Genomic DNA, 72089 nt, shown 5'->3' on the forward strand with positions numbered 1-72089 from the left:
GATGGAGTGCCTCCTTTTTTATGTGCCACATGTCTGATGTCTGTTTTGACTAGTAGGACCCATGGTTTCCATTTTTCTTTGAAAGCTACTAGGCCCTTCTGAGCTGTCATCAGTTTTTCCAATTTATGTGCTTGTTTCTGAACTGAATTTCCCATCTGCTCAGGATTCTAGGTGTTGGAAATGCATCCCCCTCCCCAGGCTGTGTCTGAAGCATCTGTGGTTAAGGTTTGGTCCTAAGTGGTGATCTTGAAGGGTAGATCCAAGTTCTGGGCACATGCCCATGTCCACCATGCAAATTCCTCCTGGAGGTAAGAGATCAGATGAATTTTGGTCTCCAGGGACTGCGAGTGCTGGCACCACAGATTCTTGAGGTACTACTGGAGCTTCCTCATGTAGCCTGGGCAGAAGGATCATGAGGATAGAATATGCCATGTAGCCTAATGCTCTGAGGAATTCTCTGGCTGAGATTCATTGTCTCTGTAGAATGTTTTGGAAGTATTTTTTTGTAGTACTGAATCAGGAAGGAGACCTTTTGGGGAGGGAGGAAGGTTTTTTGAAGGAAGGAATCCAGAAGAGACCCCAGGAAAACTATCCTGGTGAATGGGTCTGTGCTAGACTTGTGAAGATTTATGGTAAACCCCAAGGAGGTGAGGAGGGACTGAGTAAAGGCCAGATCCTTGAGGAGCTTTGACAGACTAGTGGCTTGAATGAGGCAGTTGTCTAGATAGGGGTAAATTTGGATCCCCCTTGTTCTGCAGAAGGTGATCACTAGGGCTAAACATCTTATGAAGACCCTGGGAGCAGTTGACAAGCCAAAGGACAGTGCACAGAACCCACTTGTCTGAGGTAATGAGGGACCAGTTTTCTTTGAACAGGGAAAGCCTTCCTCCCAGTCTTCCTCCTATCTTTTCTCGTGAGGGTGGGGGCATGGGAAGCGGAAAAGAAGAGTCATTGCTGCTCTCTTCCAGGGTCCTGTGGCCTAGAACTCCCCTGCCTGGGTGTTTCCAAGGACCACTACCCTGGGCCTTTATGATTGATGTTGCCTTTGAGACCTTGCCCTCTGGGGTTTCCTTTGCCTATTTTTAGATTGAGAAGGAAAGGAACAGTGTTTAGTGGGAAAATTCCTACTAAACCTATGAGGCTGAACTTGGAGGAAGTCCTTGATGGTATGCATAGATTTTGCTTTACCTTCCATCTTTTTGAACACAGTCTCAGCTTTTGGCCCAAAGAGGAAATCCTTATCCAGGGGTGCATCTGGAAGGTTGGATTTGACATGGTCTGATAGGGTCTTTTCCCTAAGCTAAGCATGTCTTCTAATGACAGAACCAGATACTGCAGATCTGGTAGAGGAACTCCACGGCATCATAACCACTGTGTAATGAATGCCTAGCTACCTGGAAGCTGGAATGGCAGAAGTCTAACAATTCCTTGGAAATGTTCTTGTCCTCCAGGGAGGATATCTTTTTCTTCATTTGATCTAAAATAGTTGGTGGTATTTGATCATATGAAACTGGCAGTTAAGGGCCCTCATGGTTAGGGTAGCAGAAGTGTAAACTGTTTCACCAAACCTGTCAAGGGTCCTGCTTTCTTTGTCAGCAGGTAAAGGTTTTTTGAAGAGCTGGCTGTTGCTCCCTTGGGTCCTGGAGTGACACCCTCTGGATCAGCAGATGGATTTTTGAAGAGGTAATTATGTGAGTCCAGCACCCTGTAAAACCTGTCTGGTTTTTGAGGGGCTGGAAGTAGAGAATCTGGATTCAGGGAAGAATCCATAAAAACATCCTCTACCACCTCCAATACAGGAGGATTAACCAGATGTTTGTGTTCTGGGAGGGCAAGAACCACCCTAACCCTCTTTTTAGATTCCAGGTATCCCTGTTCCTTCCACTGGAAATGTTCCCTCATGGCATGGAGTGTTTCTCCAAAAATGATGTCGTCAGAAGGCAAAGCTGAAGCCAGGTTCTGTTTAGAATCTGAATCTTCAAAAGAAGCAAGGAAGGGTCCTTTCTCAAAGACAGTCTCCTCCTGGTCAAAATCCTCATCTGAATCAGAAGATTCCATGAAAACTTCAGCAGTAGGACGCCTCTTCCTTTTCCCTGTGGAAGACTCCAAAGGAGGTTGCCTAGTTCTGACTAAGGAGGTAAGGCACTCAGCTAACCTAACCAGGTCTTGCTGATATACTTGTGCATGGGATCCAGTAGACCTAGGCATAGGACCTGAGGTAGAACCCTTATTAGAGGTTGTTCTGGCTTTGGTCCTAGGTATTTAGCTTTTAGATGACTTCTCTCTGGTGCAGACTGACCACTGCATTGAAACACTGCTTCAGGCTCTGATGGCAAGAAAAGACTGATGTCATGACATTGGCTGGCTCCCTTAATATCCAAGTGTACTGACATTAGATAAGATGACTGCCAGCCATAGGACGAGGGAGATATTTACTCTGGTAGTCAGGCTGGCCAAGGGCTTCCACAGAAGGAAACCACCAAGTCAGGACTGCAACAGTGAAACATGAACATCTACAGCAGTGCAAAGTCTAGTGTCAATGAGTGAGGAAGCTGTCATTGTAATATTGTTCACATAACAAGCAATGCATGGAGCACAACTGTAGAAGCACGTGTCAAACCTCAAGACATGCCACACGATCACTGTCCCCCTGACATTGACATTGAAATTGTTATACTGACATGAAATCCTGACATGTGTGTGTATGTGTTCATGCAAACTATCAAGTGGTACTACCGATGTGATGTACTGTTACATCTGTGATGCTGTGTAGTTAAAATGCAGCTGTACCTAAGATATAATCGAATTTCATAGTTTCATAGTTTCATAGGCGAGTGCTAGGCTAATGTTCCAATATGACAAAAAATCCTAGCCATATTTAACAAGAGTTGTATAATTTTAAATAGCTGTGTGAACAAAGTTCATACATTTATGAGCCTATGCTATGTTATATAAAATCAACTGCCTCTGTCTATGAGGGACTTGGACATAACACCAAGAGTACAATTATCATTAACCATCTATTGATGTAGTTTGCACTTGAATAAGGTCAGGAAAGGCTTTTGCTTTATGTGAATGGCAAGCTTGTTCCAGAAAAGGTATAGTATCTGAGAGACATTTCTATCTTTCTAACATAATTTTTTATGTGAGAGGGTAGGTTACCATCCTTAGAACAAGTGACCCTCTTGCAGTTTGCTTTAACAATGTGTAACATTTCCATTAGGGTCAGATTGTAAAATACTCTGTAGTGCAGACATAAATTGGTCTTTAGTGGTCTGTAGGGGACAGAAAACAGTAATATACTTTTCAATCATTCCATGGAGGACTTGTCTTTTACACCCTGTGTCTTCATTGTGCAAAATCTCTGTGGTTGCTCCAGCTGCTGCAGATGTGTGGTGTGTTACATGCAAAAGAGTATATTGTTCTCAATTATTGTCATGAAGAGGGCTGAGCACAATGGAATTATAAAGTCCTTTAATCTGGATGACATGCCCGTCCTTATGACTTGTGCCACATATAAGGGATTTGTCACCTCTATAGACACATGGTGGTCAAACTTCCAATTACTTTCTACCCAAGTACCCAAATCACATGCCGCTGGATTTACTCATTGGGGTGTGCTATCTGTATTGTAATTAGCTTGGGTATTTGCTTTTAAAAATTGAATAATTAGACTTTTAGGACAGTTTAGTGTGTTTCCATGGCTCTGGCACCAATCATTTGTGTGACTTAATACTGTCTGCAGTATATCAGTGCCATTACTAGGTTCAAGGATTGTCCACAGTTTGCAGTCATTGGTAAATTAGGTTGAACAAAGGCTATCTAAGTTTGCCTTGACCTTGTGAATTAAATACCAAACAGGAAAGGGCCTAGTACAGAACCCTGTGTTACTGCACTGCTCACTGGTCTCTTGCTAGAGGTGAATTCACACACTTTGAAAGTATGTGTCTTGATGGTGATCCATTGTGCTAGCCACTTGGTACCTACTGATTTATGGCCAGTTGAGACAGTTTCTCTGTAATACCTGACTGTGGAATTGTGTCAAATGCCTTGGCCATGTCAAGTTAGGTGGGTTGCACATTCTGTCCCTCATCCATGCCTTGGTGACCTTCTCGAAGAAGTAAACAAGATTTAACAGACATGATCTAGCCTTAACATAGAAAAAACAGGTTGGCTACGCAGTCAGATTACATATATCCTTGCTGATAAGGTCCATAATAACTCTTTCCATTGACTTACAGTTGAAGTTAGTCAGGCTTATGGGTCTATAATTACCTGTGTCAGCTTGTGGTACCCCCTTTTTTAGACAGATGACTGTTGCTGGGTATCATTCTGCTAGACAGTAGCCTGTCTGCAGGCTTTGGTTAAGTCTGCTAAATCATGTTTTAAGTTATTGAAAAGGTAACATGGGATGTTGTCAGGGCTCATTGATGCTGTCTTTTTAGCTTTAGAGAGTGCACAGATGAGCTGCTCGCTTGAGAAAATATGCTGAGTAATGTTTGTATGTATAAATTGTATGTTGAGCAGTCTGGTCAGAGGGGTGAAATTCGATCCAAACCTGCCAACTAGCAGGTTGTCTGTTACCTCCAGTTGAGTACTGATATTGCCAGCCACAACCATGTGTGTGCATAGCTGTAAATTCCCCCTTAAGAATTTATACTTAACAAAAGATTTGTGACACCACCACCAAATACAACCTTAGGTATGCATCACATAACATATAGTGGAACTGTTAACACAGTCTAACATCTCCATCTAGTTCACATCATTACATCAGTTGCACATCATATGCCTATATGTTTATCATTGGAAAGGTGTGTGTGAGAGCTTGGTTACCATGTATGGGTACATTGCAAATGAGGTTGATGTGGTGCATGCAGAACAGTCAATGACAAAGATGCTGACAGACACACAATGCTGCTGGGCAAATAATTCCCTTGTGAACAATAACACAACTGTGCATAAAATGAATCCCCAAGGTTGCAAGTGAATCTGACCTGGGTATATGTTTGTGTATATAATAGTTTTACAATATGTGGATGAAACAAGGCATATATGCCCATGTAATCCGTATGATGTAATACTGCTGTATGTCACATAGCAGTCCGTGAAAGTAGGTATACACACACACAGATGTGCCATACTGCAAGTGTCACTGGGATGGTTAAATGAGAAATGTTTAGAATGTTAATATACTCCACTATAAGACCACATGCCTTACTAAGGCAACAGTATGCACAGCATCAGGCATAATACTGCAGCTATTATGGAAGGAACGCGTAATAAAATGGCACCAGTCGCCATCAATAAATTACCTCAAAACACAGACTGTTGTAGGGTTACCATAGATCCACAGCTCAACACAGCAAATGTGGATGACAGTAACATTGACATGTGCAATCTTCATAAGGTCTTAGGACATTACAAGTATGACTTTTGCCCTGTCCCAGAACATGTTATAGCAGATGACATCATCAGTGTACGTTGGGAAGAAGATGTTGGGAGGGCTTTGTGATCTTGCTGTTTAGTCATATACAAATGTAAAACTTCTTTCTCAATGAGACCTGAGTGTTGTCAGTAGGACACAGACTTATGCTCTTCTAACTATGCATACACACAAGTTGACTGCGGTGAGATTAGAACCATATCTAACCTAGCTGCACAAACTAGAGAACACAGTACTTAATTCAAGTGCCACAGCACAACTCTGACTTTTATACTGTTGCAGAACACTTTCTAGCAGATGGCATCATCAGTTTATGATGGGAAGACAAAGTTGGGAGAGCTGTATGAACTTGCTCTGTAGTTATGTACGAGTGTCAAACATTTTTCTCAGTGATGTCAGTAGGACACAAACTCATGCTTTTCAGACTATGCACACAGACAAATTGCAGTGAGATTAGAGCCACTACCTCTTTACACAACCTGGACTACACAGTACTTAATGCAAGTGCCACAGCACAAATCTGACTATCATAGTGTCAGACAGTACTTTATAGCAAATTACATCATCAGAGTATGTTGGGAAGAAGATGTTGGGGGGGCTGTATGAACTTGCGGGTCTATATCACGTTGTTGAACTCTTAAAAGTTTGAACGTCATATGGTCAACACCATATGACTGAACTTTTAAAAGTTCAAAAGTTTCAACAGCGATCTCCATACAGTGTGGAATGGGAAGATTTCCCTTTTCTGCATTGTAGTGCGATCTCGGAGTTGTTGGTATATTTAAAGAGCAAGAGGGGGTGTCAGGTGGCTTGTCCCCCTGCTTAAACCATTCAGGTAGTTTTTTTCCTTTGGTATATTTGTATTACATTTTCTAACTTTTAAATGTTTGATCATATGGTGTTGACCATATGACATTCAAACTTGCTGTGTAGTCATGTATATCTGTAAAACTTTGTTCTCCATGAGACTTGAGTGATGACAGCAGGACACAGAGTCATGCTATTCTGACTATGCACATACACAGTTACACATACAGGCACACACACAATTTGTCTGTTGTGCAGTTTGTACCCCTATCTATTCAAGATGAAAAACACAGTAGTTAACATTTTCACATCACTGAAGTCTGATTTTTTTTCTTGTCACTGTGACAGAAACCTGGTTCAAGGCTCCTGAGAGCACCCCAGCACTAGCAGGTTTCACCTCATATCATGTGTTCCGGCCCCAAAATCCAGACAACACCAAGAAAGGAGGGGGGTGTCCATATTCATAAAGGACACCCACACCTCAAGGTTGGTGGCAACGCACGATGCATCGGAGACCATCCAGGTGCAATTAACCATAGGCAAGACTGCTCTGCAATTTGTAGCATTTTACAGGCCACCCTCTCAAACTCAGGAACCTCACATGGCCTTCCTGAAAACAATGGAGGGGATAAATGTATCTCCAAACACCATCATACTAGGTGACTTCAACTACCCTAATATAGACTGGGAACACTACTCAAGCCCAAACACTCTAGCCCAAAGGTTCCTGGAGTTCATAAACTCAAATGCCATGGAACAACTAGTCACCATCCCACAAGAGGAGAAAACATACTTGATCTCATCATCATGAACATGGGATCACAATGTTCAACACGGAAGTATACCCCTCACTGGTGAGATGAGATCAGAAGCTAGTCTCGATGGGGGTTGTCACCACGCCCCCAGCTGAAATAACATAGACCACAGTGAAAAACTTCTCAAAAGCCGACTTCACACTTCTAAAACTAGTGTGGTCTCCTTTAAGGCCCCTGAGCCAGTGGTAAACATTACTCAAACCGCTGAATCACTTACAAATGCCTTCTACCAGCACCTACAGGACTGCATGGATCAGGCAATCCCAAACAAAACTAAGACTCTTTGTACCAAAGGCAAGCGTCCAGTATGGTGGACCCCAGCCATAAACAAGCTCTACAACAAAAGGAGGAAGCTACTACAAGATAGAGCAAAATCCTTGAAAGGTAAGACACCTTTGATCATTATAAGTAAAAAACTAAGAGCTCTCATAAAATCATCAAAGGCAAATTTTGAGAGAAAAATTGCCAAGGACTCAAAAGACAATCATAAGGCCTTCTTTAGCTATGTTAGAAACCTAGGAGGAAACTCCCAGATATGCTCAGAATTAGTTCAAAATGATGTGAAGATTACTGAACCTACACACATTGCCAACATACTGGCTGACAGGTTCAGTGCAAACCCCCCCCCCCCCAAAAGGAGAGATATCTATACCAGAGGATTGTAGCCCCCCAAACATCTCCAATGCTCAGGTGAGAACTGCTCTCTCCAAAGCAAAAAACACAGCATCCATGGGACCGGATGGTGTCCCCGGCTGTGTGCTCCACGAACTCAATGAGGAATCATACCCGCAGTTAGGACAGCTGTTTAATCTTAGCCTCACCTCAGGATACGTACCCAAGGAGTGGCGCACGGCGACTGTGGTCCCACTTCACAAGGGCGGTGCCTCCACCGACCCTGGAAATTACCATCCCATTAGCTTGACAAGCCTTATCTGCACAGCCATGGAGAGGATCATAATGGAACTCATAAATAAAGACATAGGGAACTTGCAGACTTTGGATCCAACCCAGTTTGGCTTTGTCAAAGGCAGATCATGCCTTTTAAACTTGGTTGACTTTTTCGAGACAGTCACCAAGGCCATTGATGAGGAAAGGCAGTCCATACAGCCTACCTTGACCTGGCAAAGGCCTTGACACAATACCCCACTCAGGTATCATCGAAAAACTCATCAGCTTGAATGTAAACCCATACATCACAAGATGGGTTGCAAACTGGCTAAGTGACAGAACCCACAGGGTCAGAGTTGCTGGAGCCATGTCAGACTCAAAGCCTGTCACAAGTGGTGTCCCACAGGGCTCAGTCCTGGGTCCACTCTTGTTCGGCATCTACTTTTCTGAAGTACAAGCAAACACAGGAGGGTTATGGCTGACAAAGTTTGCAGATGACTGCAAACTGGGCCATAGTCGAAAACACATCTGACACAGATATCCTTCAGAAGGGCCTCACAGAAACGGATAACTGGTGCCAGAGCCATGGCCTAAAGTTAAATGCCAAGAAATGCATAGTCATACCCTTCGGGAAAAACAAGGTTACCCCTAGCTACCATATAGGTGGCAATCCACTGAGCACAGAAGAAGTCATCAGGGATCTGGGGACCCAGGTTGACAGTAGCCTTTCGTTTGACACTCATGTTGCTAACGTAGTTAGGAAAACCTTCTACATTGCCCACCTGATCATGAAGGGATTCACATCTAGATCAAGGGAGGTCATCGTCCCCCTGTACTCATCACTCATTAGACCTATGATTGAGTACAATGCCCCATTCCGAATGTATCTGACCCAACACCTGCAGCAGCTGGAAAGGCCCCAAAAGTTCCTCACCAAAAGGATAAAGGGTCTCAAAAATATGTCTTATGCTGCCCGACTGAAAGAACTCCAGCTCTATTCAGTCTCATACCGCTTGCTCAGAGGTGACCTGTGCCTGACATATAAGGCCATGTCAAACCCTGATTTGATGAATATGCTTCACCTCAAAAAATCTAGATCCCTCAGAACCACAAGGGCGGGAGACTTAAACCTTGACACGGTTATTAATAGAATGTGCTGGAGGGACAGATTCATCACCCAGAGACTCCCTATGCTGTGGAACAAAATCCCGGTACATGTGAGGCAGAGCACCTCATTGGCCTTGTTCAAGAGGAATCTTGACCAATGGATGGGGGATCGCAGATATACCCCAGGGATTACTTCAGTGTCACTGCTTGACAGAGGCACAGCAAAATAATAGGCATAGTTTTATTCAAACTAAAGGAGTGGCGAAAGCCAAATAACTATGGGCTAGGCTTATAAATGCCCTTGGGCAGATAGCCTAGTATGAACCTATGAACCTATGAACCTATGTCATAAAGGTTGACATAACATTTTATGTTACAGTTATGAGACTGGTGTGCAATGTGTGGACTTTGGATTTGCTTTTGTGCTTGCAGTGTGCACAAGTACTTAAAAAGACAGCTTCTTAACCTATATGCAATAAGCTATCATGAATGCATGTTGCTGAACTGAGACATACATGTGCCTGTTTCTCAATATGTTGCATAAATAACACACTCCATCCCACACAGATATTTTGTAACTAGTGTGAATACAAGTGTTGATATATGAGTGTTCATATTGTGATGAACTGATGTCTACAGTAAGACATGTATCAGACAATCTCAAGATTAGTGTCAGTACAAAGTTTTAACAAATGTAACAATGCAGTTGTGCTCTTTATTTCTGCATTGCAGTTGACATTAGACCTATTACTGACATATCCATTTTCAAGAACATGGATGTAGGGCACACAAGTCTCAATAAATATGTGTTCAGTGACTAACAAGTATATTCCCTTTTTTTGTGTTTTTAAATGCCTTTGGATGTGATGAAGAATAACTAGGCAATCTGCATACTCATACATGCCAAACAGCTCTTAACGTATGGCACTGCCAAGAAACTGATTTGCGCAAAAAATGGCAAAGTGGTTGTGCATGCAAGATTCACATTTAATGAATACAACTTGAACTTAAGAAGTAGTTATTTATATATGCTATGGGAGAAATAGCTGACAGATACAATGATGTTCATATTGTAGTTTATATTATAAATGTGTCATAGCTTTTATGACATTAAGAACCAATGCTAATGCTTTCCACTTTTGCACAGTGTTAAGTGATGAACAAACATGGTTCTCTGTTTCACTATTGGAAAATAGTAATATCTGTATTGGTGGGTTTGCCTTCCTTCGGACAAACACTCTAAGTGGCAAAATGCAGCCATTAGCACTTTTGACAGTGCTGAATGTAAAAAAAGTACAGCTACTCTCTAGCTTTCCCTGAGGCATCAGGTGTAAAAGCAGTGAGTTCATGTTCAGTGCTCAAATGACACAGGGGTCAAATCCAGCTCAATTTATTTTTTACACATGGTGTCAGGATGGCATTACATAAATAAATAAATGTGATAATTCCAGCAAATGTGAGAAGCAATGATAATATTGAAGTACTGCATAAAAATAAACATCAGTCAAGTTATTCACATTTTTCTACATTCAGCAGTCTAAATAACTGTCAGATTAAATGTTTCATAGTACTGTCTTTACTCTGCTTTAACTCTGTGTTCCTTTAATGTAGTGAGTTTAAGCAGCATTGCACAGAGGTAGCTAGTATAGCTGATGGCAAAAACTCACCAGGTTTGTCCACAGGACAAGAAGCATCATTCACCATCACTCAGCATTGGTACATGATGCCAAACTCTGAGCAAATGCAGAGGACAAAAAGTGAAGGGCTTTATTAGGAGGCATTTCTGTCATATGTGCATGTTGTGTGATTCTATGTTTGACCAGATTAAAAGTGTGAAAATGGGGTAAAAGGGAAAGAGATGAAATGGAGGCCAGCAGGGGGAAGAATAATGGGAAGACAATATAGGAATTTGCAGAAGGAAATTAGGAAAGAACCATAGCTATCCACTTTTTTAACAGTGTAATGTGAACATTGATAAAAATTTGGTGGAATTTGGACTGTCACCACAACACAGATGGGTGACACAACTCAGTCATGTTGTATAGCCAGTTGGACCGAATCAAGTGTGTCAAGAAGACACATATGCGAAGTGGAGAGCTATGTATGGAACCTTTTTTTTGTGGGACAGGTGGACATTTTTTATTTCCAAAAATAGGAATGTCAGGGTCAGGTAAGTAGGGTAGGTGAGGAACCAGGTGCAGAGAAACAAGACAGGGACAGGGATGTTGATGGACACAAAACTTTGGGGACACCATGACTGAGGATAGGTAGAGGAAATCAGAGGCAGATGCCCATCAAGAGTGGGGTCAGTGAGAAACTAGTCCTCACCCTCAGAACTGTCATCACTGTCCCTTTTGTCAGCTTCCTGGTGAATTGCTTGACATTTGTCTTTTTTCTGCATTCCCATAAGCAACTTCTCCAGACAGCTGAAGTGTGCAGCAATGCTACTTTCCAACACCATCTCTAGGAGCTCCTGGTGGGTGATGTAATCCCCACCTTCTCCACTACTCCTGGAGGGTACCAATGCACCAGCTGCCTGGGAAATACTACCTGATGTTGATGGCCCAGGTAGTGCAGGGCTGTTGTGGCAGTACTGCCAGGTTGGGTCCCAGATGTGCTGGGTGTTGGTATGGCAGCCAGTGGAGGGATGGCAGACTGAGCCAGAGCTGCTGGCCTACCTCTCTGTGCTGAAAAAACATTTTGTTTTTCAGCAGAAAATTTTACATCAGAGCAACATTGCCAAACTGAGAGGAAGGGAGTTTATGAAATAGGAAGAATAATGTGACAGTTGCCATTAATTTATGGCTTGTCTGCTGCTATATCTAACAAAAGTTTGTCCAGTGGACAATACTTATATGTTAAATAACTTGACTTTTAAGACCTGAATTGGGGGATCAATTTTATGACTTGTTACGTATTTTGTGGTGCCTTACACACTGATAAAAATAATTTGTAGAATGTGAGATTCAAACCTGTGTAAAATAGCAAATACATATGCTTCCAAATAGTTTTTTTCCTCATTGCCAAGGAAGAATTATTTCTCAAACATCATCATTAGTTATATAGACACATTAAAGAGTGAGTGGTGCTACACTTCAGTTAACCATGTAGGGGTGTCACCTGACAAGGGCATGGTTTATGCATTCTCATGTGTGATGCAGGAGTAATGTGTGGCAATATGCTGGACATTTTTTTATTTGTATTACTTTCACACAGATTTCTGAGTTCTGGGTAAGACCATACAATACATTCTGTTTTACAGCTATACTTGTATTATGTGAGTTGTGTATATGACTGTCAGTAAAGTATGAAGTTCATCCCATGGCAGAATGTTTTTTTAGTTACAGAAACATAATTGTCATGATACCCCCAATTACACTTATAATTCACATGATATGTGTATGCTCAATCAACCTGCTATGCATAGCTCTTTTTATGTATAATTTCTTTATACTCTTACTTTTTACATAAATTACAGTGGAACACCATTTAAAAAAACTGGAGTGTGCTGAATTAGAACTCTGTTTCACCTATGTTGTAGCCATGAACTTACACCTGGTGCCACAGGGAAATTTAGGCAGCAGATGCATTTTTACACTGAATACTGTCCAGAGTTCTTACCACCTTGTAATACCATTTGTGTGTTTGCTCGAAGGAAGGCAAAACAAGTAATGTCTTATTTTAGCAAGTAACAATGTTTCTTTTTTGTCTGCAGGAGTGAAACCTGTTTAAACACAAGTGAACAATGGGCAAATATTACAGGCAGAAGCTAATATACATATTTATTGTAAAGAATGTTTATAATAGTTTAAAAAAATGTGAGATTCAAATCATGGTCTATCTATCTTATGTATTGTGTGCCTCAATGTCTTTACAAGGTGTGCTACACACACAGTTGGTTCACAGATGTAATTTATGCTGTCATTATTAAGCTAGGTGCTAACTGCCTTGCAATGCCTCTAAGTGTGAGTGCACTTCCTAAGGCAACTGACATTATTTTATTTAATATTTATGTGTTTTACCATGTTTGCATTAAGCTGCATGATGAGTAAATGTTAATAAGAAAGAGAGAAAAAAAGTTAAGCACACGTTAAAGAATTACACAACTCTGGATTTGAACTATCAGACTAATGAAATTACAAAACACAGTAGGAGTGCGTTATTTCTCTTTGCCAGAGACACAACTTTGCAGCAGAAATCAAATTATGTACATACAAATAATTCACATTTCCTCTACAGAATTAATAAGACAAACACTTGTACATTATCATTTGGTTGTATGTGTGACTTACTTATTTAGTGCAATGAGTGATCACATAACCATTTATGAATATGTTTGCACAAATGCAGCTCTCTCTTCTCTGTATTGTTTTCAATCTTCCCTTATATGTGATGCAATCTCAGACATGCAGTCTATAGGCCATTTTGTATCATTGTCCTATAAATGTATGATAAAAATATTTGACAGTGAAAAATATTTTTCAGCAAAGGCAGGAGAGTTTGGCTATTAGTGAACAACACATGATAAATGTGTGCTGTTCTGTTTAATTTATAAGCTTGCTGAAGTTAGTTCCACACTTTGGAAATGTATCCTTACTGACACATCCACGGCAGGGAAGGTTGTCCGAATTACTGTTGTGTTTTCCTTCTGTCTTGCACTAATCATTCACAGTTGCAAGCCATTAGAACTAACAGTGGTGTAGAGCTAAAGCCTACACTATGTTTACATCTGCTACACAACGTCAAAAATTTGATATTCAGCAATTCTAATGTGTTCAAACCTCATTTGCATATTCACAATGCTCAGAGGCCTGAATCTACATTATAAAAAAGTAACTGTGTCTAGGAAACTTGAAGGTGAGGAGAATTGCATATTTGGATAAAAGGGAAGTTTGGAATTCTTTGAAGGTGATTTATTTGTAGTGAAGGCTTCTAATTTGGCTAAGGTATGCTTATATTATTCAAGTACATTCTAGATTTTGTAAAATGTTACAAATATATTTATATATCCAGGGGAAATGGCACTTCACTGTTGGCATAAGCATTTTTTCAGGCATTTACATTTTGCAGCTAGATGGGTTTTAAACTTTCATCACAAGTATTATTTTTAAAATATTTTTATTTGACAATATTCTATGCTATTTGAGAGAAATGTAATGTATGTGTCACTGACACAGGTGCTATGCTTCTGAGATGGCTTAGGGCCACCTTCAGGGGAGTAGTCGTGGGTACAGTGAGAAGTGACTGCCAATCATAAACTGACTTTTCTGTTGTAAATGTGTGTACATCCTGATAGTTAAGTGTAAAACATATATGCAATTAATTATGTGGATATCCTTGGTTTGTGTGAAACTCCATAGGTGTGTTTTTTTTGGGGGGGGGGGGTTGGCTGAGCCACCTACCATTGCATGTTGCAAGAACAAAGTGTGTTTCAAGTGCTTTTCTACTGAAAATGTGTAGGCATCCAGATATTTCAGTGGGAAACCTAATACATTACTTAAGTGGTATTCCTTGGTTTGGACAAACGTTGGTTTGTGTGTGAGGGAGAGGTGAGACAACCACATAACCTTCAGTTTTACTAATTGAAAACTTGTGTTTCCTGTGCTTAATGTTAACAAATGTGTACATAAACAAGACATTAGTTATGTGATATTTTTATTTTTATTTTTTTTTATCCTTCTCTGCTTTATGTCACATAGGAGTATGATACCCAAGCCTACAAATCCAGGTAAAACCCCCTTTCAGTGACTCTGAAAATGAAGTGATACTTCAGGCTTTCTGGCGCCATGGAATCTTTGAAACTTTCTGTGCGAGAGAGGACGTAGGGATATGGCTGCCAGAATGCAGATTTGGAACCAGGCAGTGAACTATGTCAATGCAGTACAAGGTCGCAACAGGAATTATGATTATGCATGTCATCAGGCCACTGACAAAATTTTATCAGCCTGGAGTAGACTAGCTGGCTACAGGTGGTGTTCCTGCTACAGAACCCCCACTGACACCAAATGAAGAGTTCCTGTCTACTGTCAGAGATCCAGACAGCTCAGTAGAAACTGCATACCGTGTGCTTGATGTTGGTGCTGATGTGGCAGAGAGGACAAGTATGTCTCAGGAGCAGCTTCTGGATAAGCTTACATATGGCAAGTTTTATATTTGGTTGTATACTGAAATATATAATTTGACTAATACTTCCTTGGAAATTTATTTTTTCTGTACCTATTGATAAGTTAATAGAGTTATACAATACAGTTTTTCAGTATACATGGGTGCGGATGGACATATCAGACAAGTTTCAGTTTTAGCTATTTCTTACAGGACATATAGGCAATGGTGTATTCACTGTTCCCCTCTGTTATTCCCATTGTGATGGTTAATTGCTGTCCTTTCCTTGTTTCATTTCTTCCAGAACCATCCTCCCTACAAAGTGTGGATATATCTGCACATGGTAAACAAATGTTTGTTTGCTTATTAATGACAAATCTTAAGTTATATATATAAGATCTGCATGTGTCAGGTGGGTGTACTGAGTGTCTATACTACTGTACCATTTGTGATTGTGTCACCAGTGTTACTTTGTTATCATATAAATTGGTTTAATATTTAGTGCAGTAGTAATTTAGTTCTGGTGTTTGTTGCTTATTATCAAAGGTGATCCTGACAATGGAAGTGTAGGACTCCTACAACCTGATATCAAAGTATTGGTAGGCTCTGATTATGATAGTGGCCAAATGGAGACACAGTCAGGGGCAGCAGAGGTTGAATCTAACACTGAAGTTGTGACTCACCCACCTCCTGTATTTCCTTCAGAAACAGTTGAGGGTAACGCACTTGATCAGGGTAGGGTGGTTACTGAGGCTTTAGTGCCGGTTGACTCTGGCAGTAGCCAAAGTGTGGATGAGGTGCCATGCAGGAGGGTTGGTAGGAGTGCTTGGAGGAGACCTATTGTTCACCCTCTACCTGATCCTGATGTGTTATTATGTGCCACTCAAGCATATATTTATGGCTGTCACAGATGCACAGGCATGTTCCACTAGGGCTTCCGAGGACATGCTTAGGGTTCTAGATGTGGTATAGGCTGATGTGCATGACGGCCTCCCCATATGGCTGATTCACTGGATCAGATGAATGACATGATGGAACAGGCAATGTCTGTGATGGAATGTCTGCTGGGAGGGGAACAGCATCCATGTGGCCATAGGTCATCATCATCATCATCATCATCATCATCGGCTGTTAGCCAGTGTGGCCATGCCAGATACCACTCTTGTAGTGGTACTACTTCCACTGCTCCATCAGTGGTTGAGATGTCTACACCCAGATGTGGTAGGCCTTGGGGTAGTGAACCTGGGGTTAGTTGTGCGGAGAGCTCGTCCAGCAGACATCACTCACTTTCAGGTAACACCAGAGCACCTGACCATGGGCATGGATATGCAAGTGAAACTCCTGGTGGAGCCAGTTCTCACAGTCAGGGGTGATGTCAATGAACTGATACCTCTACCATGCACAGCTCACACCTGTCAGACATGCTAGGACATAGAGCTAGAATAGAGCTTGGCTGTCTTTGTGCAGACACACACACACACACACACACACACACACACACACACACACACACACACACACACACACACACACACACACACACAACAGGTACATGAGGCATTTGTGAGCCTAGCAGGTCATTCTGTCTCATTGGTCATTCCATAATTAGCTACATTTCTGCCTTACTATCTTTCTTACTCACACACACTCACTACCATTGTGTCAAACAACACCCTGTGCAAATGATAACTAATAAATCACCTTGCTTCTGCTTTTTGGATTCAGGGATACATATGCATTTTTTTTGATGTACAGGTTGCATAGCTGACTGAGTGCTTAGTATATATGTGTTGGTGATGCTATTTTGAAAATTCTACTGCTTTCATACAGCCTTTTTTAGTATTGTGAATAATACATTGAAATTGATGATACATCAGTGTGGATTATTAGTCCAGTTGTACGAATGTAGGGATAATTAGAGACTTGGGAGTGTTTTTTGTATTGTTTGTATGTTTGATGCATGAGGCCTATTAGCTGATAAATAGCAGACATCTATTGGCATAAGTCAGTGCTGTCACATATTGATGTAATTGCTGGACAGCTCACACATATTATACTTGGGTACATTTGCAAGTAACAGTATGCAAGTATCTGCCATTCATTTGTGTTCTTATCCATTTATTTTCCTGTTCCAGGCTCAGCACTTACCTTGATAGTCCCACAGTTACAATAGTTTTATTTCGGGGATGACTTTGTATGATACTAGCAGTACTCAACTATTACATGGGTAAGTAAAGATTGTGAGCATTGCCTGGCATCAATTTTACTGTATGCATGTGCACAGAATGAAAGTTGTATCCCTTAGGTGGTCAGCATGTGTGCTGTTCTTTGTCTCTTGACCAGGGCAAGGACATATTGTGCACATCTATGTGTACGTACACTCACAGCGGTTGATGGTCCTCCCTCTTAGACCTCAACTGTGTATGGCTTAGGTGACCCTGCCAGTGGTGGTGGAATGTGTGCTCCTTCGCCTTGGTGTTCCTGTTGCAGCTGTTTTCTCAGGATGATAATGTGTAGAATAGCACAGACAGTGAAAATTTCAGCACAAGTACTGAGATGATAGTGGTAGTAGCACTAAAATCTGAATCTTTGTGACTAGCACTTGCTATAAAACCTGCTGGAAAGCACTAGGAAGCCTTAAACTGATACAAGCACTTGACTCTCCTTGTTAATAATGAGAAATTAATCATAGGCTCTAAACAGTCTATAATTGCAAAGTACCTTGCCAAGGTAAGGGAAAACAGCTCTTGTACTTTACAAAAGAAACACTGAACCAGGCATGTCCAATGGTCAGCTTCTGGTGATTTCTCATGTCCACCTGGTGAATCTGGGCATACTGGGGCAATGCAGCAATTGCCTCATGTGCACAGACAACCCTCTCCTCCTACCACCCAACACTACAACATACGAGAGATGCACTTACATAGCCAAACTGAAAGCAAAGCTCTCTCCACCCAAGGTTGTGCTAGACAGTCAAGAGGAGAAGATTAACACCTGCACTACACCTCAAGCAACACATAGCCCTTTAAAACTCATGCCTCCAACATCCACACATAGTAACACTAAACCCACGTATGCGGAGGCCCTTAACATTAACCTGCCCAAGCAACAAGGACCTCCAAAGCTGAAACGCAAACAAACACCAATCACAACCAAAGTGTCACATAGCTCACAACACCAGTGTGCCACCCAACAGCAGCCCCTAAGGCAAGACAATGTGCCCAACACATTAGTTATAGGTGACTCTATAGTCAGGCACAGTGATGTCCCACTCACCAGGCTGAACAAGGAGAAAATTACAGTCAGCTGCCTGTCGGGTGCCAGGATCTGCCACATCATGCATGCACTCAAGTCACTCCACAACAAGTACAAATATGCCTCTGTCATTGTCCATGTTGGTGTGAATGACTTGAGACGTACCTCCCTGGACTACATGAAAAGAGACATGGAAAAACTTTCAGATCATGTGGCCCAGGCAGGTATGACCCTAGCCCTGAGTAGCATCCTGCCTTCGCCCAGAATTATACCACATTATAAGGACAAAATGACTGACTTCAACAATTGGCTAAGTTTCTGGTGTCATTCAAAGGGGATCCAGTATTTATCTGCCTTGGATGACATGATCAACAGACCACAATGCTTTGCCAGAGATGGTCTGCACCTGTTGCCCCTGGGATTCAGGTTACTGGCTAAGGCTCTTTCCACCCCTATACTGCCTTTTTTAGGCAAGGCTCAAAGGACAAAACCACCACCGTAAAAGATATAAGCATTCAAAATCTGAAGGTAGTGCTACTCAATGCTAGAAGTTTAAACCTCAAAATGCGCTCTCTCGAGGCACTTCTAAAAATGGAGAACATTGATATCTATGCAGTAACTGAGACCTGGTTCAGGGCTCCAGAGAGCACCCCTGCAATACCAGGCTACAACTCTTACAACACTTTTCGGCCACCAAACCAGGACCGAAACACTAAAGGTGGAGGAGTGTCCATATTCACCAAGGATATTCACATCTCCAGGCTATTTGCCAAACACAATGCATCTGAAATTCTACAGATACAACTAATACCAGGTAAGACTGCAATACAAATTGTAGCTTGCTACAGAACCCCCACCATGCCCCAAGATTCTCACTACACCTTTCTAAACATACTGGAAAATATTAAGATACAACCAAACACCCTAATACTGGCTGATTTCAACTACCCTGCCATTAATTGGGAAAACTACTCGGGCACCAACACCTTAGCCCAACAGTTCTTGGAATTCATAAATTCCAATGCCCTGGATCAACTAATCCATAGTCCCACCAGGGGCTCAAATATCCTAGACCTGGTCATTACCAACATGGGAGATTGATGCTCCTCGCCAGTGGTCACCCCCTCGTTGGTCAGGTCTGACCATAAGCTAATCACCCTTGATGTACACATCCCACCCCCACCCCCCCAGTAGGGAAACCTCCATAAAAAAACTGCTCCAAAGCTAACTTCATGCTACTCAAGTCAGAAGTGGCAAACTTCATGACACCCATACAGATGGGAACTGAAAGTTCGACTGCTGAATCCTACACTAAGGCACTGCACGAGCACATCCACTCATGCATGAATCGTGCCATTCCAAATAGAACCAAGATGCTCACCTCCAAAAAAAAGAAGCCAATCTAGTGGTCCCCTGCTATAAACAAACTACACAACAGAAAGAAGAAACTGTTGCAGAAAAGAGGAAATTCCCAGGATACAAAATACTCCCTTACCAGCCTCAGTAAGAAGCTGAGATCCCTCATAAAATCCTCCAAAGCTAGTTACGAAAATAAAATTGCCAAAGATTCCAAGGACAACCAGAAGGCATTCTATAGTTATGTCAAGAATCTAAATGGCAGTGCTCAGATCTGTTCTGAGCTACAACAGAATGGCATTAAATATACTGATCCCAAGGATATTGCCAATATCCTGGCAGATAGATTCAGTGCCAACTTCAGCCCCCTCTCACCCCCTAAAGGGTCCAGCTCAATACAAAAAGATTGCCAAATTCCAGTAATCACGGCCACACAGGTAAAAAACACACTCTCCAAAGCTAAGAATACAGCATCCATGGGATCAGACGACATCCTGGGCTGTGTACTACATGAACTATAAAATGAACTGGCACCTCACCTAAGTGTCATGTTTAATCATAGCCTCACCTCAGGCTTCATGCCCAATGAGTGGCGCACAGCTACAGTTATCCCACTCCACAAGGGGGGATCCATCTTGGATTCCGGGAACTATCATCCCATCAGTCTGACAAGCCTGATCTGCAAAGCCATGGAACGTTGTATCATGGAACTTTTAAACAAAGACATTGGCAACCTTCAAATACTGGTCCCCACCCAGTTTGGTTTTGTAAAGGGCCGATCTTGTCTCCTCAACCTGATTAACTTCTTCGAATCCATATCCAGAGCCGTGGATGAGGGTAAGGCAGTCCACACAGCCTATCTGGACCTCGCCAAGGCCTTCAACACCATCCCCCACTCTGGAAGCATAGATAAACTTACTAAGCTGGGCATTAATCCCTACATCACTCGATGGGTTGCCAACTGGCTTACTGACAGAACCCACACTGTAAAAGTAGTCGACTCAAAATCCAGCTTCATACAGGTGACAAGTGGAGTACCTCAGGGTTCAGCCCTGGGACCTCTCTTCTTTGGCATCTACTGCTCTGAAGTACAGGCCAGCACTAAGGGACTCTGGCTAACAAAGTTCGCAGATGACTGCATACCGGGAGCCATTATTAAATCCCCAAATGATGTGGATATTCTACAAAAGGGCCTTACAGAAACAGATGCTCAATGCCAAGAAATGTATAGTTATCCCCTTTTGGAAAAACCATGTACCCATGAATTACCACATAAGTGGCAGTACACTAAACACCAAAAGTGTGATAAGGGACTTAGGGACACAAGTGGACAGTGGTCTCACCTTCGATAACCACATCGCTGCAACAGTCAGGAAATCCTTCTATGTGGCACACCTCATCATTAAGGGCTTTTCATCCAGAAAAAAGGAGGTCATTGTTCCACTATACTCATCCCTTATTAGACCCATTGTAGAGTAGAATGCCCCATTTGGTATGTACCTCACAAGACATCTGCAACAACTGGAAAGGCCACAGAAATACCTTACTGAAAGAATCACAAGCCTAAAGCAGATGCCCTATGCTGACCATCTAAAAATCTCCAGCTATACTCTGTCACATATCGCCTGCTCAGAGGCGATCTCTGCTTAACATACAAGGCCATGTCAAACCCAGAGCTGTTGGACATGCTACACTTAAAGAAATCCCAATCCCTCAGAGCCACACGCTCCAGGGATCTAGACCTGGTCATCACAATGAACAAAACATGCTGGAGGGATAGGTTCCTGACCCAGAGACTCCCCATACTCTGGAATAGACTGCCCATACATGTCAAGCTGAGCTCCTCTTTGGCCCTCTTCAAAAAGAACCTTGAGGATTGGATGGGAGATAGGAAATTCACCCCAGGGATCACGTCAATCGCCCTTTTAGACAGGGGACCAAGGAAGTAATAGCCAGGGAATTGTTATGGCTGGGCTTGTATAGGACCTCGGGCCGATAGCCTAGTGCCAACCTATGAACCTATGATACTGCAGGGTCCAACCTGATGTATCTAGGCACTGGAACTGTGACTTCAGCAGCCCAAACACATGCTTTATATTTCTTGTTTGAGCACGTGCCTCATTACAGAGTTACTCCATGGGTGTGTGTGCATTTCTGATGCACGTCATCAGCCATTTGAGTGCATACTCTGCATAACCCAGTAAATGTCCTTGTGGTATACCCCCCTGGAAAATCTTTGGTAGAGCTAAGAGTTGTGCCTGATATGGGAGTCATGATAACTTCCAGGGTTGCAAGCACACACATTCAGGATGATTCCCTTAGCTTTACACATGACTTGGCAGTTAGTGAAATGGAAGACCTTTCTGTCTTTATAGACCCTTTCCTGTTCCCTGGGTGGTGCTTTGACCTCAATGTGTGTGCAGTGTGTGGCAGCCAAGACTTCAGGGAAGTGTACTATGGGATAGGAATCCAGCATAGTTATAGCTCTGTCCTTGGGGTTATGGGGAAAATATATGTAGTCACTGGCATACTATAGCATAGCATTCAGGAGTTGATGTAGGATCCTGGATGCTGATGCCTGTGACACCTCAGCATGTCCCGCTGTTGGTCTCTGGAAGGTTCCTGTGGCTAAAATTCTAAGTGCTATACATACCTTAATCTCCACAGGTATTGTTTCCCTTGCTCTTATTTGAGGACTACAGAGGTTGCAGAGTTCCTGTAATGTGTCACTATCTGCTCTGTAGTGCTCTAGTATTTCCACTTCATGTAGACCATGAAAAGTTAAATGGAGTCTGAACACCCTTTTCCTTTTTGGCCAAGGTCTATTAGCAGCAGCAGCTCCTAATAGTCTTTTCATGTAGTGTAGTTTCCGTGGCTGTATCCCATTAGCTTTTGGAATTGGAGGCTAAAACGTAAACTAAGTGCACACAATTGCATTATAGCTTGTTGAATAGCTCTTCCATGTTGGATTGGTTGATTAGCATACAGTTCATCTGCTTATGCTGTAATAAGCATGCTATGACTGTTTCTCAGGTTTGCATGGCTCTACATACCATGTAGAGCCACTTACTGAATACACGTTGGTGTGCATATGGTTTTAGCGAGCCGTGTAGGTTCATTGAATTCAGCCCATTATTTTTTTGCTTTACATGATCACTCTTGTCTAGGCTGGAGTGACCATGGGGTGATACTAATAAATTAGGGAGAGTAAGGTGTGAAGCACCCACATGGAGTGCACAGGAGGGGTTGACCCCTGCAAAGATGTTTTTTTTTAGTTTTGCGTGTTTTGATTGCACAAAACTGACTTACTTGTGAGTAATTAATATATAGAGCATATTTGTATTCTAGTAAATATTTACAAGCATTCAAGGCTGAACAACTGTATTTAGATCACTGGGAGCTTCCGATTCTCATAATGGAACCTCCACGATAAGTAGATGTGCCATGTAAGTCTTCCCATGCAGCCCCCCTAAATGATAAGGACTCCTCTGTTTTAAATCTGCTGAATCAGCTGGTCTTCGTCTTGACATGTTAGCTGTTCAACATGCTGCATCTGATGCAGCTATTTTGTTATTATTTACCATTAAAATACAGACCATTATGAAATATATTCCTCGCATACAGCACGTATTCATGTATTCCCATTTTGTAATAAGATGACAGGGATAAATTCAGGTAAACGTTATTTTAAAGGCTGGAATATTGCTGGGAAAGAAAGATGATCAGATCAGGGAATAGATGATCACTGCATCAGTGGTGACACTGCAATACATCTTGAGAAGACGTGACTCTAGTTATGCTAAAGTCAGTATAAGCTGCACAATGGAACATGGCCATAACCATGGGTAAACTGAGATGCTATGTGTGCTTAGTTAGAAGAAATCCAACAAGTTAAATGCAACAGATGGGAAATGTTCACATCCCAGCATTGCTGTGAGAGACAAATTAGTCAGCTGAAATGCACACTGTTGGAGTGCTACCTAATGTCAGCTACTTAATAGTGTTATAGTGCTGGTAGAGATCATATCTTTCATACACAATGCCAGGAGTGAATCAATGCATCATAATTATTAAGATGTTAGGATGTGAAGTCATAATTCTGCAGATCAGTCCTTACAGCTCATATCTGCGTACTTGTCACATTGACCAAGCAGATTCTTTACTTCTTTGTGATCAGCAGAGGAGGGGATTCCATTCCCACTGGGGTTACCCAGTAAAAAAAAAATGAAAACTAACTATAAATCATCAGACATTTAGTTACTGAGAAAGGAAAGAGGCTCTAAAATTTCATACAGTGTTGTATATCCACGTACTGTGTTGTATGTCCATGTACTCTATTGTATGTTTATCCATTCAGATATTACTTTGTTCTGTACTTAATTTAATTTTGTTTTATTACATGTACACTTGTAAACATTGTGGACCTTTTCTCCCCGGGCCTCCACTGAAAATGAGCCCATGCCCAATCGGACTCTCCCGGTAATCAAATGTAAAATAAATAAATAAGTAAATAATTTCAAAGGTAGCATTCTTAAATCAGCTTTAGACTCCATGGGAACAGCACCTTGAAGGGCGATGCAGGATGGCACAATAATGTTAGGAGCTATCTCTACCAAGTACTGCCACACATCAGAGTTCAGGTATGTGAAGTAGTCCTGTTATTAGTAACTCAGGCAACAGAGTAAAACAAAATCTTCCTTTGGCCAGGGATGGAATAAAGCTGTGAATTTTATCATGTTGTTAATGAGTGACCAAATTCCAAACCCTTGCATTTTGTGGAGTCTGGGTGGAATCTTACTGATCATACCTCATAGAAGGGCAAGTGCAGTACACTAGAAGCCCCTGGTATGTCTAAGGATTTACACAGCAATCAACAGAGAATTATTTCACAGAGGAACCATTTATTGTGACTAATAAAGGGAATGGGACTCCACACTGAAGTTTAGACATTGTAGTCACTGATGTGAATTAAATTGTCTTAAATTTGCTATCTAAGCCAAGCTGTCTACTGATCTGTCCAGCCTACACTAGAGCGAAATGCTCTAAGCTAACATACATTTTTTCTTTCTTTGAGATTAAACACCAAGTAGTGAGACATGCCTGTAGTTTGCTGAATATTGAGGCCACAATCAAAGTAAGTGGCTGACACAGACACCAGCCTTTCTCTGTAGAAACAGTTCCCCCACTGCCTGCAAACTGAGCCCTCATTAACCCTGTGTGTGCAGTTGGCTTTGCAGCTTATGCTGTGAACCATGGCTTTGATGAGGTCTCTGACCACCAGCTCAATGGATCCCACATAACATCTGTAGCTTGCAGAGTCTTGGCTTGCTTTTCCTTTTGGCCTAATTTGGGAGTTTTCTTAGGCAAAATTGGAGCCCTCTTTAAGACTGACTTTAACTGTCTCATGTGGGATTCTATAAGCATGTGTGTGTTTTTAACCCTGGCTTGGCACTACTTGTTTAGACCCTGCAATTAACTCAAACTTCTAAGTTCTGTGGTCTGAGTGTGAGGTAAGAATGCTGCCGGTTGCAGTTTCTGTACTTTAAAGTAAATACAGAAAAGTTAAGTTCTTTGATTTTAGGTTCTTTGCAGCTAGAAATAAAGTCAGAAAGCTAGCATTCTAGATAAGTGACTGTGGGTGGGAAGGACTCCAACCCCCAACAAAATACTGTTTATTACTGGGCACACATGTCTACCGATCTTAAGATTTGGTACTGCTGAACCATAATTATGATTTATTATTCAAAGTACTGCAACTCATATTCTCTCAAGAAAAATGTACTTTGTTTTCATGGGATATACAAACAGGATAACAGGAATGTTACACTCAGGTGGAAACAGACAGAGAAATGGAAACTGTTACAGTAAGGCCATGCAAACAGTAGTTGTAGCAAAGACAGAAATTGGAATCCCAACAAGAAGAGTGTGATAACTGTCAGGCATTTGTACTGAACAGTTTCTGGACAAAATGAGTGAAAAAAATGCAAAGATGCAGAAGAGAACTGGATTTGTAAGTAAAACAGTGTCTCATTACAGGAATTTGTTTTGAGAGCATTGCCACATTACAGAGGTTTTTTTCCCCTAGATTCATAACCTCTCCTGTGTAGTGAATGGAGTGAATGTTATCATTTAATGGTATGATGTGGGTTATAAAAGAGAATGGGGCATTCCTTGTGCATGTGGTTTGTACAGCTGGCAATCATATCATCTTACAGAAGGCAGCGAGCTGATCTAGCCATGTAAAGTGAAATGGTGCACAGACTGTTCACAGAAAACAATATCAGTGAAACATATAAATAATCTGAAAAGCATTATTACTGCACCATGCAGGGCCTATGCAAAGCAAGTGTAACAGTGCACAATAATGCAGAGAAATTGATTACATACATGTATTCTTGTAGCAGAACTCTACAACTATTTCACCTTAGTCAATGTCCACATTGTATACAAAGCTGGGAGGGAAACAGTTTATAGTTGCACCCAGACCATATGCTAAAGCCAGTGTATACCTGTCAACTTCTTTGTGAAAGAAATATGGACAAAACCAAAAATAATGAAGGTCAAAGGTCCAAAAATAGGGAAAGATTTTAAATACTGGTCTTATAAACTTAGAAAGGTGCTAGAATATCAGCTTTTGCGTTAGTATGCATTTCTGAAGGCTATGAAGTCTGAAACTCAATCATCTGTCATAATTTAATTATTTCAACCTCAATGATTTGCCAGAAAACTACACATGTTATGAGGAACTGACCAAAAATATGATGCAAAAATATGGACATTGTATGGAAATCTGTGACAGTTGAGAGGTATGAGCCACTGTCATCATGTGGGTATAATGTTTATTTTCAAATCTGACTGTTTTCAGAAAACATTATTGTTGGGTAACCCTGCCTTGGAAAAAAAATCTTTTTATGTTAAATGTACACGTCTACATGCATGTGTTCCTTTCCTAATATCACACATGTAACACTGCAGAGTCATTCATCAGGATTTTTTGACAAAAGAATTTTGTAGAATCTTAACTAGATTCAGAATAATAGAGTCTTGTTCACCAGGTTTCAGATATTTTCAGTACACTACTAACTTCCCAATGAAGAGATATCAGACAACCTCTTCAATGGGTCTGTAACTAGAATATCCTTTCCTGCTACCTTTAGTTAAGCTATATTTGTTTTTAAAATCTCAGACCTAGGCCATACTAGCATGTGACGTGCTTGACTAGCAGAGTATGTATAGCCTCTGCATGTACCAATTATATTTTACTGTTTGCACAATTTGGGGCTTTTTCCTTATGTCCATTGTGGAGTAATTCCTACATTCATTGTTTACAAACCTTAAGCCATGTATGTGTTTGTGTGGCTACTAGAGCATGGGCCAAGCCCTACCTCTACTTGGGAAGAGCATGACAAGTACTGCTGTACAGCACTATAACTAGGGTCGGACAAAAGGGGCAGCTGCCCTGAGCACAAAGTGCAAGGGACACAAATGGCAGTACTGAAGAGGTGCTGAGCAATTGTTAGTGCAGTACTGTGATTCATTTATGCAGTCATGGCTGACATTGTAGCTTCTTAAATTAATGTATATAAGCTCTTTGCTACAGTTCAGAAGATCTTTTTTTCTCTTTCAGGATAACGGGATACCAGTTTAAGGACTTAAGATCTTCTCAGGGCACTGATTCACTTAGCTATGGCTGTGCTGTTGTAAGTGTCATTATTTCAAGCAAACCACCCAAAGATGCAGAAGAGAAATGTTTGGCCTATGTAACATCTTACAAGATGGCAGTGGATGAGAGCACCCATCATAGGGATGGTCTGTCATGTGTTGGAGTACTTTGAGAAGACAAATGATACAGAAGACAGACATTGGTCACACCCTTTTTGGAGGTAGGTCCATTCACGAGACATTCTTATGGTTATCACAAGTTACAGGGACCTTTTCAACATGAGAGCTGAGTTTGTGCCTGTCCTGCACTTCAGTGGACAAAAATTAGCCTGAGAAGGGCACCCTTGTTCGCCACTTTGAGGGATGTAATCTAGATGATAACAGTGCTCTTCTGTCCTTCAGCACTCGGAGGTCTTTCTCAGTGAGTCTCATGAGTCTTCCCGGTAGTACTCAGTGGTTATACTCAGGACTGAGGACTTGTTTTCTCAGCCTCTCCCAAGTCCAGCAGAGTATAATGACCCTTAGTGAGAGAAATCCATTGTGAAATGCTATGGTATGGTTCACAGGTCATGTCCATGATGCCACATCTATAAGACCATGCACTGAATCTATATAGTTTTATATGTGTGGACTTGCACCCTTAGGTAGCATGCAGTAATGTTTGTATCAGGCTCCGGGCCTCTCATTCCTCTCTCACCATCACTATTGGCAGGCAGTTTTATCAGTGCTGCATCACACAATATTCTGTGCCATGTGCCCATCACATTACTGACATACTGTATGTTGACTGAGTGTGGGTCCACCCCATCATAAAGCTGGGTACATGACAGGATCTCCCTCATTCTTTTGGTTTTGAAATTGATACTGAAATAACCCCAGGTTCCTTTATGACATGGATAGGACAGCAAAACGCCTTTTCCCTGCATTTTACTCCCAGATGACTCAACTCATCTACCAAGCTTCCCAGTCTATTTACTTAACTGTATGTAGCCATTTTAAAGGGTTATGGTCTGTAAGCACAGTGAACTTTCTGCCATACAAGTAGAGTAGTAGTTTTTGCAGTGCCTAGATTAAACCCAAACATTCTTTCTCTCTTGCAGAAGACTCCTCCATAAACTAAAGTCTGTAGATCAAATGTACAACATGGAGCTCATCTCCTTCTGAAGAAACCTGGGTAAATGCAGCTCCCTCCCCTTAACTAGCAGTATCTACCTGTACAATGAATTATTGACTGTAATCGGGATTGGCTATTACAGAGGGTCCATTAAGAGCTTCCTTGAGCTGTTGAAATCTCCAGACAACCTTATTTTGCTTATTGTCTTAATAAGTCCAAATTTCTGAGTGCAGTAGGTAAGGCAACAAATACACAAACATGAACACTGCAAAACTAACACAAAGTATTATTTTCACACACACACACACACACACACACACACACACACACACACACACACACACACACACACACACACACACACACACACACACACACACACACACACACACACACACACACACACACACACACACACACACACACACACACACACACACACAACACACACACACAATTCAGGGAAGGTTAGCAGAATTCTCCAATTACTCGCAGGTTTCTTCCTGGCATGGTAATATTGCTACCGCTCTGAAGAAACTCAAGAGATATCTAGCCACTTGTTTCTCTAAAATCAAGCCAAATATGAATGCACCAACTAATATCTATTCACTGGTATTGGGCTTAAGCAGTCTCTTGAAAGACATGTGCCATACAGTGTGCTAACCAATAGTGTAAATAATGGTCACCCTCTTTTCAGATAAATAACAATGCATAAATATTCCTATAATAAATAAGTACCAGCTACAAGAGCTTAAAGCTAAATTCACAAACTTTATTTAAAATAATAAAGAAAGTACAGTACATGCAGAGCAAAATAAATATAGGTTGACAAACAGAAGAAAATTTTAAAAAGGCAATAAACACAGATATGACGGATACAGAAAAAACTAAGCTCCATATATCTAAGTTGCCTAGCTAACTTACTACAGAAATACTGACCTAAATAACTAGCTTGCACACAAGATAAGACAGCATCACATCAGTTGTGAGAATATACAGTTATATATCATATTTTCCCCAGCCCCCATCATTATCATCATCATCATCCTTTTGCTGGGGAAACATCTCATTAAAACCATTTTTTGAGCACCATAACAGTCTCCACAGTTTGCTAAAACAAAGAATATGCTTTCCTTGAATCCTGAATCCCACTTGTGTCTTAAAGTGCTTGTAGATATTACATCCCATATGTCTTTCACCTTTGTTGCATTTACGAAAGGTGCCAGAATGTTTGGAACCTAAACATTTCACAGACACTCCTTGTCCTTTGAATTACAGAAAAACAACATTCCGCATTCCTACCATGAGAACATGAACTGCAGATAAAAATAAAAGGAGAAAGAGAGTAAAGAAAACATACACTCTTTGTCAGATATCTTAGTGCTTTAAAATTGTTTTTCATTAGCCTGGCATTTATCCTAGCTTCATAAGCTACTCCTGCAGTTCCCTGTAATCTTGAGAATATATTTGCATATTTTTGTACAATGTAATCTTTTTAATCTTTCCTTGGTTTTGAAAATGTGATCAGCACAGGGGCTAGGCATGCTCCCTTAGTACAACACATGTTATTACAGTATGTGCTAGAGGAGGCCAGTGTGCTCGAAAGTGCTGTACCTTCAGATGAAATAGCCAAAGTGAAGATTGTAGGAGAAGGTATTCTTAACCATAGACCAATCAAGAAAGACCTCCATCACAAATCAGTTGATATGCTGAGTACATATGTGTTATAGTATTGTCAGTGCTCTGCCTGACAAGTAGCTCTTGCCATACTGTGTCTCTGATTTAAGATCATGAAACCGCGGTGGTGCAGTGGTAGCGTTGTTGCCTCACAGCAAGAGGTTCTCCTGTTCAATTCTCGGCTGGAGTGCCTTCTGTGTGGAGTCTGCATGTCCTCCCCGCAGTCGAGTGGCATTGGAAAGACATGCGTAAATGGGCATGCCTTCATTGAAGGTTGAGCATCAGGCTGGCAACTTGGCACCATAAAAAAAAATCTAATGCCAGTCATTAACGGACCAGAGTTCCGCTGTGGCGACCCCTAACCGGGAAAAGACAAACAACCTTTTGAAAGCATTCCTGTTCAGGATGCAGTTTGCAGTGAAAATAAATCTTTGCTTTTTGTCACTCACTGGCTTCCCTAAATGAGACTGCTCTCTATGGCAGATTAAAATAAAAGTAATGCAGACTGCTGCCTAGGGCCCAAGACTATAGCCAGTGGGGGATCCAAAATGCGTTATGTGCAAACTACTTTTGAGTGAAGTTTTGCCTACACATCTTATTTGTTTAAAACTTTTGACAAATCCTTCTATGGAAAATGGAACGGAACATCTATGATTGACAGAAGAGCAATATTACCTTGTATTATGAAGAAGCTGTGTAAAATATGAGGGGTGCTGCTAAGTTGCAAATCCAACCATTTCTGTATTCTGGTAGGTAATGCAGAAGAGATTTAAGTTGTTTCCAGTTGTGGTTCCTCAATTATTCTTCCATTACAGAGTTGTAGGTAACTGATGTCAGATGAAAAAAGAATGAGTTAAGTAAGACAGTGGCTGTGATTAATTTATGTAACAACCCAGCATCTCACTTTAGATTTTCAGAGAGCAAAAAAAAAAATTAAAACAAATAATTAAATAATTAAATTAAGGCAAAGTTACAGTAATGAACTTGTTTTTGTGTAGGATACAGTCTGCATATTAGTTTGAGCCCAGGCAAGCTGACCTTTGCTATAGGGAACTTGAATAACCCTGGAGTTTTGAGAAAAATTATCTGACAACTGTGTTATCACAGACATTTGTTTTATAGGTGTTTGTAGGAGCAGTTTATCATGGTATGAGTAGCAACCCATGCTACTTTAAAATATTCCTTACTAGAACACAGTGCAGGCACGTCCACACACACAACTTATATGACTGCATGTTGGTCTGATCAAGCACAATTTGTGTGTGTGTGTGTGTGTGTGTGTGTGTGTGTGTGTGTGTGTGTGTGTGTGTGTGTGTGTGTGTGTGTGTGTGTGTCTATCTATTTTGGATGAATGTGCTTTGGAAGGGAATAATGCACAAAATAATGAAAACATTGATGACAACAGCCCTTGTTCCAAAGTACACTTTTATGCCAAACATATTCATCTTCAGAAGAAACAAACAAAAAAAAAAAACTCTGCTTCTGTCTGATTACATAAAAATGGAAAGATAAATATTTTTACAAGACCATCATCTATAGCTGCCACTTCATCTTATAATAACTTTCTTTTGAATATTTTTTATAATTTAAAAAAGTTTACTGAATTTTTCTGTCTCACCACACACAGTGTTGGCTGTTTTATGTGAACTATTACAGCACTCTTTTCTTCTGTGTATCATTTCCTGGTGTTCATCTTTGTCTCAGTTTTATAGTAAAGCATTGATGGATACATATGCTAGTATCTGGTGTTTTATATTTTGGCTTGTACTAAGTGCAGTGATTAAAACAAAGCACACGCCTTGCCTTTGGAGAAAATATATCTAATATCTCTGAAGCATTTTTCTTGAGTGTAATTTAGTAAAATTTTGCTCAGTTTTATATTTCAAATTGTTTATGAAATTTTTGGCATGTGCCGTTCAGCTGTGATGGATATTTGCCTGGTGTTTTCTTTTAAGAATAGTGTTTATTGTAGACCAATAACTACATGCAGCCTGTGGTGTCTGCATTTGAAACAGTGTCTTTTGTATTAAAAATAAAAAAGTTGAGCGTCTTCCTCTGAATATTAATCACTATCTTTTATGAATCCCCATAAGTTTTGACTGGCAGGGGTTCATGCTTGGAAAACAGCCCAGGGCCCAAGCTACATTTAATTCACCCCTGCTGGTATGGATTAATGACCCAGTGTTCAAATCTGGAGAATCACCCTTACAACTGTATTTTATTACAATAACAAGATTATTTAAGGGGCTTGGTGCTGAATGAAGAGGATCATGATGACTGTTCAACTTGTTCCAGAAATTATGGCTTACCACAGACTTATTGATTTGAATGTTTTTCACTCCATCCCTCCTTCGGTCTCAGTTCTGTTAAAGAACAGTATTGTGTGGTTATTTTTTTTTACAGACCAATGGTAGTCCTGTTATGAATGGTATGGTGTGATCAGTTTCTTAAAGATGACACAGATCATGCATGGAAGAGAACATTAGTCATGTTAAGAACAGTAAGACACAGTTTCTTACAAACCACATGGATCATGCAGGAAAGAGGATGTTTTGCTAAGTAGGTCCAGCCAATGTGCAGTAATTTTATTATAAGGAATTACTTTGAAAATGTAATGGCCAGTCACTTCTTTCCATCAGTAACGTGTCCCAGAACTTGATGCAGACAGGGAAGTATACATGCTCTTCAAAACTGAGGAATCCCATAAGGTTACGCGGTGGTTGCAGCCCAAACCTCTAAAATTTCTGTTAGAATCTTTGTGATGATCTCTGTAATCTCATAACAGCTGGATCTGATGCTGTCCATTTCAGTATGCATCATGAATGGGTCTTCGGATCCGTCCTCCGGTCCGATTCGGCCTTTTCTTCCAGACATACAATCTGAGCCTCAAATTCCTCCCACTCCCATAATGCCTCACTCATCTTCAAACCCTCAGATCTCATTTCCTGCCTTCCAGCACAGATGCGATTTCCAAGCCTCGCTCAGAAAAGTAGCATTTTCTTCTTGTTACATGTAATTTTCTTCTACCTAGTTGTTTTATAGCCTTTTTATAGTCTTTTCAGTACTTTACTGTTAGCCACCCCTCCCGTTTTAGGCTTTTTCTGTTGGTAGTTTTTCGCTGGCATTAGAATCTCTTTCCTGCCCTCCATCTATCCCTTTCTTTCCTTGTTTCTCTTTCTTCTTTTTCCTCTCTCTTTAGATTAAAAAAAAAATTCCCTGTATTTTTTAGTTTTATAGTGTCTAAGTTTCTTGCCTGTAGACTGTGTGCATGTGTGAGTGACTTGTGTGAATGCTAGTCCAGCATGTCCAACAAGCTGGAAAAGCCCTCTTGGTTTAAGAGGTGTGCCTGTTGTGGGCATATGATTCCCCATTCTGATGCCCACAAGAGGTGTGTATATTGCCTGGGTCTGGGATAATTGGAGATGCCATGTGACACCTGCCTGGCCTTCAACCCCCGGGCCTTTGCAAACTGGCATAATAAACTTATTCTATGAGGTCTTCTCCTGGTTTCTGGAGCCCAGACCCCTATAGCCAAGAAGCGGACTCCTTCTGTTACCTTGGTGACCATGTCTTCTTCTCCTGAAAAGAGAAGGAGACTCTCAGATTCAACTTCCTTGGATCTATCAGGCTCTAATTTCTCTCCAGATCTGAGAGGGCACTCAGATCCTATGGAGCCTCCTTTGACTATGTCCTCATCTCTGCCGGATTTTCAGACCTTGGGTCCGAGCACCCAGTCAGAGCTAGTGGATACTATTCAGACCCACAGCTCATCTTCTCCAGACTGGACTCCTAGTCAGGTTTGCCAGAATCGGAGGTCTTGGTGCCATAATCTTGGATGGAGTAAATCCCCCCCTGTTCAGACTGTCCAACCCAGCATGTCACCGGCTAGGTCAAACCACCATCTGTTTCCTCCAGATCCTCTCAGCTGTCCCATTCTGATATGGATTGGATGATGAGAAATTTTCTCAAAGCCCAGATCCAGCTGGGGATCTTGCGCTCTTCAACCCATGCTGAGCTCTGACCCCATATAACAGCCTCCTCCTCTGATCTGATCTTCAGTTTTGGAGCTGCAGGGCCTGATGCTCCAGAGTGGACCAGCACCAGAGGACGGAATAGCTTTTTCCTCAACCCCGACAGTGTCACTGACCAGCTTGGCTCTGATACCTTAGGAGCTGAGCGGGTCCTGGACCAAAGAGATTGGCACTGAGTCCTCAGGGCCAGTGTCAGCTCAAACCTTTCACAGCCATCCCTCCCCCTGAGGGCCTCAGCCTTTGACAGCTAGGGGGCAGTGCCTTCTGGAGGTGTTGTATCCGGGTTGAACTCATCCTTCCCTCCTTTGGAGATCTGGACACTGAGGCTGGGAATGGGTCCTGACAGCATTGTCAACCTTCCAGGTGGCAGAGAGAGCATTCTCTACTCCTAGAGACTCTGTCCATTCTCTGTTAGGCCTTACCCAGTCCTCAGTGGATCAGGTTTTTGCTTCCATTCATCAGATCCATGGTCAGCCTTTCCTGGAAAGCTTTCAGCCTATTCCTCAGCAAAGGATCCCCCTGTCTTCAGAGTCTGCCCCAATACCCAGCAGAAGGGGAAGGAGATTCCTCTGAAATTTCGGTGCAAGAGGAAGCACCTAGACTCCGCCTTGGAGTTATTGACAGAGGACACTGATTTCAATGATGGGGAAGTGTCCCCCCAATTTCCACCCAATGATATTTTCTTTGGGGATATCCTAGAAATTCTGAAGCAAAAGGGTGGATGGTCTTCCCAACCCCCTTCCTTGAAAGGGTTAGTGTGTCTGAAGGCATTTGTGATGAGTCCATCTACATCCTGGGTGACCCCACCGGCAGACAAGCCCATTGACCTCATTGCCCACCAGGATTAGAAGAAGCCTGACACAATGGAGCCAATTCCCAAAGATGCGAATAAGTATCTTACCCCCCCCCCTCCATGACCTCGCCTTTTGAAGTAAAGGTGTCTCAGTTGATGCCACTGTAGTGTCGGCAGACACCAAAAAGGAGCTCATGGAACAGAGCTCCAGTGTTCATCCCCCAAACAAGGAGTCTTGGGCTTTGGTCAGGCACAGGAAGCACATGCATGCCTTGGCCACCATCACCCTGACAGCATTGAATTACTTGGCACATTTCATGTACCTTTAGAGAGATTTGATTAAGGAAATCTCCATCTATATGACACAGTCACTGTCAGGGGAAAATTATAAAAAGTTTTCTCCTCAACTGACCACTAACTCCTCAATGAGGTTAATCTCCCATGCTGCAGAAGGTACCTCACAAGCGGCTGGTTCAGGCATATCCCTTAGGAGACATGCCTGGCTGAGACTGTGCTGGTTTGGGAAACCCTTTATGGTGTTATTCATTGATGCCCATTTTCACAGTTTCTCCTTGTTTGGGACCACAGTTAAAGAAACTCTTACTTGCAGTGAACAGGAAGGCAAGACCCTATCTGCCATAGGGGTCAAGTTTTCTTCCTCCCAATGGACGTTCTCCAGGAACAAACTGAGTAGGAAGAAAATGTGGTTCTGTAAAACCCGGGGGGGGGGGGGCATTTCCTGATTCGCAGGATAAATCCTCTTCTAGAGGCAGAGGGAGGGGATTCAGTGGCAGGCACCATCCCAGAGGGGGAGGGGTCTGCAAAATCAGGGCTTCAGGGAACTCTTCTCTGACAGGCGCTTCTAGTGCTCCTGAAGCGCTGCCTGACTGTCCTACTCTGGAGGCAGTCAAGGCAGACTTTCTTTACACCCGGAAGCCTGGGCAAACACAACAAGCAACACCTGAGTGTTAAATATAATTTCCATAGGTTACTATATTCCCTTTTCCTTTGCAGTTCTGAGAGGTATCTCCCAGCCATGCCACCCAGTCAGAGGGGAGAGTGTCCTACTAGAAGTTCAAAAATTTCTAAACAAAAGAGTCGTCTAGCAGGTCCCCACCAAACAACAAGGGTGCGGAACTTATGATTCTTTTTGGTGCCAAAGAAGACACATGGTCCATGATAGAGATCAAATTGCACATAAATGTTCTGGATATGATGGTGGTCCTCCTCATGCTGCAAGCCTTTCAGGACTGCCTTCCTCTGGACAATATGTCGGTGGTTTGGTACATCAACAAGCAGGGAGGAACCCGTTTGTACCCATTGTGCAGGGAGGCCATGATGGCTTGGGAATGGATGATTTCTTCAAACTGCTTTCTGATTGCAAAGCACCTCCAGGGGGAATCCAACATTCTTGTGGACAGACTCAGCAGATCGATCTTGAGTCCACATGAGTAGTTCATGAACCAATCAGTAGCGGAGTACATAATCAGCCGCTGGGGCCAGCCTTGCTGTGATCTTTTTGCCTCTCCCCTAAACAATAAGTGCAGCAGGTACTTTGCTCTGATTCTTCTTTTGGGGGAGTCACCCAGAGGTGCTCTAGTCCTCTCTGCTTACCCAACTATCCCCCTGATACCCAAAGTTCTTCAGAATGCCAACAGGTTGAAGACCAACCTTATCCTAAGATAAAAAAAACACAGTAGAGGAGGGTCCCAATGGATAAGAAATAAATACTTTATTAGAAATAAATTAAAGTATTGAGCGCTTTCGTCCCCCGACATCCAGGGATTTTCTCAGAATACTGAATAAAGTATTTATTTCTTATCCATTGAGACCCTCCTCTAGTGCACTTTTTAATCTTAGGATTACTGGTTTTATTTATGCACCAGCTTAATCCTCATTGCCTCTTATTGGCCTTTTAGAATTCAGACTCAAGAATCCAATGCCAAAAGACAAAAAACAATGTTTATTACAAAGCTTTCGGGTCACAAACACATACAACAAACAAATACAATATTTATATAGGAGTTCTTAAAAAACACATGATTACAGCCAGCCTATCACAGAATAATAATGATACGCCCACCACATATTACAATATACACTTTGTACCGATGCATATGTATATGTAAAAAAGTTATATAAAATCATTTAAAAATTCATATATAAATATATATGCACATACCATACGCATCTATATAAACATATACATAAAACTATACATTTTCTGCCTGTTTAAATTCAGAGTTATTGATGTAGTATATGTTAGTAATAGGGGTGGTAACATTAAGAATATTGCTGAACTTAAAGAGTATGAATGGATAGTTAGGTTACAGAAAGATTCTTTACCTGGTTTAAATAATGCTGTTAGCTTGAAGCCCATTTTAGTTAAAAAACAGACAGGGTGTTTGTGACCCGAAAGCTTTGCAGTAAACATTATTTTTTGTCTTTTGGCATTGGATTCGTGAGTCTGAATTCTACTACTGCTTCTTCACTCCATTTATTGCAGTACAGACTGTTTATGTGACCCTTATTGGCCTTGCCAGGTATGGTTCCCCTTCTGGCGTTCTTATTGCAAGTATCCTCCATGGGTACTGGATCCCAAACAGGATCTGATATCTCACCCATCAGAATGTTAGATCCTCAAGCTATGATCCCTCAAACTAACCACTTGGTTTCTCCACTTAAAGTCCAGGTTAGCTTCCCTGGTCCTCAGAATCATTCTTGCTTCTCAAAAATCCACCATCAAGAAAGTATATTTTAGCAAATAGGTTCATACGTTCATAGGTTCATACTAGGCTATCTGCCTTAGGGCATTTATAAGCCTAGCCAGAGTGTGTTTGGCTTTCACCACCCATTTTAAATTAATTTTGCTATGCCCTTTTTCGAGGTTAGTATACTATGCCTCTGTCTAACAGTGACACAGAAGTGATACCCGGGGTAAACCTACTGTCTCCCATCCACTCATCAAGATTCCTCTTGAAGAGAGTCAATGAGGGACTCTGCCTAACCTGGACTGGGATTTTATTCCAGAGTGAAGGGAGCCTCTGGGTTATGAATCTGTCCCTCCAGCATGTCCTATTTATTTCAGTGCTGAGGTTCAAGTCTCTCGAGCGCGTAGCTCGATGGGATTTGGATTTTCTGAGGTGCAGCATGTCCATTAATTCCGGGTTGGACATGGCTTTATACGTCAGGCACAAATCGCCTCTGAGCAGGCGGTATGCCACTGAGTAGAGCTGGAGTTTCTTTAACCAGGCAGCATATGGCATCTGTTTGAGCCCTTTGATCCTCTTGGTGAGGTACTTTTGGGGTCTTTCCAGTTGCTGCAGGTGTCTGGTAAGGTACATCCCAAAGGGGCATTGTACTCAATTATGGGCCTGATGAGGGATAAGTAAAGAGGCACGATGACCTCCCCTGATCTAGATGTGAATCCCTTCATGATTAGGTGGGCTATATAAAATGTTTTTCTAAACACTTTGGCCACGTGGTTGTCAAATGAGAGATTGCTATCAACTTGGGTCCCCAGGTCCCTAATTACTTCTTCCGTACTTAATGGATTACCACCTATGTGGTAATTTGTGGGCACTTTGTTTTTGCCAAAGGGGATGAATATACACTTCTTGGCGTTTAGCTTGAGGCCATGGCTCTGGCACCAGTTGTTTGTTTCTATGAGGCCCTTTTGGAGGATGGTTGTGTCGGCTGGAGAGTCGATTATAGCGCCCAGTTTGCAGTCATCTGCGAACTTGGTCAGCCACAGTCCTTCCGTGTTGGCCTGTACCTCCGAGAAATATATACTGAACAGGAGAGGTCCCAGGACTGAGCCTTGTGGGACACCACTTGTAACTGGTTTGGAGTCTGACATGGCTCCAGCAATTCTAACCATGTGGGTTCTGTCCTTGAGCCAGTTTGCAACCCATCTAGTGACATAGGGGTTTATATTTAAGCTGGTGAGCTTATCTATAATGCCCGAGTGGGGTATTGTATCAAAGGCTTTTGCGAGGTCCAGGTAGGCTGTGTGGACCACCTTCCCCTCGTCAATGGCCTTGGTAACTGTTTCAAAGAAATCGACCAGGTTTAAGAGGCAGGATCTGCCCTTAACAAAGCCGAACTGGGTAGGATCCAGTGTCTGTAGGCCCCCAATATCTTTTTTTATGAGGTCCATGATGATCATTTCCATAGCTTTGCAGACCAAGCTAGTCAGGCTTATGGGGCGATAGTTTCCAGGATCCGTTGAGGCACCACCTTTGTGGAGAGAGACCACTGTTGCTGTACGCCACTCTTTGGGTACATATCCTGTGGTAAGGCTGAGATTGAACAGTAGTTTTATGTTTGGGTTTAGCTCTTCTTGGAGTTCATGTAGGACGCAGCCCGGGACACTGTCTGGGTCCCATTGATGCTGTGTTTTTTGCTTTGGAGAGGGCAGCTCTTACCTGAGCATCTGAGATGTCAGGGGGGCAGCACTCTGCTGGGATAGATATTTGCCCTTTTGGTGGGGAGGGGGGAGGAGAAGTTTGCACTGAACCTGTCAGCTAGGATGTTGGCAATGTCTGTGGGTTCAGTGTATTTTTTGTCATTTTGGACCAATTCTGAGCATATCTGGGAATTTCCACCCAGTTTCCTAACATAACTAAAGAAAGCCTTGTGATCATCCTTAGTGTCCTGTGCAATTTTTCTCTCGAAGATGGCCTTAGACGATTTTATGAGTGCCCGTAGTTTTTTGCTAACACTGATCAGAGATGCCTTCCCTTTTTGGGATTTTGCTCTATCATGTAGTAGCTTCCTCCTTCTATTGTATAGTTTGTTTATGGCTGGGATTCACCAGACAGGACATCTGCCTTTGGAGGATTGGGTCTTGGTTTTATTTGGGATTGCATGATCCATGCATTCCTGAAGGTGTTCATAGAATGCGTTTAAAAAGGATTCTGCGGTCTGGGCCATATTTACCACAGGCCCGGGGGCTTTGAAGGATTCCACCTCGGTTTTGAGGAGTGTGAAATTTGCTTTAGAGAAGTTTTTCACTGTGGTTTTCTGGGCAGGGGGTGGGGTCGGAATGTGAATATCCAGTGAGATTAGTTTATGGTCTGATCTTACCAGTGAGTGATACACTTCTGGTCTGGAGCATAGAGTCCCCATGTTGGTGATGATCAGGTCCAGTATGTTTTCCCCTCTTGTGGGAGTGGTAACAAGTTGTTCCATTGCGTTTGAGTTTATAAATTCTAGGAACCTTTGAGCTAGGGTGTTGGAGCTAGAGTAATGCTCCCAGTCTATGTTTGGGTAGTTGAAGTCACCCAATATAATGGTGTTTGGAGAGACCTTCATATTTTCCAGTGTTCTCAGGAAGGCCGAGTGGGGTTCCTGGGTTTGGGAGGGTGGTCTGTAGCAAGCTATAAACTGGAAGGCGGTTTTACCCACTGTTAGTTGCACATGGATAGTCTCTGATGCTTCGTGCTGTGCCACCAACCTGGAGGTGTGGGTATCTCTGACGAATATTGATACTCCCCCTCCTTTTCTGGTTCGGTCCAAGTTTTGGGGCCGAAAAGCATGGTATGAGGTATAACCTGGTAGTGCTGGGGTGCTCTCGGGACCCTTGAACCAGGTTTCTGTTACTGCACAGATATCGATGTTCCCCATGCTAAGGAGAGTTTCGAGTGCATGCATCTTGAGGTTTAGACTTCTGACGTTGAGTAGCATTACTCTTAGTTTCTTATCCCTTGTGATACCTATGGAGGTAGGTTTGTCTTTTAAGCCTTGCCTAAAAAAGGCACTATGGGGGTAGCAAAAGCCTTTGCCAATATCCGAAAGCCCAGGGGTGACAGGTGCAAGCCTTCCCTAGCGAAGCATCGTGGCTTGTCGAGCATGTCATCCCAGTCTGACAGGCATTGGATCCCCTTTGAATGACACCAATACTTAAGCCAGTTGTTGAAATTGATCATCTTGTCTTCATATTGTGGCATCATTATTGGTGAGGGTAAGATGTTACTCAAGGTCAGGGTCATACCGGCCTGGGCCACATTCTCAGAAAGCTCCTCTATGCCTCTTTTCATGTAGTCCAGAGAGGTACATCTCAGGTCATTCACACCAGCATGGACAATGATGGAGTCATATTTGTACTTGCCTTGGAGTGACCTGAGTGCTTGTGTTATGTGGCGGATCCTAGCGCCCGACAGGCAGCTCACCGTGACCTTCTCCTTGTTCAGCCTGGTGAGCAGGACGTCATTGTGCCTGACGATAGAGTCAGCTATTACAAGTGTATCAGGTGTGTTTTTTACCCCTAAGGGCTGTGACTGTTCAACACACTGGCTTTGTGAGCTATGTGTTGCATGTGTTTTATTTTGGGGTAGCGGTTGCTTGGGTGTCTGCTTTGGAGGTCTCTGCTGCTTAGGCAGATTTTTATTTAGAGCTTCTGAGTATGTTTTGTGTGTTTATGTGTTTGGTTTGCTATCGTGGTAGGTCTGTGTGAGACTGGAATTGTAGTGAGTGTGATTTCCTTCTCCTCCTGACAGGTTTCGCCAGTACTGAGTTGAGAGAGCTTAGCCTCCAGTTTGGCTATATGGTTGCATCTCTCACATGTGTTGGAATTTGTTGGGAGGAGGAGAGGGTTGTCTGTGTACATGAGGCAGTTGTAACATTGCCTCAAGATTCCCAGATTCACCAGCTGGACCGGAGAGGAGATTGACAACTGGCCTTTGGACATGCTAGAATAGTATTGGGAATTCCTTTATAATTGAAAAAAAAGGGCCAATGGGGAACAAGGTACTCAAGGGGAGTTTGTGAAGGTGTAGTGCTTTTAATTTTTTAGTGCTGACTTATATAATTGCTTTAGTGAGCAAGTGCCAGGTAACTTAAATGCAAAAATGACAAACAGTAACTTTCTTTCAAGTGAAACAAGGAAATAAGTACAGTAAGCAATGCAGATGTCACTAGGGATCCACAGAAGCACTGAAAAGCCACGTTTTAGGTGGAATTAGCATTTCAGGGAAATAACAAGCAAACAAGCATACAAACAAAGCTAGATTCAGCAGGCCTGGATCTAGTCTATGCTACAGCAAACAAGGTGTACCCGTTTCAGTAAGAAACAGTTCAAATATGCAGGCACTATAAGCCTTTAACCAGAAATTCCCAGCTCAGAAGGGTCAGAGTCCAGCCTCTCCTCCCACAAGAGTGCAGACCACGAACCTTCTTAATGTTGGGCTTCACAGAGAAATATCAGCCCATTTTCTGCTTCAGTCCCTGACATCTTGATGTTTCTTGCTTCACTCTTCCAGCTCTGAGCTAGTTTTCCACCATCAAGTTGCAACTTGCTGCTATCTCCAGTTTCCATGTGGGGAAGGACATTGGTTTTCCTTCCTCTCTTTCCATGTCTAAGTTATGTAAGGCCTTTATGAAAGTTATTTTTCACCATAGCCCCTGATTAAGGATCCTTCTCTCCCTTGAGATCTCACTTTAGTGCTTCAAGGGCTGACCCAGAAACCTTTTGATCCTGTTGGCTCATGTGAATTAAAATTTTTGTCATGGAAGACTGCTTTACTGGCAGCCATTACTTCCGCTAGAAGGGTGTCAGAATTGCAAGCCCTGTCTTCTCAACCACCATATATCAATTTCTTCAGAGATAGAGTGTCACTCAGAACTAATCTCTCTTTCATCCCAAAAGTAGCTTCAGAGTCAGGTATCAATCAGACTATTCACCTTTCCATATTTTTTTCCTAATCACTCTACCATTATGGGAGACTGCTGCACACCCCCTACTGTAATGCCTTCCCTGGTAAGGTCAGACCACAAAATGGTCTCCTTTGAAGTAAAATTAAAACCTGGACCCCCAGCTCAACCTGGAATGTTCAGGAACTATTCTAAGGCAAACCTCCTGCTATTAAGTGAGAACCTGGCAAAATTCCAAGCCCCCATAAATCCTGAGAACATTTCTGCCTATGCAGAACTGTTCACAGAAACCCTGTACAAGCATATTAATAGCTGCATAGAGGCAGCTGTACCCACCAGGAAGAAGTACAGAACTAGCTAAAAAAAAAAGCCACCGTGATGGAATCACAAAATCAATCGGCTGTATAACAGGAGGAAGAAAATCATGGCAAAAATTAGGAGGTGCAGTACCCAGCAGGATAAAAACACTCTCATCAAACTAAATAAACAACTCAGAGGACAAATAAAGTCCAACAAAGACAAATTTAAAGTAAATTTGGCCTCCCAGGCCAAGGACAATCACAAAGCATTCTTTAGCTATGTCGGCAACCTCAAAGGCAATACACAATTGTGTGCAGAGCTTATTGTAAATGGAGCCACCTATACTAAGCCAGAAGATATAGCAAACTTCCTGGCTGATAAATTCAGCTCCAACTTTATCCTTCTCTCCCCTGCAACCTTCCCTCAGGAAATATCATCAAATATAACCCCTACTATCACTAGGGAACAGGTCCTTAATGCCCTCTCTAAGACCAAGAACACTGCCTCAGTGGGCCCAGACAATATCCCAGGATGCATTCTAAATAGGATGAAACATGACCTAGCAGGGCCTCTGGAATTACTATTTAACTGTAGCCTCCAAACAGGCATTGTGCCTCATGAATGGAGAAAGGCAACAGTCATCCCTTTGCACAAAGGTGGGCCATCTACAGACCCTGTAAACTACAGATGCATAAATCTCACTAGTCTTATGGAGATGATCAATAGATATATAGTACACATATAGACACTGGACCCAACCCAGTTTGGTTTCATCAAGGGCAAATCATGCCTATTCAACCTGGTGGACTTCTTTGAGAAGGTCAACAAAGCAATGTATGAGGACAAAATCATTCACACTGCCTACTTTGACCTGCCCAAGGCATTTGACACAATACACCACTCGGGCATTGTTGAAAAACTCAAGAGTTTAGGCACAAACCTGTATGTCACCCAGTGGATGGCCTTATGGCTCACAGATAGGACCCAGGAAGTTAGAATTGAGGAGGCCACCTCTACAAAGAGGCCAGTCACAAGTGGAGTCCCTCAGGGGATCAATCCTTGGATCGCTCTTTTTTGTAATTTACTTCTTAGAAGTCAAGTCCAATGTCAGTGGTCTCTGGCTGACTAAATTTGCAGATGATAGAAAATTAGGAGCTGTCATTGAATCTCACACTGACACAAATGTTCTCCAGGAAGGACTGACACAGAAAAACAACTGGTGTCAGAGCCATGGACTAAAACTAAATGCCAGGAAATGCATAATAGTATCCTTTGGGAAGTCATCCATTCCTGGTAACTATCATATTGACAACACACCCCTTAGATCTGACCCAGTAGTTAGGGACTTAGGGACACACATAGATAGTAATCTAGACTTTGATCATCACATGTCTACAGTAGTGAGGATATCATTCTTTGTTGTGCAACTTATAAACAAAGGTATGGTATCTAAGTCCAAGGAAGTCATTGTTCCACTGTATTCAGCATTCATCAGACCTATCATTGAGTACAATGCCTTTTTTGGTATGTACCTAGCCAGGCATATCCAACAATTGAAATGTCCACAGTGGCTCCTCACTAAAAGAATACAAGGTGTAAGTAAAATGTCCTATGCAGACTGCCTCAAGGCCCTAACCCTGTATTCTGTCTCCTACAGGCTTTTGAGGGGAGACATATTCCTGGCATACAGGGCATTGTCAAACCTCACTGTGATGAACCTCCTGCATCTCCACATAAAAAACAGCACCAGAATTACCCATTCTAAAGACTTAAACCTTGCCTGTGATATAAATAGAACCTGCTGGAGAGATAGGTATGTATCCCAGAGACTACCTTATCTATGGAAAAGGCTCCCCATCCATGTGAAGCAGAGTTCCTTCCTAATCCAATTCAAGTGCAACTTGGACAATTGGAAGGGAAACCAGAAATTCATCCCTGGTTTGGCACCGATGTCTCTAATGGATTTAGGTAACCTGTAAATGGTTCATCTCCCAGTCCCATGCTTACATTTATCAAGCATATCAGAACTTGTCAGAGATTTGGGATGCATGGCTAGGCTTAAAAAGGCCCTTGTGGTCATTTGCCTAGTAAACACCTATGACCCTATGAACCTATAATGAGGGAGAGTATATGCTACATTCCTTCAATGTGCATAGACAGTTGAAATTTTACCTGCACAGAAGTAGAGATCACAGGAAATCAGACCAACTGTTCATTGTTTTTTTCCTCCAAACAGGTTAGGTCAGCCTGTTTCTAAATTTACCTTAGTTAAATGGATTGTGAATTGTATTACTATGGGTTATGCCCAGCAAAGAGAACAACTTCCCCATCCAGTGAGAGCCCACTCTACCAGGTCAATGTCTACATCTTCCACCTTTTCTGCATCAACTCCAATTGGTGACATTTGCACTGCATCTACTTGGCACAGCTCACACTTTTGAATCTCACTATAAGCTGAACATTGTTTCTAGGAACAGAGCATTCTTTGGCTCCATGGTGCTCAGGCATATCCTTTTATAGGGTTCTCTCAGGGTTTTATATTCCTGGGGACTCTGACCTATTCATGATGCATAGTGAACTGGACAACATCAGATTAGAAGTTATGCACTTACCATAACTTGGTATCTTTGTTGTCCTATTTCACTAAGCATCACATCCCACCCTCCTTCCCCCTTCCTTTTACAGCTGAGACTGATATGGAGGTGGAGGGAACCCACTCGTTTCTAGTTTGAGCTCCTGTTGGCCGTCTTTTGTACTACCTAGCTCTATTTTTTGGATATTCTTCAGGAAGAGGCAGCAAACTTGATCTGAGGCTTTGAAGAGGAGTGAGGCATTAATGGAGTGGGAGGAGTTTGAGGCTCAGATCATATGAATGGAAGAAATGGCCGAGTCAGATCCGAGGACAGATCAGAAGACCCATTCGTGATGCATAGTGAAATAGAAGGTAAAGATAGCTTCCCAGGTGAAAGATAGCCATAAGGCTCTTTTTAATTATGTTCATAACCTCAGGGGAAATGCTCAGCAATGTGCCAAGTTAATCATGAATGGCAACACTTACACCCAGCCTGAAACTATAGCAAATTTGCTGGCCTAAAAGTTCATTTCAACCCCCACCCCATCACCTCATACCAAACACAAAGAAATACCCTGAACCACCTCCCTACCTTTCATTATGAGGGAACAGGTCCTTACTATGCTCTCTAAAGCTGAAAACACAGCCTCCATGGGTCCTGAAAATATTCCAGGATGCTTCTTAAACAGATTAAAACAAAATTTACCAGGGCCACTAGAAACCCTCCTTAACCACAGCCTCTGGATGGGCTTTGTCCCAGATGAATGGAGGGAGGACTGCAACAGTCTTCCCTCTGCAAAATGGGGTGGCCTATCAACTGACTCAGGGAACCACAGACCCATAAGCTTGACCAGTCTTATCTGCATGGCCATGGAAAGAACTATCATGGGCCGGATAGAAACTCTCTAAATACTCAACCAGACCCAATTTGGCTTTGTCACCAGGGCCATGGATGAGGGTAAAACAGTACACACTGCTTATCAAGATCTGGCGAAAGCTTTTGACATAATCTCCTACTCGGGGATCATAGATAAACTTACAGAGTTAGGCATAAACCCCTACATCATCATATGGATAGCCAACAAGCTCACTGACAGCACACATGTTGTACAGATAGGTGAATCCACTTCTGATAAGAAACCTGTTAGGAGTGGTGTCCTAGAGGGCTCAATGTTGGGACCCCTTGTGTTTGGTATATACTTCTCTGAAATGAAAGCCAATATTTGGGCCTCTGTCTCACCAAATTCTCCAGCGACTGTAAGCTGGGAGCAATCATTGAATTCCCAAACAATGTTGACATCCTACAAACAGGCCTAAAAATGACAAGTGAGTGGTACCAAAACCATGGTCTGAGACTAAATGCTAAAGAATGCATAATCATACCCTTCAGTAAATTAGATATCCCTGCAAATTATAATATTGATAGCACACCCCTAAAAGTAGACCCAGTGGTGAGGGGGCTTAGGGACACAAATCGATAGTAACCCATACTTTGACCACCAGGTAGCTACAGTAGTGAGAAATTCTTCTGTGTGGCTCAGCTTATAAGTAAAGGCATGGCATCAAGATCAAAGGAAGTCATAGTGCCATTCTACTCGACCTTCTTCAGGCCCATAATTAAGTACAATGCTTCCTTCTGCATGTACCTAACTAGGCACTTACATCACTTTGAGTGGTCCCAGAGGTTTCTCACTATAAAAATACAAAGTTTAAGACACATGTCTTATTCAGACCAACTAAAGGCCCTATCCCTTTACTCCGTCTCATATTGTTTATTGAGAGGGGACTTATGCCTGTTCTACAAGGCATTCTCTGATCTAGCTGTGATGAAAATGTTACATATTCACAAGAAAAATTATATGAATGTTACATGTTCCATGGACCTGAACCTTATCTGTGATTCTAACAGAACTTGCTGGAGATACAGATTCATATCCAAAAGGCTACCTCATCTAGGAATAAACTTCCCATCTTTGTAAAACAAAGCCCGTCCCTCACTCTCTTCAAATAGAATTTGTATAAATGGGTGGGGAACCATATGGTTCACTCTTGGGTTACTGTCTATGACCCTTATGGACATAGGCAGTCTGTAAAATGACTCATGGCTCCAACACCTAAAGAACCACTACTCTGATATCACCCCGTTGTCATATCCTGGGTATTATTGGCTAGGCTCTGGTGCCATTAGCCTAATAATCACCTATGAACCTATACAGAGCTGGAAAAAAGCTCTGTACAATGCTGTGTATCAATGCCCCCTCTTGTGGCCAGCCTGACTACTGATTCCACAAAAAGGCATCCAGATAATGGACATGACAGGCTAAGTATCACATAATATGTTCCAGAGGTTCTCCAGTCAAATCATAAAAAATAAATAAATAAATAATTTTATGGTCCCACATTATACCAACTATTTCCCAAAAGACCCAAAATTATATGTTCTGAGAAAATGGTTCAGTGTGGAAAACCATTGTTAAGGACAAGTAACTTGCACACTTTATTGAAAGAGCCAGTGTCATTGAATTGTGTGGTTTGTCTCAACTTGCCCTTCAATGAACAGTCATTTGGTCTTTAAAGAGCTATTGTAGAGGCTAAGTCTCCATTGATAATAGGCAAATGGCAAATGTTCTGCCCAGATTTATGGCACATTTGTTTTCACTTCTTTGTGCTACCAAGCTGCTTAAGGGCCTTTCCCTATTATTGTCCTTAGCAGTTTCAACCTTCACATAAATTGCAGAAAGTCTTTTAGCATCGTGTTATAGCAAAAACATGGTCAGAGTTAATTCTGACAAACAAAGGCTGGAGGTGATATTCCTGACTGTAAAATCTTAGTTAAAAGACAAAACTGATCTCAGCTATGGTTACTCTTTGAAGGTGTTGTCACTGAGGTGATAGGGTTCTAGTGTAATTTTGTCATTATTTACTTTTCAAAACTATGTCAGAATATATCACAATGATGAGACGTCTGATTTCTACATTTTTGGGTTGGTGTGTAACATACTTTTTTCACTTCCAGATTTTTAAAACTCTGTTGCCATTGTTCTATATTAAAGCTCAGCAAATACCCACAATGCATTAATCCCCATTACCTATAGTTTGGGTATAAGTATTGTGTTTTATACATAATGAGTGGATCTGATTATATGGAAAAATTATAAAATACTTGAGGCACTTGGCACCAAAGGATACTGCTTCTGTTTTCTGATCATCTGCACATTCAGTGTGAAAAAAGACTGGAAGGTTTGTGTTGTTTTAGTAAAAAGCCTGTGTTACATTACTGCCTATGTTACTGAGATGAAATTTATGGAAGGTACAGAGGCAGTGTGGGCACTAATGTTAAGAGGCTGTCTCCACTGTGGCATTACTCACTTTTGCACACTTCATGCTTTTCTAATTCACAACATGTTTAACAGCTGATCTGCACTACTGCCTTCAAATGAATTGTATAATATATATATATATATATATATATATATATATATATATATATATATATATATATATATGCTCAGAATTAGTCCAAAATGATAAAAAAATCACTGAACCCACAGACATTGCCAACATACTGGCAGACAGGTTCAGTGCAAATTTCTCCCCTCCCTCCCCCCCAAAAGGAGAAATATCTATCCCACCAGAGTCTAGCCTCCCAAACATCTCAGATGCCCAGGTGAGAGCTGCTCTCTCTAAAGCAAAGAACACAGCATCAATGGGACCGGACGGTGTCCCCGGCTGTGTGCTACACGAACTCAATGAGGAACTAAACCCACACATAAGGCTGCTGTTTAATCTTAGCCTTACTACAGGATACGTACCCAAAGAATGGCGTACGGCAACTGTGGTCCCACTCCACAAAGGCGGTGCTTCTACGGACCCTGGAAATTACCGCCCCATAAGCTTGACGAGCCTTGTCTGCAAAGCTATGGAGAGGATCATAATGGAACTCATAAATAAAGACATTGGGGACCTACAGACACTGGATCCTACCCAATTTGGCTTTGTCAAGGGCAGATCCTGCCTCTTGAACTTGGTCGACTTTTTGAAACAGTCACTAAGGCCATTGATGAGGGTAAGGCAGTTCACACAGCCTACCTTGACCTAGCAAAGCATTCGACACAATACCCCACTCGGGCATCATAGAAAAGCTCACCAGCTTAGATGTAAACCCATATGTCACAAGATGGGTTGCAAACTGGCTCAAGGACAGAACACACAGGGTTAGAGTTGCTGGTGCCATGTCAGACTCTAAGCCGGTCCTGGCGGTGTCCCACAGGGCTCAGTCCTGGGCCCCTCTTGTTCGGCATTTATTTTTCTGAAGTGCAGGCAAACATAGGGGATTGTGGCTGACAAAATTTGCAGATGACTGCAAACTGGGCACCATAATTGACACTCCATCAGACACAGACATCCTCCAGAAAGGTCTCATAGAAATGGATAACTGGTGCCAGAGCCATGGCCTTAAGCTAAATGCCAAAAATGTATAGTCATACCCTTTGGGAAAAACAAGGTAACCCCTAATTACCACATAGGTGGTAATCCATTAAACACGGAAGAAGTTATCAGGGACCTGGGGACCCAAGTTGACAGTAACCTCTCTTTTGACACTCACATTGCCAAAGTGGTTAGGAAGACCTTCTACATTGCCCACCTGATCATGAAGGGATTCACATCCAGATCAGGAGAGGTCATTGTACCCTGTACTCTTCACTTATCAGACCAATGATTGAGTACAACGCCCCATTCGAATGTACCTTACCCGACACCTGCAGCAGTTGGAAAGACCCCAAAAGTTCCTCACCAAAAGGATAAAGGGGCTCAAACATATGTCATACGATGCCCGACTGAAGAAACTCCAGCTCTATTCAGTCGCATACCGTCTGCTCAGAGGTGATCTGTGCCTGACATACAAGGCCATGTCCAACCCGAATTAATGGACATGCTCCACCTCAAAAATCCAAATCCACCAGAGCCACGAGAGCAAGAGACTTAAACCTCAACATGGATATAAATAGGACGTGCTGGAGGGACAGATTCATCACCCAGAGACTCCCTACACTATGGAACAGAATCCCAGTCCATGTGAGGCAGAGCCCCTCACTGACTCTGTTCAAGAGAAATCTTGACGAGTGGATGGGAGATCGTAGGTTTACCCCGGGAATCATCTCTGTATCACTGCTGGACAGAGGCACAGCAAACTAATGGGTATAGTATTCTCATCCTAAGGGGTGGTGAAAGCCACACACACTCTGGCTAGGCTTATAAATGCCCTAGGGCAGATAGCCTAGTATGAACCTATGAACCTATGAACCTATATATATATATATATATATATATATATTTATATATACATACACACACACACACACACACACACACACACACACACACACACACACACACACGTGTGTTTGTGTATGTATATCATATGTATATATATATGTGTGTGTGTGTGTGTGTGTGTGTATATATATATATATATATATATATATATATATATATATAAGCAATTTGTAAAGCTCTACTGTCTTTGTGAAGCATGCATGTGACAGGCTTGTGAGTGTGTGTGTGTCTATATACATGCAGATACAGAAAGAACATTTGAAAAGCTTTGCTGCAAAACATGTGACACTGTAAACATTTTGATTACTGCAGGAGACCTTGAAAGAGATATAATAGTCAAAGCTCTCAGGTGTCTTAGACCATGGTGGAATTAGTATTTATTTTCAGAGAAAAAAATCCAGTACTGTACAAGAAAATAGCTGTAGAGCTGCCCCTTTAAAATACTGTGTCATGTGTCACAGCCCAGTTGATTTTAAGTGGAATAAATGAAAACAACCACAGTGACCAGGGCTACAGTAAGGAATAAATGAAGCTTTAATCAAGTCAGAGTACTGGTTACTGACATTTTTTTGTCCACATCAAAGGAGCTAAAAACTATGAGACAAAGTTATGGGAAACCCAGAAATACTACCACTGATGTACTGAGCCAGTGGGTGTAAAATGAAAGCAGTCTTTAGTCTGTGTCTTGGTGATAATGACCATAACACTTATGCAACAGCAGTATGCTGGGTGGCACTTAAACTGACACTCTGACTGTTGTCACTAAGGATGAATGAGGAAGCTGCAGTGGATTTGGGATATGGGATTGTGAAACCAAGGATTTTAATTACATCCAATAAATTTTCTTCCTTCTGTTATCTTAATCTCTGACCAAGCTGATTTTGGCATTTATCATCACCCTGTCTGTCTTTCTGTCAGCACTATTCCTACATCAGTTTGCTCCAATGGTGACTCTGATGGGGTCTCCATCACTTGTAGGACCTGTAGTAAACTGAAGCCCAGTCCCACCTGGTGGAGTTAATTCTTGATTTTTTTCCAGGTCACCTGTTTTCAGAGCATTAGTTGAGAAGCCCTGCATTCAAGCATGTATAATATTACAAAAATGAATACTTCTCTGTTCCCACATGATCTTGTAAAACTGTACTTCTGGTTGCTTATTTAGGTGCCTGCATTCATGTGAAACAAGTAGCTCCCTATTGAAATGTCAACACTCGAAATGCTGAGTGCTGACATGCTGGAAACAAATAACCAAGAATCCCAGATAAGAGCGAGTCTCGAACATTGCTCTTCTTCCCCCTGCACCACCCCCTGTGTGGGGGAAAGCCCCCTCTGAACTTATATACACTAACTCCCAAGATTGCCATACCTCAGTGAACAGGCAATATTCTGGGAATTGACCATCTCGGACTTAGTATATATAAGTTCACTTTTTCGGCCATTTAGTCTCCCTTGTTTCGGGGCTCATTATAATGGGTTCTGACATTTCATATGGCTACAGAAATAAGTTGTTGTCCCTCTACTAATAAAAAATATCTAAGATGCTTGGCTGCCATAATTTCCCAGAATAATAACCCTCCCATTGAGGTAATCAGATACAAAAATCTTTGGCAGCTGTACAGTCACAACTGGTATAAATCCCACAACAGCCTGAAATGGCCTGTTTAGTTTTATCTTTTTTCACAAAGTATCAGGCCCTCAAAATCAAACTTACTGACATTTACCTCGGAAACTTTAATCACCAAAAGTTCGTTTTTTAATTAGGTAAAATTATTTTAATGTTTTTTTTTTAATTAAATTAGGAGTGTCTTGTAAGGTGTCATTTTTGGTTTAACACAGTTACTCATCCAGTTGTGTTGTCCAATGAGGTTACATATTACTATCTTATGATGTAAACAGACCTATGTCATGTGATCTGCCTGTGTTCATTCTTTCAGTACTATAAAATGAGTAATAAAAATCTCACATGGGTTTCCTGACAGCACAAGTGATCAGAGGGTTTAATTTAAGAATTCCTTAACTTAGAAATAAATACACTGCTGTAAATTATCCTAATCTTAATTTATCCAACAAGAGACCACTTTAACAAAACTGAAGTATTTTTTAGGGAAAACATTTTTTTTTGTACTTTTATCACAACTGGCTATAAAGAAACAGTTATTTGAAATGTTATATTTTTGAGGTATTATTGCAGTCATGTTTCTTTTCTTAACTGATTCAACAAAGCACTGTAGTTTACAGTATATCAATTAAAAATGTCCCATCAACTGGACCATTTATTTAATGTGTGCCTCAACTCCTTCCAAACATAGAGTCACTCTCAGGCACTAAGTGCTCACTTAACTTGCTGCATGCGTTATTTCATCAGATATAAATGTCCAGTACTCAGCTGTTGATTAATTGTTCTTAATGGTAATGTATTTTACCAGTATTAATTAAATATGTGAACATAAAATTCAGTCATGGATTTTTTACATTATTTAGGTCAAATTACACCAGTCCTGTTAATAATGATTTCATCTATCTTCATGGATCTAAACAGTGTGTACATATACAACATGTAATATTAATCTAATATACTCCAATTTTTGAAAAAATGCACAGCACTGAAAATGTAAAAGAAAACACCACCAAAATATTTGATATGAATTAATTTCAAGGCAGACACACTTATATTACAAAAAAAAAAAAAATAAAAAAAATAAATATATATATATATATATATATATATATATATATATATATATATATATATATACATCCTTTGCCTTTTAATATGTACTTTATTTATATGCTAGTTAACCTGATTGATGGCTTGGTTCAAGACACTTTTCTTTCATGATCCCTAATCTAGATAGAGAATGAGGCATACCACATTATAAAATATTACATTATAAGCAGTTTGTATTATGAGATGCAGGATAAACTATAGAAGGATTGCAATACAAGCTCTCTGCAGACAATCATAAAGCAAGCAACATGCTTATACATAGAGACACAAAACAAAAAATACTACTGGTGTACTGAGAGAGAGAGAGAGAGAGAGAGATAGATGCAAATATCAGAGGTATAAAAGCAACAACTGAATAAAAATTTCAGAGGCACATAAGCAAATGAGGCTACAGATGTTCTGTGTAAAGATACAGAAAATTTAACTGAAATTCACATTGCTGAATTAACAAAACTAAAACTAAGGTTCACAAAATGTAGCAACAATTATGGGAATCGCATACTGAACTGCAGTTTGAAGTACACATTTTGTTACCTAAACCAAAATCGGTGGTTACTACAAAAGTTGTGCTCTTCTTTCATCTAAGATTCAATGACTCTTGAACTACATTTATAATATGAGACAGGGTATAGGGACTGCAGCCCCATGAAGCAGTGGTGAAGAGCCCCCCCCAAAAAAAATTATATATATATATATATATATATATTTCAAAGTGAATGCCATTTTGAACATTCAAATATTTTAAAAAAGAATTGGAATGAAACATTTTCAGTTTTTCATCCTACAAATATGTGCAGGTGTGGTTTATACAATTGTACCTTGTCCAAGGTCACTGTAAAACCAACCTACTAAACAAGATACAAAAATACTTGCTAGGACTACACATACTGCAAAAGGCTTCTTGGTAGTCTAATAGAGAAAAATAATAAAGGGAAACGAGGAAAAATGAGACCAAAAATGGAGGAACTATGGAAAGACTAAAGGAACAACCAGCCCAACATATACTGTATACTGGAAGATTTAGACATGGAAAAGAAAACCTAAACTAATTCTAAATGGATGTGGACATTAGCAATAAAACAAATAAAAACAAATGACAGTGGTCCTGCTGCTTCTGTGGCTGCAAAAATGCACACAGAGCTAAATCAAATATCAAGCAAAACATAAAAATGTGAAAAACATTCAAAAGCTTGAAAAAGCAAAATTTAATTTAAAAAAATAAATAAGGCAAGCAAACCTTGTATGCACAGCCAAATATTGTAAAATATTTTACTTGATGTTATACAAACACAGACATAAGCAGTCAAGATGAGTATGCTTGTGTATGTTTGTATGTATATATATGACTCTATACACACGCACACACACATATGTATGTATATCTTTGTATCTATCTATATGTAATTTGTCCTTTGCTTGAGATATAAGAAAAAAATGAAATACAGCTATAGACATAAATATTATCACACTAACTGAATAATGAGGTGCACAGACCTTAGTGAGAGCATGAGCACCAATGAAGGAAATATAATCAAAATAAAATATTCAAGCACACCATATGACAGCAAGATATCATTAGAAGCTTACGTAATCAAAATGACTACTTTAACTAGGGAATTATAGATGTTACCATGGCAGCAAGGGCATTTAGTCACCTGATAAATGTCCCTTTCACCAAAGCCCATTTGATTAGTACCTGTCAACAGAACTTACCTTTTGGCTTCAGAAATGATAATTTTCCCCAGGGGTTTATGACTTGGAGCTTGTTCTGAAACTTTCATTTGATTGTCTGGTTGTGGTTGTGGTAGCACTGGCTTTACTTGAAATGGTCATTGACTGACCACTTAATATCTCAGAGCAAGTGAACTTCTTCCACACAGCGGGCCCCTGTACCTCTAAAAGAGATAGAGGAGAAACAGAATACTGAAAAATGTAATACAAAGCCTATCTTGTGTTTAAATTGTAAACATACTGTTTTACCCTTTCCATCCATGGCTTAATATTTGTTCAGATCAAAAATAGTATTAGTATAGTGCTCTTTTAATCATGCTGTGCCTTTACCAATACAAATGTGATGAAATGTTTTCAGCAAATAAATCTTTCAGTATACTGCCCTTGGTAAACTGTTCAACTACTAAACATTAAATGGCCCACCTATGTACAAGACTAAGGTTTAACATGCAAATACTAGACATGTAAAATGTAATGTAACTATGTAGCTCCATTTACATCACTCATTAACCAAAAATAAAGGTCAGCAGGGAATATAGCTAAATGTGTACACACACATGCATGCTTCAGAAACATACTATTTGATATGGAAATAGCAGGCATATAAGTACCAACAGTTTCACAGTTTCAAACAAGAAACATCCTTATTAAAGCACCACTTGTGACATAGGCAATCATACATTTATATAAATGAAACAAACCACACCAACACAATCCTAGTTGCAAGCATTTTAGATCGCAAACCATACTGACACACTCCCAGTTGCAAATATTGTACATCACTTATAATCTACCCAATCATTTTCAGTCAAACATTACGTAGTTCATTTAAGTCCTGCCTTCCTTTAAACCTCATTCTTCCTCTGTATGTATTATTCCCACAATTCCCATTTTTTTCCGATGTAGTTTGTCCTACCCATTTAATGTTGCTTAGGTTATATGATATATAACAATATATGTGAAGTATAATGCTTGCAAATGTTAATTTGTTAATACACTTTGATTACTTTTGTATAAATGTAAAATTGCCTATGTCACAAGTGATAATTCAGTTAAGGTGTGTTAAAAAAAACAGTTTCACAGTTTCTGCCATTAAGGAAGGAAAAATAACTCCTACATTAGAAATAAATGCAAAAAAAGACATGAAAACAAATGCATATACTGATGCAGGTATAAACACAAATTGCATCAATATACCTACAGACATAGTATTAAATAAGCACTAGTGGTTCTTCTAGGGCTGGAAATGTAAATGCATATGCTACATAGTGTGTATTATAACAAACACAATTATATGCAACACAAACAAATGGCAGAGGGAAATATAAATAGGAGTACCATAAAAATGGAATGTCCAGATGGAATAGAAATGAATAGAAATATATCAAAAGATAAAAATGTCAGTAACCTGAAAAACAGTACAATTATAAATCATATCTACAACACACACACACACACACACACACACACACACACACACACACACACACACACACACACACACAGTGGCAAACACTCACATATTCCTTAAAATGTAAATTCCAAAGAAATAATTCAGGGGAAACAAAATCAAATTCAACTACAGCAGCAAAAATGCAAAAGCAAATACAGACAGAAATATAAGTAGTAGAAAAAATAAGAATAAACACAAATGCAATTACAGACAGTTTCAGTCGTGTACTGTAATCCAAGAGACAGCATGTGACATTGTTATTCTGATATGCCTAGCACACTGTTCGCAGTTTTTAAATGAAACTGTTCTAAATATCTTTTGACATCACTACCTATATTAAATGGTTTTCATGTAAGACCGGCTTGCATTGAAGGGTGTAGTTCTGGTTTGATTTTTTCCTGTAAACATATTCGATGCAAATTGTCTATACAATTCATTAGATGTCTTCTTAAGGGTAAAAGTTTATACTACCAAGAAGAATAGAACTCTACCAAACTACCTGGCATTTCTTCAACCTCTGACATGTTTCTTGATTGGAGTGTTAAATTACAGCACTTAGAAATGCTGCCTGTATTACCTCAAAATGTAGATGCTAGTCGTCTCTATTAAGAAAGAATTAATACCTGCCACAAATGCAAGTAATTATGGCTTAGTAGCATAGATATAAAGGGGACAACTGCCTTACCTGAATCAGTTGGTCCCCTGATTAAACTGAAGCTAGTTCAGTAAAATATTTCCTTCATCTGAATTCAGAAAACATCAGAGGTGTTACTATGTTTAATAAGTTCATGGCATACAGACATAGCCCTGTTTTCAATGTAACATCAGGAAGTGCATGCTGTCTTGTCTGGATTGATGCTTTTTGTGCAGAATGCAACATTTTTATTCAAATAGCAGTTTTGAAAATGACTCAGGCTATTTGTTAGGAGGCAGCACATCAAACTGACTTTTGCTGGGCATAGTTCCCACAAAACACAACCCCTCCCCCCAAAAAAGAAGAAAAGATATACTCTTAATTGCAGCAGTCTGAAGGCGGACATAACGAAACAAGCAAAAACAGGAAATTAGTTGCATAAAACACAATGACCATATATATATATATATATATATATATATATATATATATATCTATATATATATATATATATATATATGTATACACCATAATAATAGAGTTTTGGTGGTATGTGACATTCAGCAATTAGAGCCAACTAACCGGTGCACTGAAAATTGGAACAGAAAGCCACTATAGAAGACACAATTCCACCGTCAGAAAAAACAGACTTTAATGTAACAAAACTTTCGGTTAGACATTGAGAAAGGTTGTCTAACTGAAAGCTTTGCTGCATTAAAGTCTGTTTTTTTCTATGTGACATTTAGCAGCCATTACCTAACATAGCCTATGTGCCCAGATTGCTTCTTCTTATGCTGTAGATTAGTAATATGATGGTAGTTTGTCATATTCAATTACATGTTCATATCAGAATGAAATCTGTTTCTTGGTTTTCTGTCAGAATCTTAAGACATTATGTAGAGTGCAGAATATCAGTAAAACTATAAACAAACTAAAACCTTAAAATTATAAATGTTCATGAAGTAATGATGGAACTGAATGAATGACCTGGCTATGTATAAATTACTTCACTTTTGTAAAGGTTGAAACAGTGCATCAGTCTCTTATTTCACTTATTTAGTGGATAGTGGAAGTGACATTTCTTACGGCTGCAAGGACTATATGTTCGAGGAATGTTGAAGCAGTACAGTTATTTCATCTATAATGCTACAACATAGAAATCCTCCCCCTTCTTCTCCCATTCATGCTGCTGCTCCAACTCACACATGTTTTACCAAAGATATTGTCCTCTATCCTATTCGCCAATATCCAGTACCACAATAAAGAAAACTGTCCTTTCTTTCCCACATCACAAGTATACTTTAAGTATCCTTCTGCATTCTCTCACTGCCACAGACAGCCTTAACTGACCCAAGCCCATATTTCCATAAAGTAGCATAGAGTGCCCATTGTCATCCTTCCCAGTTAAGGACATTGACCATTATCCAGTCTACCAGTCTTTAGTACCTATGGGAAATGGGAAACATCCTCTTTAATTTTTTTTTTCTAAAAAAGAACAGAAAACTATTAATTATCTCTGTATGGCAATTATTAACATTTGAGTGCTAATCCCCTAATGTCAACCCTCTCTGTGCTGGAAAAAAGGGCTTTTACAATCCACCTGTGACCATTCCTGAAAAAGAGAAAACAGGCTGCTTCTGTATTTAAAAAGTGCTAACTTCATATATAGAAAACTACCCACAGCTGCCTTTCCCACCCCACCAGGAACATTAAAATGGTGGTATGTGTGGGTGGATATCAAATCCTTCTCTGTCAGTTATGCCCATAGCTGTATATTGGCAGGTGTTCAATCTGTTAAGGTTAGTTTCTGAAGTAAAAAAAAAAGTCCCTTTGTTTTTGTTATTTTCTGTAAAAGAAAAAAGTGTTTCAGTATCCTTTCCCTCAGACTTAGTTGAACCTCCCACCTATAGAGCTACCTCATACTTACAATATGGAGCTTAGGAAGCCTTTCCTTCTGTCAACCAATATATGCCTTTAGTCCATGTGAAACAATCATAAACTGAGGCAAACGTTTGCAATGTATTTCTACAAGCATTTCATAAAATGGCCACAGCTTTACTACGTCATACCATTAAGTAACCACATTTTAAAACAAGGCATCAGAGCAGCCCTTATTCATTATCGTTGTCAGAATGTAATTCCCCAAAAGTTATTTTATGGCAATTGCAACATCACCTTTAAGGGAGGAACTGCAGAATTACAGCATCATAATTCCTGAGGGACAAGATTAAAAGTTAGTTCAAAAGTGTCAACTGTATTATAATATGCTTTTTGATAAAAAACAGTTTCATAAACAGTAATTTTTGACATCTGGTTCTTAGACTTGTCATACTGTAGTTTCTTCTGAATTGTTCAGAAATGAGCTAATTGCCATTTTTGAGATGTCTGACAGAATACTTTTCTCCTGCCCTTAAAGAAGTTATATATTCACTGCACAGAAAGCAACCTTTTGAACAAGTTATGAACATTCTAGCACATTTTTGTATCAGGTTAGTTTCTTAACAAACACGTGAAACATTTAGGCAAAAACTACTGTAATTCATTAGCATAACTAAGCCTTAATTAATTTGAATGCTTGATGCATGTACTATTAGTCACTGATTGGATTCAGGTCAAATACCTTTTTCTCATACACAAAATGACATCTCCCTGTCAATGCAAAATATCCTTCTGTCCCAGGTAAGACCATTTTCTCTTCTTTCTGTTAGCTACATAAAAACAGAAAATTTTAATATCTGGGGAAAAAGTACTGTGCATAAACAAAGTTATGACTCAATATTTAATATGTCATATACTGTCCTTTCTGTATAAAGTGTAGATGTTTTCCCTTTGCCTTTGTGGGTCTTCTCTAGAGTGTCTCATTTCTCCCACCTCCCGACATCATGCTGATGAACTGTCAACCACAGGTGTTATGTTAGTATGTACATATACTCTGTGATTCACTGGCAACCTACCCTCAGCTGGTTCTTGGGCACCTTACTTGTTGAGAAAAGGCTTTGGCTCCCCAAGAAAGACATTAAACAGATTAAAGCAGTTATTGGAAATTAAATGGATGAATGACTGAAAGGCCAGGCTGTTTTTCTTCACTTCAAATGGACAGTTCCTGTTTACTTTGCTGGATCACTTTTTTTACTAGCTGGGAATATTTTTACGGATTTCATTCATTAGATGGCTTCCCAAATCTGTATCATCCTCCCTTTTCCATTTTGTACATGGTCAGGGTGTCACTTTAACAGTGCCTATCACCTAGAGTCAGTGTTCACACCACCAGGTGTCTAGCCCTGCTGTGGAACTTAATATCTTTTAATAATATGATCCAAAACTTATAATGCATCCACTTATTCGTTATGAAAGTAATAACTGAATTCTCCATACAAGGTAAGCAAATTTTATTCAGCACACCAAAAGAATATTTTGAATCTATATACATTTTATTTATGTATTTGCTGTGTTGAACCAGTTTCAGTGCACTACATAAATTACAAGATTTATTGGCATCGAGTTAAGTACAAACATATGTTACATTTCACATTTTTTAATATTTTGATACGAAATTCAGTTGTTACTATTTGGATTTCCAAATTTAGTATTTCATTTTAGACAAATTGATTTTTTTTCTTGCAGCCTACTAATGATTCCGTTTGAGATACATACAGTCTAGAAAGAAACGGTTGGAACTGGCTCTGCTAGCATAAGAATTTTAATTATAAAATACATCATTCTTTAAGCCATTTTAAAATATGCTATATGTATTCTGTGCTTTTCCAGGTCTATATTACTATACAGAGTCAGGAGGTACAAGCGTACAGCTAAAATTGGACAAGTACTTAAAGCTGGAAATGTGTATTTTATTATTGCCTGCCTCCTTAAATGCAGGAAATTAGATGTGGTACTTTTTTTAGTGGTAGAGAAGAATGTAAGGATTATATAATCATGTCCGGCTTCAAATTATTGCAAATCCTTGATCTCCTTCTGTTGCACACTGCTTAAAGTTAGGAACAAAATTAAAAAGTGCATCTACTCACAGTGGAATAACTTTCCATGTCACACTAGAGCCTGGTTGAGTTTATTATCTATGTGGTGCTCCCAAGCCCATCAAGGTGGTCTTGACAGATTTTTTATGATAAGATTAAGCCCAAAAGAGAAAGTCTCAGAATATGAGGACAGTTGTGTCAAGTTATACAAGTGGTAGCTGTAGTAGTCAAATGCTGGTCTATCTGATGAATGTGCCAAACTTATTCTGAGCTCATTAGAGGCTGTACTTCCAGCTCTGGGGTTAACCATGGAGTGCAAACATATGCTCTGATGTGGTAATACCAGTGTGGAGGGTGAAATCTAAAAATAAAAAAGGAGAAATAGTCAGAATTCAGCTTCCAGCCACATCAATGCAGTCAAAGAAATGTTCACTAACTCTGAATAAAAAAAGAGATAACTTGAGATTACAGGAACTGAACATGTTCTTTTAATAATTAATTTATTTACATGGTAGCAGGCTAGCAGCAGTTCATGTTTGTGTGACAATGTTCCTCTTGCTTATTATTCCATATGGATTAATTGCTACCTCATGGAATGTGCTTCTTTCTCAGAAGTGTGAGTTTACATTACTAATTTTCTCTTTTCTTGAAGTATTACTAACATTTCCATTTCAGTGTAACTTGGCACTGGCATTTTCAGCTGTAAACCCTGTAATACAATGCTTTTCCTGTATGCCGCATTGACTTTGTTTAAGAGAATGTTCAATACTACTCAAATGCAATGATTTTAGCATACGGTATTTTCACTTAATTTTCTAAGATTTGCACTTACTCCACAAAAATTCACAATATGTTTTACAATGACTAACAGTTAAACTGTTGAACTACCTTTATATAAAGATTCCTTTACATTAAATATATGGGATAAAATATCTGTAGGTATTTTAATTTTTTAAGCAAATTACTTTTATTAGTAGTGAAGTTAACAAAATCTTTCTTTAGTAACAAAGTCATACCACATAATGTAAATCCAATACCTCACTGATACACTAGAACTGCAAATGACAGAAGAAAACAAATGCATAAAAGAAAAAAAATGCCCAAAAAGGCAAAAGGTTAAATAGTATAGCTAAGTAGTTGAACTAGAGTTTACAAATCTAATATTTCCTGGAGACTTGTGAATTTTGAGAGGAACAACAACTCTCTTATTCCATTGACACACCTAGAAAAATATCTAGGGCCTAATGGGTCTGATATATGGCCAAAAGTTTCCATTTTAGCAAAATGACCATTTTCGAGCGTGGAGTGGCTAATGACTGCTCTAATTGCATTACTTAATATAACATACTTATTAATTGACTTATAGCTGGTTCTTCATTCTTTTTTCCAAAGATGTGTGATGCATTTCTCAGCTAGCAACAGGACCAAAGTTACAAATTGCTACGTATGCCTTTGGAGGGTAAAAGGTGCTTCTTCCACCCCAGTAACAGAAGCAATGGGGGGGGGGGGACTCTAATTTGTCCTTCTAGAACTTCATTTAAAAGTGTTTGAAGTGCACTCTTAAAGTTAATCAGCCTGGGGAAAAATAAAATGTGTAGATCCAGTCTCCCCTTACTGCTTGGTTACAGTTATAGTTAGTGTCAATGTTTGTTTGTGTCTTTCGGCTTTTCCCGGTTAGGGGTCACCACAGCGGAACTCTGGTCCGCTAATGATTGGCAGTTGATTTTTTACATACCAGCTTGCCAGGCCTGACACAACCTTATGGTTAGTGTCAATAAACATTCTATTTTGCCTAACCAGGGTATGAAAATACTTGTGAAGAAATTTCCAGCTAATTATCTTACATTTCGTAAGCTGGATTACTTTACTCATCGCCAGGGGAACGACCTAACCATGCCCTGTCCAATATCTGTATTGAAACCATTTGTTCCCAGTCATTCTTATATTTCAATGCCACGCTTTGTTTTGCTACATTCCAAACTTTGAAAAAAATTAGATATTAAATTCCTGCTATGGTCCACTTCATTCCTAAAGTCTCTCGTTAAGGGAATTAAGTCACAGCCTGAAAACTTTAAATGTTTGTACCAATTTTAATTTTTTTTAATTTAGAAACTAGTCCTAAATAGTTTAAGTGGAGGCCCTGTTAGAGATTTAGTTCTGATTGTCTGTCAACTTAATATCTGACCATTGTTTGTAAGCTGATAGCAAAAGTTTAGGGAAGACATCATGGCCCATGGCCCCCTTTCCAGTGTTGCTTGACTTTGGCTTGATTTCACTAGGAGACATATGGGTAACAATATCTCCTTGATATTAGCAAATTGAGAAGACCTGAATATTATCAAAATTTCTTTCCTCACTTCTTGCAATGTCTCCGGTAGCCCCCAAATATGTTCCACATTTATAAATGGCCCAAACCAAACCAGATATCTTGGACATTGAACCCTTTCTAAGATCATGTCCTTCCATGTGGAGGGAAAATTTACCATTTAAAGTCTGGCTATTATGGCAAATGCCACTACACTCCAATATACTACCGAGTGGGGAATAGAGATTTCTCCTAGTGACTGCGCCAATCTCAGCTAGCCAGTGAAACTTGGGGATGTTGGTTTTCCCAGATAAAGTCCCTCATTTTCCTTCTCAGAGTTTGAAAAGTCAAGTGACTCAGGGGAAAGCCCAGCATATGGTAATTGTAATATAGTAACAGCAAAACAAACTAGTTAAGAGCCTGTACATTCTGATCTAGATTTTATTTATTTATTTATTTTATTTGCAGTTTGTTTGCCAGGATAGTCCAATTGGCCCACGAGGAGCCCATTTTCAATGGAGTCCTGGGGAGAAAAGCTGCAGAAAATACAGATACAGAATTATACAAGTTATTCAAGAGAAGCAAATATTGGTACAGTGTACATATTAGTCTTGGGAGAAAAGCTCCAGAAAATTCAGATACAAAAACACACAAGTTATATAAAATTGACAGTTTGAGGAGCACATATTAGTACAGCAATTATTAGTGCAAGACAATAACAAAATTTTTTATAAACAGTCGCAGTTCTTAAAAGTTCTACTAGTCTTTACAATTAATTACTAAACTATTGATTTCTACAGTTATTAAAAGTTCTACTAGTTCTTGCAATTAATTACAAAAATATTGATTTGTGCAGTTTTTAAAAGTTGTATTAATTGATTCCTACTGTTATTAACAGTTTATGCTAATTCCTACAGTTTATTAGAGGTAAACACAATAGGAGGCTATTAAGAGATGCTTTAGCTTCTAGAGAGTAGTCATAATGAAGGAAGATTATGAAGGATGGGAGCAAAAGCATTTCCATTGTGATTTTAGGTGTGAGTGTAGCAAGGTTTTGAAAAAGAATGATGAATGAAGAGAGGCTGCTAGTGGTACAGATGAGTGGAGGGAGAGAATTCCAGCAGTGTGCTAGAGAGAAGGACATTAGTTGTTTGCCTAGAGGTCAGGCAGGTTTATGTAGTTCTATTAGATTTTGGGAATTAGATCTAAGGAGTCTGTCAGGTTGATATAATTTAAACGTGGTGGCAATGGAGGGACAGAGAGAGGGACTGAAAATAAGTTTGAGTGCTTGTTGACAAGTTGAATGTAGGTGATGTAGTTGGGCAGCTCAAGCCAATTCAGTTAGTGTAGGGCAGTGCAGTGGTGGAAAGTGGATCTGTGACCGGTTACAAATTTTGATACTTTATTGCAGCAAGAAGAGAGTTTTGTTTTGAGGGAGGATTGCAAGTTAGTAAGGAGAGATGTGCCATATACGAGGGATGAGATACGGTATGTGTTAGCGAGGATGAGCTTGGTAGAGGAAGAGATGTAACGATAGTGACCATAAAGCATGCCATTTTTTTTGTGTGTTTTTTGATATTTACTTGTAGATGGTTATCAAACTTTAGCTTATTGTCAATGAGGATTCCTAGTAATTTAGCACTGGAGACTATTTCAAGAGGAGTATTATTTTGACTAGTGACTAAGAATGAATGTTTATCTAGGGTGATTTTGGAAGTGGTAATTATCATGAGTTTAGTTTTAGTTGCATTAAGTGCTAGATGGTTATCCAGCATCCATTGCTTGGTGGAAGGGAAGGCATCTTGGGTTAATTTAGCTAGAGTGGCGACAGAAGAAGCAGAGCAGATTATTGTTGAGTCATTGGCGTATTGGACAAGGTTGGCATTAGGGATGGCTTGTTAGAAGTCGTTTATGAATATATTGAATAGAAGGGGGCCTAAGATTGAACCCTGGGGGACACCTGTGGGGGTGTTGAGGAAAGTGGAGGTGGCTTTTTTCCATCTGACTGCTTGTTGTCTGTTTGAGAGGTAACTGGTGAAACAGTTGATAGAGGAGTGGAATAGATTTAATTAGGAGATTTTAGTAAGAAGAAAGTTGTGTGAGATGGTATCGAATGCCTTGGAGAGGTCTAAGAGGAGAGTGGATATGATATGGCCAGAGTCACGGGCCTTGTTAACAGTTTCTAGGAAGGAGAGGAGAGCTGAACTGGTGCTATGGCCAGGTCTGAATCCATGTTGTGTGAGAGTTAGAAGATGGTTATTTATGAGATAGGGTAAAAGTTGTAGATGGATACATTTTTCAAGAAGTTTAGAAATGGGGGATAAGATAGTGATGGGTCAAAAGTTCGTAATTTTATTGCTATTGCCACCTTTGTGGAGAGGAATGATAAAGGCCTTTTTCCAGAGCTGGGGAACATAGCATTCTGAAATAGATCGATTTATTAGAATGCAGATGGGAAGAGCAATGCTTTCTGCAGCTACTTTTAGGAAGTAGGGTGGTATTTTATCAGGGGCATTGGATCCAGATTTCAATTTTAAAAGAAGTTTTTTTATGGTTGATATAGGGATGGGGTTAATGGAGAAGGGAGGGGGTTGGGAGCAGGAGGTGGTAGGGGAGAAAGGGTTAGGTGGCGGTTGGGGTGGGCTAGCTGAATTGTTAGTGAAGGATGATGTTAGTTTAGCTATGGAATTGATAAAGAAAAGGTTAAATTCTGTGGCTAAATCTAAGTCAGAGGCATTTGGATCAGGGCAGTGTTTTTCTTTTTTTTCCAGGGTTGAGGAGAGAGGAGATTCCATTCCAAAATGTTTTGGGGTTGGTGTTAGGGTTGGTTTGGAGTGTAGAGAAGTAGGTTTTGCGGTCTGAGGTAATAAGGTTTTTTACTTTATTATGAAGTGCTTTGTATTCGTTGAGGGTGGTAATAGTTTTATTTTTGTGGTAACGTTTCCAAGCTTTATCCTAGAGCCACATAGTACTTAAGGTATTTTTGGTTAACCAAGGTACGGGATTGCTCCTTGTGGGTTTTGTTTTTAGAGGGGCAAAGGAGTTAAGTAAGTTCAGGAAAGTTGAGTTAAAGCAGGTAACAGCATTTAGTTGGGATCACTAGATCTAGTGGGATCGCTTTCCATTTCTTCACATAAGATGAATCTTCTTCATCATTGCCTCACAGGTCTTGTTTACAGTACCCTGACTTGTATCTGTTATCCAGATATGCAAATATTTTAGATTATTTGGAAGATCCAAAAAGGGAAAGCTTAGACATCATCCCTGATGTAGATTAAATTAACAGAGACTGCCTTAGTTTTTTTCTGTCTTTACTGTGTATCCTGCTAATAAACCAATTTTACTAAGTATGTCAGAAACTACAGGTAAATCCTTATGAAACTTAGGTAATGATAAGAGAACATCATCAGCGAACAGGGACATTTTCAATACCAGTAGGCCTCGTGGTGCAGCGGTTAGTGTTGTCACCTCACAGCAAGAGGTTCTCCTGTTTAATTCTCGGCTGGAGCGCCTTATGTGTGGAGTCTGCATGTCCTCCCCACAGTCAAGTGACGCTAAAGACATGCAGGTAGGTGCAAGCGTGAATGGGCATGCCTTCTTTGAAGGTTGGGCGTCAAGCTGGCAACTCAGCACCGTAAAAATCCACTGCCAATCATGAGCGGACCGGAGTTCTGCTGTGGTGACCCCTATGCGCGAAAAGCCAAAAGACTTTTTTTACTCCAGGGATAGCTGTTGGTTGTTGAATCACTGATCTCTTGTGTCAGGGACTTCAAATAAATAACACACTGGACAGCCTGCCCAGTGCCCCTACATACCATGAAAGGTATAGACAAGCCCAGCATTACCTTAACTCTGAGTGAAGCACCAGTATACAAGGCTTGTGAAAACTTTATAAACTGCATAAGGAGTTCAAAGCTATGTAAGGCTTCAAAACGTAACCCCAAGGCACCTTTTCCAATCCCTCCTCTAAGCTTAGTAGAAGAAAGGGGTTAAATTATTTCAGGCATCACTGAGCAGCAACAAAGTTCTCAGTGTGCTGTTTGATGTACTCTTACCTTCTAAAAACCCACACTAGTCTTGAGTATCACTGAGGGCATACAAGTCTATGGGCCATGATAGAGACAAAACCTTTATAGTCATGACTGTGACCTGAAAAGGCTGATACAAAGCTGTGAATACCATTTTTTCCTCTGTCAATAAAACTGTGATCACTGCTAGTTTCCATGAGGGTCTTGAGTTTTCCCCATGTAAAATTTAATTCATTAGGCCTACTCAGGCCTCCTGTATTTACTGCCCCATTAATTTCCAGACCTCCATGAGAATCTCTTCCAGGGCCAGTGATTTTCTTCCTTGCTGTTACCTCAGAAGTAGCCTTAGTTCCGCCACTGATATATCAGGGATCAGTAAATTTACCTGTTTTATCTTAAGTTTGGGTAAATTAATTTTCAAAAGTTAGTTTTGAATTTCTTTAGATTAGGAGCATTCACGCTGACCTGGGGCATAAAGATCTTAATAATTATGTAAAACTCTGAAAATTCTTGATTGAGTGGTTTACCATCTACCTTCCCAGTCCTTCCTTATCTTAGGGATCATGCATTCTACCCACTCCTAAGTTTCAGAGCAAATGATTGCAAAGCTGTCATATTTGCAAAACAATGAAAACTCAGTACTTGCTTCTTAAAAAGCAACTTTTGGTCTACTTGACCCTGAAATTGCCTTTGTAATACATTAGCCCTCACTACAGTCTCCTCTGTGGAGGAAGTCGAGGGTTGTTGTAATTGTCTCAGTTCCTTTAAAATACCAATATATTTAAATTTCTCCTCTAGGTTTTTCTCTGTGAAATAAGTTTAAACAAAATATTTAACTCTCTTTTAAAATTGTTCCAGCTGTATGGTGTCCATGAGGAAATTGTGAAAAAGACCCCGTAGTTGTTGACTAAGCTGCTGCTTGAAACTACTGTTATTATGCATATAAGTAGGGGACCTCTTGTGTTTATCCAGAGGTTCTAGTTAATCAAAATGTAATCGAAGATGGAGTAGTGCATGATCAAAAGAGGTGACCAGTTCAACAAAAATTCCTGCAAGCAATGTTGCTTCTGTTTATTTATAATAATGGGTCACTGCTGATATCTTCCCAAATGAGAGGTATTCCTCATGTCTTCTTTTTTCAAGTTACAAAAAGCCTACACATCCAGTAGTCTCTGATGAAGAAATGTTTTAAATATTTGACCTGTGGTGTTAAGCGCCACTGCCTAGGGCCCCCTGGAGACTTTGGACAGAGTAGTTTCTATGTTCCAGACTCCCATAATTAAAACAGTAACTTCTTTAAAGGATATATTAGTGGCCAGTATCCTACTCAGTTCTTTAATTTTTTTGTCCCTGGCAGGAGATATAATGAAACCAGAGTGAACCATTCACTGTCCCTATTTCCTATAATGGCTGAATACCTGTCTTTCCCTTCACTGATTTGTGACTCAATGACAAAACGGAAGTTACTAGAGAACAAGAGAACCACTCCCCTCCTTCCCTTCCCTAGGTAAGTAGCCTGATCACTTAAGATGAAACCCACCCTTTGTAGATTCAGATTGTTCTGAGTCACCTAGATGTGTTTGCTGCAAGGATACCACTTCAAAGTTATATTTCTCAATTACTGAAAAAAATCTTCTCCCTTTTAATGGGATTTCTCAGGCATCAGGCTATTAGCATTCCAGGAAAGGAAGAAACAATGTAAACCATTCGTTTTACTTGGCGTTTTGAACAGTTATCCCTCTTCATGAGGAATCCACAGTTGTCTTCCAATAGATCTCATTCCTGTGAAACCGTGAGTGACATTCTTAATGTTATTCAAGCTGTCCATCTAGCCCACATGCACAAGTAGTCTCCAGGTAAACTAAATATTGTACAGGGTAATTGCATTTCCCAAGTTATAAAACACATAAAGCATCAACTAAAACTGATTAAAAAACTAGCACAAAACCAAAAATCTAAACCATTTACATTGGCATTTACAAAATTGAAGTAACTTCCAAGGAAGGAGTACAGGCTCTTATCTGACCATAACCCCAGCATGCTGCTGTATCTCAGCTTTTGAGAGCTGTGTGTCCACATATGATTAAGAGTCACTATAAGGCCCGGCATCCACTCCTCTTGGCTCCATTTGAACCAACATCTGTTCCTTAAGTCAAGTTAAAGTTAACCCATACAGTTAACGACAATGTACTGCATATATAGTCCCCCATTTGACCAGCCAGTGATGACACAGTTATACAGTCGAAGATTCACAAAACATTATATTCTTATGCACCTGCATGTGTTTAAACTCCTTGATCTACAGCTTCTTGGGTGGTATTACAGCCCTTTTTCTCAAGGTTGATAGATGCTCGAATAGTGGAAAAATACCATTTCTTACTCAAGACTGGAAAAACACCATTTCTTACTTGAGAATGGTCTACTTCCCTGTCTTGGTAACTTGAAGGAGAACCCCTTCTATGGGCATTCGCTCCAAGGTCCAGTTGACCTGTAGTCTGGCAGGGCATCTGCTTCAACAGATCTCTTCTCGCTTCTGCTGGGTCTGTATAAAAGTAGCAGGATAAAGTAACTGGTACTTCATGTTTAGCAATTGTCTCAGTTTAAAAATAGGCACAAAACTAGATCATAATCTTCTGTTTGCAAGAAAATAGTCCTGCTCAACAAAAACTCTGCTGTTAGTCCAAATAAGTTCATTACCGAGCTTCCATAGGGACAATTTTTTTTCTTCGAGGGCATAAGACTCAAAATGAATGATTGTATGTCTAGGCCAGCCCATAGCTGCTTGCTGAGGTTTCCATGTTCTGTGATGGGCCATGTCAATCAAAATGTCAGATACCATTAAACCTGTTCAGTTAGCCAAAACCTTTTACACAAAACCAGCACAATCCCTCTCTTCCAGCTTTTCAGGAATTCCTATTAATCTTTTACTTTTTCTGCATGGCCTATCTTCATATTGTGTAAGGCAGGCTTCGAAATATTTACGCTTGCCTTCAGAAGTTTCCATTCAAGTTTTTGACTGTGATCCATCCTTCCCTAGTTGCTGTAAAGCATCAAATTGTGTATCGAGGGTTGAGGTTATTTCCTGAAACTTTATATCCATCTTTTCAATGTAAGCTTGGTAAATTACCTTCATATCTCTTACATCCTCAAGGATGATAGCTAAAGAGGCTGAAGATTACGTTCCCTGGGTATCTGCTGCTTCGTTGACATGTGAGTCAGCCATTTTCCCCTGAGTCACCTCCAATGTCACTATCCATTCCCAATAAAGTGATACTGCCTTGCTATTGTGTGTGTTACCATTTAGTTCATCAAACCACCACAATATCTTTTAAAAGCCCTCTAAACTACTTTTTAAAACAGTTCTTTAATTGGGAGGAGAACTTTTGCACTAAGCCAGAGGAGCCTTTGTGGACAGTGGTGTTTTTCAATGGTTCACCATACTGTAAGTCTGTAGGTATTTTACTTTGTAAAATAAAAATGTACTCCTCTTTCTGACTATAATTCATAAAGGCTAATAGGTCTGGAAAGCATTGGCTAGCACATCAGCCCAATGAGATTCAAAACTTATCAGTCAAGACTGAAGGGTTAGCTGTCTGTTAGATCTACTACCTTCCCAGTGACCAGTAGGCCTCCCTGACTCTGATTCTGAGGGAGTAAACTTTTACTAGCATAACTCTTATCTTTTTTTTCCCTCCAGAATCAGGAGCAGGGTGAACAAATAATCATTGCCAAAGAGGTACTTACGTATTATCGCAGCCAGATATTTAACGGCAATAGCGGTTGCCTAACAATTACGAAATATGGTCATTACAGTTGTAGAAATGTTGAGTAATGTGTGCACAACAGTCTTTTCTCATGTTGTGATATGAATAAAACGTAAAAAAAAAGTACTGCTCATGTTTCTGTCTGAAGCTCACTGCCTGCATTTATGTTATTTTTAAGTCAGCCTGCTGCACGTTTCTTTGTCATGGCAACAAATGTCAAAGTTCTGTTATTCATTTGTTTGGGTAACACAGAAGAGTAATTAATTTGCTGTCAGTTGTGTCAAAAAGTTTTTGGATTATTTTAAGAAGTGTTTGAGGTATTTACCTACTACACATAAGGACTCTAATCAGTTATTACTGAAATTTTCATGAAAGTAAGGAATTCAGTTCAGGGCGATAGCAGCCATGGTGATTCAGGCGTGCATGTGTAAGGCATGCAAAACAGGAAGAGGATTTCTTAAAATACTCATGTTCCTAAAAGTAATGTACAGTTTTGTTTTCCAGTTCTAATAACTTCAATAACCATTTCAAGTGTTTCCTGCACTCCTATTTGTGCA

Source organism: Protopterus annectens, chromosome 9.part0 (assembly GCF_019279795.1).
Source record: "Protopterus annectens isolate FY-2018-M chromosome 9.part0, PAN1.0, whole genome shotgun sequence".
Classification (NCBI taxonomy): domain Eukaryota; kingdom Metazoa; phylum Chordata; order Ceratodontiformes; family Protopteridae; genus Protopterus; species Protopterus annectens.